The sequence below is a fragment of the Pinus tabuliformis genome, chromosome 7 (genome assembly GCF_031772625.1).
Source record: "Pinus tabuliformis cultivar Carrire ecotype Pingquan chromosome 7, CPIR1, whole genome shotgun sequence".
NCBI classification, from domain to species: Eukaryota; Viridiplantae; Streptophyta; class Pinopsida; order Pinales; family Pinaceae; genus Pinus; species Pinus tabuliformis.
This window is the reverse complement of record NC_142293.1, coordinates 64,369,294-64,441,382: the sequence shown is the minus strand read 5'-3', so window position 1 is coordinate 64,441,382 and position 72,089 is coordinate 64,369,294. Positions and strand designations below refer to the sequence as shown.

Here is a 72,089-nt window from a genome sequence, read left to right as displayed (position 1 = left end):
AGCAAGCAACCTCCTTCCAACTTCATCCATCCATGATCATTCCTTGCTTTCACTAAGACCTTCACCAATTTCATCATTTTACATGGAAACTTCTCCAAGCATGTTGAGCAAATCCAACCATCTCCCAACCTTGGTTTTGAGTTCTAAGTGATCCTAGGCATTTTCTCACTCCATTCCATCCACCAACCACCTTCCCTAAGCCTTCCATCACCTCCAGCACCCATCGTTTTTCTCTCGGTTGTATCCTGTAGAAATACAGGGAATCTTGTAGGTTTTTAGGACATCCTGTAGGTTTTCCTGTAGTGGCCTGTTTTGAGGCCGAATTGAGGGAAAACCTCCAGGAAGCCACACAAGGTCACCTAAGGGTCTCCCAAACCTTCCAACCATCCACCAGCATCCCTAATCCACCTACCACATCACTAAAAGAGATTAGCTTTCACACTTGTTTTTCAATAAAAAGAATAAAAAACAAAACAAAACAAATTTATTTCAGTCATTTACATGCACAATAGTGATCTTCAATGTTTGAAAGTTCATGCTTAGGATAGTAGCATTTCATACATGTTAGCTTGGAATTTTTGTAAAGCATAATTTCGCAGCAGTTAGTTATGAAATGGTATGTTTTTAGCATTGGATTTCAGTCCTTTTCCTTATTGCAGTTGACAAGCTTTCTCCTAGAGTAGATTTCTCTTTCTTTCATCAGTAATCAAGCTTCTTCTGAATCCATAGAAGTTTGGCTTGAAAACCCTAGTGGTCTCTCGCCAGCTGAATAGTGACAAAAGGCAGAACCATCACTTTTACTTGTGTATACAGCACTGTCACCTCCAAGTTTGTACGAACCCCAGGTTGATAAAGTAAAGTTGGTAGCCCCAAGAGTTGCAACATTCTTACTGCAATATTGGTGCTCATGAAGGGCATGCAAGGGCCATCCTATGCATATTACAACCCTAACCACAACACATCCATTCCCTCTTGGGCCCCCCTGCTCATCCCTCCTGGTCTACACCTTCTCCATGGTCTTTTGCACCTCAATACCATTCCCAGCTAACCAACCAGCCATTTCAGCCATACACACCTCCACAACCTGAGTGGAATGCACCTCCCCAGGGGTGGAGGCCCCCATACAACAATGCTCCAGCCTTATTGCCTTCACCTCCTACTCAACCACTGCTTTTACACCCTGCTCCACCAAAACAAACTCATATGCCTGCCCAACCAAACCCGAAACCGAACAATAGACAGGCACAGCAGGTCTACTGTGGAGAGACATCCTACCTTGCTTATGTTGTGGAAATTCAGGAAATCAACCTTAGATCTGGGAGAGTGCTTCCGAATAATCAACCTCCATCTCCACCTTGGGGGAGTGAGGAAGAAAGAGAGGAAAGTATGCCTAGAGTGAATCCACCACCCTTTCCTGAAATATTAACTCATCCAGTCCAGCATACCCCAGAAGAGAATGAAATTTTGGGTGAATTGAAAAATCTATGTGTCAAAATCCCACTTCTCCAAGCTATTAAGGATGTGCTTATTTACAATAAACTGATTAAGAGAAGTGTTTCAAACATCTAGGGAGGCGAAAAAGATACACCCCTACCATTAATGTCATTGGACAGTTGTCCGACTTAATGCTGGGACAGGTAATTTTCCTAAAGTATTTGGACCTTGGAAGCCCTGTAGTAGATGTACACATCAATTGCACCATTGTACCACATACCTTGATTGATCTTGGGGTTGCCATTAATGTAATGACTAAGGACACCATGCTCAAGTTGAATCTCCAGGGTTCATTAAGAAAGACCACGACAGTCTTGCAGCTTGCAGACCGATCCACAGTAGCCCCTGAGGGGATTGTTGAGGATGTGATGGTCTCCATTGACTCCTGGGAGTACCCTACAGACTTCTTAGTTCTCCAACCTAAGACCAAATTTAATGGTTATCCTCTCATACTTGGGAGGCCTTAGTTAGCCACTGTGATGCCTACATCAACTGCAGAGCTAGAAACATGACTATCAAAAATGGGCATCTATCCAAGCAGTTGATCTTGTACCCTCTTGCTCAGCCATATCTAGAACATGACTTACCTTTATGGCTAGAAGAGGAGGAGGAAGATGAAGTCTACTCCACCCAACTCTATACCCTAGAAGTTTCCATGGGAGGAGGACAGCCTGATGAAGATGATTTTATTGAACACAACCTCCAAAATCCAACTCCCAACACCTTGTCTCTAGAGGAAGTAGTGGAGGAAACCAAGAACAACCATCGGATTGATCTATGCTTAGCTTATTCAAACCCTACTCGTGCCAAGAAAATAGAATTCGACCCTGAGAGAACATTGAAAATCAACCCCTCGCTTTTTGTACACCAAGAAGAAGAGTTATGTAATATGCTAAGAGAGTATTTGGATGCCTTTGCTTGGAATTACAAAGAAATGAAGGGAGTTCACCCCTCAGTTTTTACTCACCACATTTATATCAAAGAAGGTTGCAAACTAGTCCGACAAACCTAAAGGAGAATGAATCCAGCTCTCAAGGATATATTCAAAGAAGAGTTGCAAAACCTACTGGATGCAGGATTCATCTACCCTATCTCAGACAGTGAGTGGGTGTCTCCTTTGGTGTTGGTTCCAAAAAAGAATGGAAAGTGGAGGATTTATGTTTATTAAATAGAATTAAACAAAGCAACAAAGAAGGACCATTTCCCTCTGTTGTGGTCACCAACAACCCCCCTCTTTGTTTAGTATTAGCAATAATATCAAGCAAAGGGGGACCCTTAACAAAAAATCCCAAAAATATTTTTATCCAAATTTTTGTATTTAACTCCCTAAAAGCTATATCGCATCGCAAAGAGAGAGTGAAGAGTTTTCCTATGCGCGTAAATAAGCTGCAAAGAAGCGATGCGAAATTCATCGCATCGCATATTCTGAAAGCGCCCTTACAAAGAAAAAACCTAAGGAATCGCCGATGGCCGATATGCGACGTCGCATATCGCAACGTCGCATAAGCAGCACACAATGAGCAAATGTAAATTGCAATATTGCGATTTGCGATCTGCGATCTTATAAACTGCGATTTTGCGATTTGCGATCTGCGACGAATGAGACTATTAATTGTTGCGATACGAATCGCAGAAACCACTCATCGCAAAGTTTCTTCGGCATGATCTGTAAACACAAAATCGAGCGCGCACCTTAAGGGAAATTAATGATTGCACGCCTGAGTATCCAAAGATGATCGTGTTGCGTTTTTCAAAGAGTCAAGTCATTATGAGTGTCATGATTATGCATTCATTAGAGTTTAAAGCTTTCATGTCAATCTTTTCGTCATGTCTCTTTTCCTTTGCGTAAACTGTAAGGCAGTAACTGATATAAATCTATATGCAGGAAACATCCAAGGAAAAGGGGAAAGCGCCAATACTTGAAGAACAGAGAGGAGATGCCTTCGCAAATGAATACCGCATGCAGCAGAGCCGCGGATTCCAGAGTATCACTCCACAGACACTGATGAAAATAGACTATCCAAGACTCAGAGTCAAAGGCGCACAAAAGCAGCATGTTTGCAAAAGATCCTGAAGCTCAGATTGGATAAAGCAAAAAGAAAAACGCTGAAAAGGGATGATGCTTCAGAAAAGCCTGGAACAAAGAATGGAAGCAATTTTCAATACGTAAGATTGTTCAGGCAACAAAATCCCTAACTCATTGAGTCATTCACACGGCCAGAAACCGAAATAGCAACAGCACAATCAGTTTGAAAGAAATCTGGGTTATACTAAGTATACACACAGCAAAAAACACCCAGCCAGAGGAAGATTTTCAAAAATATCTTCTAGTTTGTCAGAAAGAGGTTCCAGCTTTTGTTATTTCTACTTTCATCACCCGAGCAAAAGGAAAAGACAACCAACCGACTCTTTCCAGGCAAACCTCACATTGCTTACAGCACTAAGGAGCAGATACAGAAACGGTTAGAAATTAGATTCAATTTTTAGAAATAAATTTGCTTTAGTAAAAGGGCGGTCATTTGAAGCCGTTCCCTAAATTTGTGTAATTAAGATTAGTTAGTTAGTAGTATTTAACCCTTCTCATGGCATTTGGAGAAGGGTCCGGAAATTTATCAAAAAACGTGTCCTCAGAACATGCACTTTTGCACCCTCGGAGGGGGTTTTTGATGAATGGATGGATCGAGATTTATTTATGTTTACATTTTAATGTCTGCTACTGATGTTGCACTTCTGTACTCTTAGTAGATGTTAGAAGTAAGTAGAGATAAATCGTTATTGCTTGAAGTTTGTGAGCGAAAATCAGTCATAAATGGTACTTTTATCTCTTGATTAATTTCTGCTCATCTTCTTAGAGTGATATACAGCTGAGTTGTTTATACGTTGATGTATGAATGTCTGGATTACCATTTGGCACTTTTGTACGGTGGAATCATTTGTTTGTGCTTGACATATGAATAACTGATTATGCGATATGCTGTTCACAACTGTTTTGCCTAACTTCTTATGCAGAATGGTTGATCTTAATTGATTTATATTCTTATGACAGCTGAATGATCTTTATTACCAGTTGTTGTATGAAATCTTTTTAGATCGCATAACAAAAGAACTTTACCCCGAGTTAGTATAGATTAGATGTGCTGTTTTTGTTAGATTACAGTAGCATAGAGTCAGTTTAGAGTCTAGAATTAAATTAGTTTAAAATTACCTTTAGATTAGTATCTTCAAAATCTACACACACACACACACATCTTTTAGATTGGGAAGCTGGTCCCATCATCCCCAGTCGGACCCGCTACACCAAACGGGCAAGGAGCCGCCAACCAGGTTCCCGACTGGGTGGGTATCCCCCTTGTTGTTGACCCGATTTCGGGGCCCTCAACATATTTGGCGCTAGAAGGAGGGCACGAACTATGAATGGCAACTAAGTCAAAATCTAAATGCCATTCTGAGAGTAAATCACCCTCATCAACTCCCCCGATTTCTCCACTACGGTTAAACCCGGAGTTAGAAGTCGCTCGAGTATCCATCGCTGCTACCTACTCCAATATATCAGACCAACTCATTATTGAACCCCCTGAAATTCAAACTTTGATTCGTAAACTCCAGGGATTCTCTATTTTTTCTCATAGGTCTAATAAATCTAACAGCAGCGTGACTTCGCAGTACAATCCTGCTCATCCTCTGACCAGATTGAAGAGTGAAAATTTTGGTATTCAACCAAGTGAACTCCCTCTCCCTACTAGGAAAAGAGCAAGGAAAGCACCACCAGAGTCTGACCGTGAGACTCTTTCATCCACTTCGTCCATTTCAACACCCTCACCGCGAAGTCAACCACCCACATCCTCATCCCAAATCACTCATCCATCTTCCACAACACTTCCTCTTCAATCATCAAAGATCATAATACCTTCATCTTCTCAGCATCAGGGACCGTTTTCTGCACTCTCATTAACTAGCGGCTCAACGATGGCCCAGTCTCCATGGAACAATCCTGGGGCGGTTTTAATGCCTCCACCCCTGAGCCCAATACCGGCCCATCCTGAGAAGTGGCTACCTAAATTCAATCCAGAAACAGGCATGCTAGCTGAAGAACATATCAATAATTTCATGCTTTCTGTTAATCTCAACGGAGTTACCAACGAAGATGCTGTCGTCCGACTTTTTCCTTACACAATGCAAGGAACAGCCGGGTCATGGTACTTTTCGTTACCTTCCGGGTCCATCACAAGTTGGGACATTTTTCAAAGTCAATTCCTCACCAAGTTTGGCGATGACAGATCAACAGTGACATTGATCAATGACCTATCTAATCTTAAAGCTGAGGCTAGAGAACCCATTAAAGATTTCAATTTATGGTTCAATAAGATCCTCAACAAGATTCTCGCTGCTTCTCAACCCAGCGAGGAAGTAAGATGTGAATGGTACATCATGGCCTTACCATCTAACTTGGCTATCTTCGTAGATAGGGCAAACAAGATGACCTTAGCTGAAAACTTAACTGAGGCGTTAGCAGTAGAAAAACGCGTAGTTGCCCTAGAAAAGAGATCTGCAATAGAAGAACGCAAATCTAAGAAGATCTCTTTCAAAGAAGACACCAAGAAGAAGCAAACGAAAGATCCTTTCGATATGGAAGGATTACAAAAGGTGTTAAAGGCCATGTCCAATAAGATGATTGACATAAGAAAGCAAGTAGCAGAAACTTCTTCAAAAAAGCCCTACAGATCTTTTAAAAGAAACCTTCCCATGGAGGTGAAACCACCCAATGCTGTCTCAAACGTCGAAGAAGAAGAAGATGAGAATACCACTCAAGGGCAGACCGATGATGAAGAAGTTGTGGAACTACAAGGAATGTGGGATTTCATCCTCCCACAAGAAGAGGATCAAGAAGCATTTCCGGTTAGCACACGAAGCAAAAATCAACTTGATCCTCCCCAAACTACCCCTAAACAGAAGGGCGCAAGCCCTGCAACAAAAGATAAGGTCGCAAACAAGAAAACAACCGCTAGAGCGACCCAATTTAGCCCAGTCCAATCAGATCAAATACCTCCATCAAGAACACTGATAGTGTCGGATGAAATGGAGTATAACATTATCGATGACATGAAAAAGACTAGGGCTAATATCACTCTTTACGAATTGAGCAAATTGAAACATCAACAGAAAATAATGATGAAAGAATTACATGCCGTGCCTACTACATCTTTACCTACAGTTGTAGCTTCCCACAACATGGGAAGACCTCCAACCAACATGATCAATAAGATTGATCCGAATGACATTGCCTTGATTGGAGGAAGGTCAAGATCCCATACTCCTCCTTTTCTCCTCACTTATGAAATTTTCAATAAAAACGTGCACAATTGCCTGATTGATTCTGGTGCTTCAACGAATATTCTACCCAGATCAATTTGTGCCAAATTGAATGTTCAACCTCAGAAATCTGCAGTGCGCATAGTTCAACTTGATCAATCTCAAGTCGAAGTGATTGGTGAACTTAACCAGGTGACCATAAGATTGTCGTCTAACCCGAAAGTATGTCAGGTTATCGACATTCTAGTAGCTGATATCCCTGAATTCTATGGTTTAATTCTTAGCAGGGATTGGTCCGAGAAACTCCACGGATATTTCTCAACCGACTGGTCGCACATGTGGTTACCCTACAACGACAAACCCAATCAAATAAAGGTTGAACGAGAATTGCACCAAAAGTACATAGTGACAGAATTGGAAGGAGAGAACGAAGCAATAGCATACAACAGCAGTAGCATAGGCAATTACTCGGTAGATTCTTTCCTCGGCAATTTCAATGATCACACTTCACCTTACTTAGAAAATTCAGTTATGTCCCAAGTTGAAAATTTTTCCCAAACTGATGATTCAAAGTGTTTTAATTTTTTAGATAATTCTATAAATACATCTTTATTTTGGAGATTATATTTTGATGGCTCTAAATCTAACGAGGGAGCAGGAGCAGGATGCGTTCTGATTAACCCAGATGGGAACAAGACCATGCTTACATGCAGACTTGAGTTCGATTGCACAAACAATACAGCGGAATACGAAGCCTTGGTGCAAGGCCTATGCAAAGCAATCGGCTTGAATGTTAAGTATCTTCAAGTCTTTGGAGATTCCGAAATTGTCGTCAAACAGGTACGTAACACCATACATTGCCTGTCAAATCATTTAAAGCACTATCAATCTCTAGTACAAGATCTGACTTCACATTTCATAGCATTCAATATTTCGTCAATCCCAAGACTCCAAAATGCGAGCGCAGACCTGTTAGCTAACGTAGCCTCTAGACTGATTCCCTCCGAAGATTTTAGTCCCGATAGGTTTTCAATAGAATTAATCTTTAAACCACCCATCCCTGACAACATCACCAACTGGAGAGTATTCAATGATGATCCAGACATTGTAAATTTCCTCACTTCTGAAGGATCCTACTCAAATCAAATAATTGACGAAGACCATCATGATCACCAAATTCAGCAAAATAGCACTGATAACGCTATACCTAAATCGGTGGTTAAGTTAGAAGATTTATATGATTTGAAAAGTCGGTTTAAAAGGTCTGCCAATTCTAAACTCTACAGTTCAACTCTGAACTATGAATTAGTGAACCTAGGAACAGATTAGAAGCCGCAAAACGTTAATCTAGGCCACGGCCTAGCCCCTGAAGAAAAATCAACATATATCCGTCTTCTGAGACAATTCAAAAACGTTTTTGCGTGGAATTACGATGAGCTGAAAACATACAACACTTCTATCATTCAACACACTATCCCTATGATTGACAATAAAAAACCTGTCCAGCAGAAGCTCAGAAAAATCCACCCCAACTTAGAAAATCAGATAAAGACTGAGCTAAATAAATTGTTGAGAGCCAAAATAATTTTCCCTGTCAGACACTCCAAATGGGTATCCAATATGGTGCCTGTTAGGAAGAAAAACGGAGATATTAGAATCTGTATTGATTTCCGGAATCTCAACAAAGCCTGTTAGAAGGATAATTTTCCCCTCCCACCTATGGAGCAAATACTACAGGCAGTAGCGGGCTCAGAATTAATGTCTTTCCTGGATGGATTTTCAGGATACAATCAAGTGCTGGTACATCCCGATGATCAGTTGAAAACCACATTCCGAACCAAGTGGGGCACATACGCATATCGGAAGATGCCATTTGGTCTGATCAATGCCGGCGCTACCTTTCAGAGAGCCATGGACATCGCATTTAAAGGTTTAGTCAATAAATCGGTAGTGATTTACCTGGATGATATAACAGTGTACTCCAAGAAGCGAAGCGACCATCTCAAAGATTTGAAACAGATCTTTCAAAGATGCTTAAGGTATGGAATTTCACTTAACCCAAAGAAATCTTTTTTCGCATTAAGTGAAGGGAAATTGCTCGGATTCATAGTGTCGAAATCTGGTATTCACATTGAACCTGACAGAATCAAAGAAAATTCCGAAATATCCATACCCCATAACAAAAAGGCCATGCAATCTTTCCTTGGACAGATCAATTTTGTAAAAAGGTTTGTCCCCGATTTTTCACGTATTATTTCTCCTTTACAAAATATGATAAAAAAGAATTCAAATTTTAAATGGGGCATAGATGAGCACGAAGCATTCAACTTGATCAAACAAGTTATCATCAACGCTCCATCTTTAGCTACCCCAAATTTTTCAGAATCTTTCATCTTATACACTTTTGCCTCAGAGAAATCTTATGCCGCGATTTTGACTCAAGTAAATCAAGAGAAGGCGGAAGCTCCAATCGCATTCTTTAGCTCGAACTTACAAGGTGCTGAACTCAATTACTCAAACGTGGAGAAACAGGCTTATGCTGTTTTCAAAGCGATCAAATATTTCAGACCTTTCTTACTTAAAGCCCATACCAAAGTCGTCGTACCGTTTCCAGCGGTAAGAAACTTGTTGGTACAGAAGGATGTGGGCGAAAAGAGAGCAAATTGGATTACCGCTCTACAAGAATACGATCTTGAGATCAAACCAGCAAACATCGTAAGGGGTCAAGGCTTCTGCAAGATGTTAGCTGGAGCATCGCAAATTCCTGAGAACTCATCTGAAGAGGTACACACGTATGAGGTAAGCCTAAACGACGCAGAATCATTATATGCGGACACCATTTATTATCTTAAGAACGGGTATGCTCCATCACACCTGGACCACACCAAGAAAAGAGCTCTGAGGTTGAAAGCTAAACAATACCAGCTCATAAATGATGTTCTGTTTAAAAGGAATTATGATTCTGTACTTCTTAGGTGTCTTGAGAAAACTGAAGCCGAAAAGGTTTTGCAGGAACTCCATGATGGACCAGCAGGTGGACACTATGCTGGAGAGACTACTGCGCATAAGATCTTACGTGCAGGATATTATTGGCCCACGCTGTTCAAAGACTCATACAATTACGTAAGGAAATGCCAAATCTGCCAGACTGCTGCAGGGAAACAAAGGAAATCATCCATGCCACTACAGCCGGTCAACATCGAGCAACCATTCAACCAATGGGGCTTGGACATAATAGGTGAGATCGTTCCTCACTCTTCTAAGCAGCATAGGTATATCCTCACGGCAACATATTATTTTACTAAATGGGTAGAAGCAGTTCCTCTCAAGACAGTTAATTCTGAAAACATTATTGAATTCATAGATCAATTTATCATCACTAGGTTTGGATTGCCAACGGCCTTAATGTTTGATAATGCATCATACTTTTCTGGAAATGCAATGACTGAGTTTGCATTGAAAAGAGGGTTCAAATTTAAATATTCTGCTAATTACTATCCGCAAGGTAATGGGTTAGCTGAATCAACAAACAAAAACCTAATCAGAATTATCAAAAGAACAGTCGACCAAAACCAAAAGAATTGGCACAAAGCACTGGTAAATGCTTTATGGGCAGATAGAATCACGAAGAAAGCTTCAATCGGCACTTCTCCCTTTAATTTAGTTTATGGGAAAGAAGTGGTTCTTCCAACTCACTTAGTCATTCCCTCTTTGTCTTTAATACAACACATCGATGAAGTATCTACTTCCTCTTTGCAATTAAGACAAATGGAAATAATCAAACTAGAAGAACGCCGAGAACAAGCTAAGAAAACCCATGCTTACCACCAAGCGCTAATAAAACCCTCTTTTGACTCAGCCATCATAACCAGAAAGAACTTTCAGATGGGAGATTTAGTTTTGAAATGGGATAAGGCTCATGAAGAAAAGGGCAAACATACGAAATTTCAAAAGTTGTGGCTTGGTCCTTTTCAGATTGTAGAAGTCATAGGCCCATCGACGTTTATGTTGCAGGATTTGGCAGGTAGAAGAGATTCTTTGCCTGTGAACGGACAGATTCTTAAAATGTATTTTCCATAGAAGATCACTCTTCTATTTTTGTAGGATAGTTTTAGTTTCTTTTATTTTGTTTTTCTCTTTCTTATAAATAAAATTGGTTGTAAATGATCATCGAAAAGGATTCATGAAAGAGCACACTAACTCTCTATCAAATTTTGATTTCACTTGTACAAATAGCAAAGATTTTCGAAAAATCTGATTTTTATTATTGACAAATAGAGTTAACTTTAGCCTGAATAATGATATTAGTTTCAACCTTTCAAAAGACTTTGATGAAAGCAACCTTTGGTTAAAAATTGTTTTATCCCAGCACAATGAAAGGTATCATCAATAATAAAATAAATATTCTCTGCAACGCTGTTATTTTCAAAACTCTATTATTGTCGTCCAGAGCTTTCTTAAGGAAAAACAATGACTTCCTCCCTGCTAAAGGAAACCGCAGCATTCAGAGAAACAATCCGAGAAAACACTATATCTCAAAGAATAAGAGGTCTCATCACGAGCCGGCTTATCATGATCACAGATATTATAACTTGCTGACTTTGCCAATACTGTCTATCAAAATAGGGCAACGACTCAAGATTGTTGCAATCAAAAGACAAGGGGTCTCATCACGAGCCAGCTTGTTCAGCAAAAGTGTAAATCAAGTGAATGACTGTGTCATAATTTGGCCACCAAACCAAGACATTGTTCTTTAGAGAATAAAAAAGGAAAAAGTGTCAAAAAGGATTTTTCTCTGAAGTGTTGTAAATAACCTCAAGCAGGAAAAAGGATCATTGCTGGATAACATGGTAACCCTGTTGAGGCTATGGACGCTTGCGGGCAGCAGAGGCTCTACCTACGACAAATGAGCATAGTTTAAAGCCAGTACGCAGAGAAGACCTTATTTTATCTTTAAAAAAGGACCAAGTAATGTCTGGTATGAATGCAAGAACTAAGCCTAAAGGAAGCAGACAATTGGAATAAAGGAAGGGTTGAAACAAAGTATCATTGACAGGATGAGGGGTAATCTACTCTATCTGTCCATAACAAAATTTAGACATATGAAAATTTTTCTGTTTCGGAAGTGGAAATGTCAATAGAAAAGCAGAGATAACTGGTTCTTCACAGTGAATCGCCATTGTTGTGGTCACCAACAACCCCCCTCTTTGTTTAGTATTAGCAATAATATCAAGCAAAGGGGGACCCTTAACAAAAAATCCCAAAAATATTTTTATCCAAATTTTTGTATTTAACTCCCTAAAAGCTATATCGCATCGCAAAGAGAGAGTGAAGAGTTTTCCTATGCGCGTAAATAAGCTGCAAAGAAGCGATGCAAAATTCATCGCATCGCATATTCTGAAAGCGCCCTTACAAAGAAAAAACCTAAGGAATCGCCGATGGCCGATATGCGACGTCGCATATCGCAACGTCGCATAAGCAGCACACAATGAGCAAATGTAAATTGCAATATTGCGATTTGCGATCTGCGATCTTATAAACTGCGATTTTGCGATTTGCGATCTGCGATCTTATAAACTGCGATTTTGCGATTTGCAACGAATGAGACTATTAATTGCTGCGATACGAATCGCAGAAACTACTCATCGCAAAGTTTCTTCGGCATGATCTGTAAACACAAAATCGAGCGCGCACCTTAAGGGAAATTAATGATTGCACGCCTGAGTATCCAAAGATGATCGTGTTGCGTTTTTCGAAGAGTCAAGTCATTATGAGTGTCATGATTATGCATTCATTAGAGTTTAAAGCTTTCATGTCAATCTTTTCGTCATGTCTCTTTTCCTTTGCGTAAACTGTAAGGCAGTAACTGATATAAATCTATATGCAGGAAACATCCAAGGAAAAGGGGAAAGCGCCAATACTTGAAGAACAGAGAGGAGATGCCTTCACAAATGAATACCGCATGCAGCAGAGCCGCGGATTCCAGAGTATCACTCCACAGACACTGATGAAAATAGACTATCCAAGACTCAGAGTCAAAGGCACACAAAAGCAGCATGTTTGCAAAATATCCTGAAGCTCAGATTGGATAAAGCAAAAAGAAAAACGCTGAAAAGGGATGATGCTTCAGAAAAGCCTGGAACAAAGAATGGAAGCAATTTTCAATACGTAATATTGTTCAGGCAACAAAATCCCTAACTCATTGAGTCATTCACACGGCCGGAAACCGAAATAGCAACAGCACAATCAGTTTGAAAGAAATCTGGGTTATACTAAGTATACACACAGCAAAAAACACCCAGCCAGAGGAAGATTTTCAAAAATATCTTCTAGTTTGTCAGAAATAGGTGCCAGCTTTTGTTATTTCTACTTTCATCGCCCGAGCAAAAGGAAAAGACAACCAGTCGACTCTTTCCAGGCGAACCTCACATTGCTTACAGCACTAAGGAGCAGATACAGAAACGGTTAGAAATTAGATTCAATTTTTAGAAATAAATTTGCTTTAATAAAAGGGCGGTCATTTGAAGCCATTTCCTAAATTTGTGTAATTAAGATTAGTTAGTTAGTAGTATTTAACCCTTCTCATGGCATTTGGAGAAGGGTCCGGAAATTTATCAAAAAACTTGTCCTCAGAACATGCACTTTTGCACCCTCGGAGGGGGTTTTTGATGAATGGATGGATCGAGATTTATTTATGTTTACATTTTAATGTCTGCTACTGATGTTGCACTTCTATACTCTTAGTAGATGTTAGAAGTAAGTAGAGATAAATCGTTATTGCTTGAAGTTTGTGAGCGAAAATCAGTCATAAATGGTACTTTTATCTCTTGATTAATTTCTGCTCATCTTCTTAGAGTGATATACAGTTGAGTTGTTTATACGTTGACGTATGAATCACTGGATTACCATTTGGCACTTTTGTACGGTGGAATCATTTGTTTGTGCTTGACATATGAATAACTGATTATGCGATATGCTGTTCACAACTGTTTTGCCTAACTTCTTATGCAGAATGGTTTATCTTATTTGATTTATATTCTTATGATAGCTGAATGATCTTTATTACCAGTTGTTGTATGAAATCTTTTTAGATCGCATAACAAAAGAACTTTACCCCGGGTTAGTATAGATTAGATGTGCTGTTTTTGTTAGATTACAGTAGCATAGAGTCAGTTTAGAGTCTAGAATTAAATTAGTTTAAAATTACCTTTAGCTTAGTATCTTCAAAATCTACACACACACACACATCTTTTAGATTGGGAAGCTGGTCCCATCATCCCCAGTCGGACCCGCTACACCAAACGGGCAAGGAGTCGCCAACCAGGTTCCCGACCGGGTGGGTATCCCCCTTGTTGTTGACCCGATTTTGGGGCCCTCAACACCCTCTACCTTGCATTGACCAAGTGTTAGATGGATTGGCAGGGAAAAAGTTTTTCTCTTTCTTAGATGGGTTCAGCGGGTATGACCAAATCTAGATTAGCCTGAAGGACCGGGATAAAACCACCTTCACATGTCCTTGGGGTAATTTTGCTTATAAGGTCCTTGATTTTGGAAAATGCAATGCCCCTGCCACTTTCCAAAGGGCAGTGCTGAGTATCTTTGCAGAGCTAGTCCATGATGCAGTAGAAATTTATATGGATGACTTTACACCCTATGGGTGTGATTTCTAGGAGCCTCTCTCTAACCTCGGTAAGGTGTTGAATAAGTTCATTGAAATGAACTTATCCCTTAGTCCCGAAAATTGTGAGTTATTGATGACTGTATGGACTGTTCTAGGTCAATCAATATCCCAAGAAGGACTGCAGGTAGACCCGAATAAGATAGCCATCATCAAAAGGGTCTTGACTCCACAAAAACAGAGGGATGCCAAAGTTTTTTTAGGTTTAGCTGGATACTATAGGAGATTTATAAAATATTTCAGCAAGTTAGCTTCTCCTTTATTTGGGTTATTGGCCAAAGACTTCGAATTTTTATGGTTAGAAATATATCAAGAAGCCTTGGACACCCTAAAGGACAAGTTGACTAATGCACATATTCCACGAGGCCCAAACTGGGCTCTTCCTTTTCATATACATGTTGATGCCTCTCATAAAGCTATAGGAGCAGCTCTAGGCCAAATATATGACAAGCTACCTTATGCCATTTACTTCATCAGTAAGAATATGTCGAAAGCCGAGATAAACTACACAGTGACTCAAAAAGAGCTCCTAGTTGTTGTGCATTCATTGAATAAATTTAGGCATTACATTACTGGTTAAAAAACATTTGAACATACTGACCGTGCTACAATTAAATACTTGATGAATAAACCTCATGTAAATACCTGGATTATTAGATGGTTACTTTTATTGGAACAGTTTGATTTAACTATTATTGATAAGCCTCGCAAGGAGAATGTTGTTGCAGATTTTTTTATCCAAATTGACTTTGCCTGCAGGGGAGGAAGGAATGATTGATGATCAATTACTAGATGAACATTTATTCGCCATTTCAACTCTCTCCATGGTTTCTTGACATATCAAATTACTTGGTTTCTGCACAGTTTCCACCAAACTTGTCCTCCAAGGAAAAGAGAAGGATCATAAGGAAGAGCGCCCCATTCACTTGGATTAGGGGCAATCTCTTCAAGCAGGCCTGGATCAAATTCTAAGAAGATGTGTCAGGGAGGATGAAGTCTTCGACATCCTCCTGGCTTGTCATGATGGGCTTTGTGGAGGTCACTTTGCAGCTAAAAGAATAACATTCAAGGTATTACAAGCTAGTTATTACTAGCCCACTCTTCACCAAGATGTGAGGAGGTATACCAGTCAGTGTGATTGGTGCCAAAGGAGGGGGAAACCTATCCCAAGGGATGAGATGCCTCTGCAACCTCAAGTGACTTTCAAGCCATTTGATAAGTGGGGCATGGATTTCAGCGGGCCCATTGACCCTCCATCCAAACAAAAACAGTACATCATTGTGTGCACTAACTACTTAACCAAGTGGGCTGAAGCTAAAGCCATCAAAGAAGCAACAAAAGAAAAGGTGGTTGAATTCTTAAGGTAAAATGTGTCTTATAAGTTTTGGTACCCTAGAGAGCTGGTCACTAATCAAGGCAGTCAATTTACATCTCACATGATTGAAAATTTGTTAAGGCAACACAAGATCAAGCACCAAGCATCCACTCCTTACCACCCACAGGATAATGGGCGAGTGGAGGTAACCAACAGAGCACTTGAAGGCATTCTGACCAAGGTGATTAGCAACAGCAGAAAGGATTGGGCAAACAGATTAGTTGAGCCCACCTGGGCCTACGATACCACTTAGAATACCACCACTGGATTTACCCCTTATGAGATGGTCTATGGGAAGAAAGCCCTGTTGTCCATTGAATTTGAATACAACGCCCTACGGATGGCAGCACAATTGGATCTGGATATCACCAAGGCACAACAAGAAATATTGCTCTAGCTGAATGTGTTAGATGAATTTAGGGTGCAGGCCATCCTACACATAGAGGTGACTCAAGTTCAAAGGAAAATTTGCCATGACAAGAATATAAAAGATAAACAGTTTCAAGAAGGTGATTGGGCTTTGTTGTATGATTCTCGGTACAAGGATTTTAAAGGCAAGTTAAGAACTAGATGGTTAGGGCCTTATGTAATAGAAAAGTGTCATGATAATGGTGTTGTGCAAATAAGAACCATTGATGCAGAGGCTATCCCTTTGCTTGTCAATGGGTATAGATTAAAGATATACAAGAAGCCCTTGTCAAAGAAAGAATTCATCAATAGCATCAACAAGACAGTGATGGTGGTGGAGCAAGTCTTAGCTTCCACCCCACCAAGTCCCTGATAATAAAAAGAAAAATAAAAAACCCTCCATGAGGCATGTGAGTCCCACTGTTGGGTTGAAAACCTCTTGAGGTGGCCCAAGGGTGTTTTAAAAAAAATAAAAATATATATATATATATATATATATATATATATATATATATATATATATATATATCTGGGTGAAAACCTCCTTGGAGGCAGACTAGTTGCTTTACCAAAAAAAAAAGAGGAAAAGAGAAAAGATACAAAAGATGGAAATTTTGTTTTGCAAGTCAGCAAGAGGAGGATAATCACAACATGAGAAGGATAACAGGACCTACAAGAGCCATGTTTTAATCCACCCATCTCATATCTTCCACTATTCACGTAGTCTTCCACTTATAAACCCCTCCAACTCATCTCGTTCAAACTCTGTGTTTTCTATAGGATTCCCTATAATCCTACAGGAGTTTCCTGTAGGAATGACAGTGACCTTGAAAACCACAAGAAGGACAGTCCGAGAACAAGGTGATGACACAAGCCTGTGTCTGGATGAAAAACCATTTACTCCACCACACCATAGCCATTCCTTTCATCACCATGTCACCCCTGCATCCATCAAAGAAATCAATTCAAAAAAATACAAATTACAAAAAAAGAAAAAAAACAGAAGAGAGAGAGAAGAGGGAAAGAGGAACCATACCCAGAGGCAACATCTCTCACCTACCATTCCCTACCACCCTTATCCACTCATTTCAACATCCCTTATGCTTCAAAGTTGAGAAAAAAAGTATGAAAGTTTAAGGGAGAGGCAACTACAAGACATCATGTAGGTATCTTGTAGGAATTCCTATAGTAGCCTCTCCCACAAAGGAAACCACAAAAATTGTAGCCATATTCAGAACTGGGACTACAAGGATGAAGATGATCCTACAGAGCTCAGCAACAACAAGAAGATCACTAGCAACAAGGTCCAGCACCTACACATCAAAAGGAACAAGCATCAAAAGAGGAAAATACACAAAAAAATATGCAGATTGAAAAGCACAGCAACGAGGCACCACTCTCCAGCATGCATCATCAACGAAGAACCTTACCCACAGGTATGTCATCTTACTCATGCTCTCTCGTTAGTACGATATGATCAAAACTGTAGGATTATGTGAGAGTTGATTTTATAAGTAAAGGTGGCTAGTTAACTTGGCCACCTTCGGCCAGTCGATGAGAAGAAAACAGTTAGACCACTCCACACATGGCAAAAGTCAAATCAAGAGAAAAAGGGAATAAAGCCAAAAATGGTTAAGTTACGGAGGAAAGGAGTGGGAGATGATTACAAGGTAAGGTGGAATGATGGACTGATAGTGGGACCAACGGTCCAAAAGGAGGTGCTCGTACTTAGACAGCTAACACACCACCCCACACAATCATCCATATATGGAAAGAAAACATTGATTCCCATACAAAGAGAACAAAAGCAACTTCGAGAATTCATTGAACAAAGAGGTTGCTCTCGACCTTCCTGGAGCAGCACCTACAGGAAATAGTCAGCATCTATAGTGCAGGAAACCTACAAGAAGCCTATAGGATACAGAGGAATCAACCTACAGGGCTGTCAGTGGGCACTAAGGGAGGTGAAATCAAGGGTTATCCTCACCAAAACGTAGCAAAGTGAGGTAGGAGCTATACCTTCCATATTTTCCATTTGAACAAAAAAAAAGGAAATCCTCAATTTGGGTAGGAAATTTCAGTGCATCTCAGGATAGGAGAATTGTATTGCATGTCACTAAAAGTTAACATTCAAAACTCCCTCACCTACCAAAATTCTTGAATTGTATCCACACAAGCCTCTACAATTACCAGGGAAATATGACAGGAGGTTTCAACAAGAGAGAACCCACAAACATAGCAAGGATCCACCAGCATCCTCTTGTAGTGGAAATTTTCACAAGGCACTAATGGATGGGGTTCTTTGAGAGGATGAGAGGATACGATGATGATGTGACCAAAGAATTTTCCCTCTGACTCATACCCCTCACTAGGACTAGTGCCACTGCTATGGTGAAAGGTTTATCGGTAGAAATTACCCCTGAAGTTATAAGAAAAATCACTGCAGTCCCTTTAGGGTTACCATGGAGAAAAGAAGACAAGGGTAATAGCACCCTTGCAAAGAAAAGCTTCTTTTTGGAAGGAGAAGAGACATTGGAGGACAAAAATGGGGTTAGAAGGGAGAGCATTCCATACCCTTGGAATGAAGTCAGTTATCACCTCATTAAATACATTTCATGTGAAGGGAGATACAGTGTAGCGTATGGATACCACTTCAGACTCCTCCAAGAATTGAGATTTGGAGAGAACACACCCCCTCAAAACAGATTGAGTATACCCTATTTTTTTCTACAATCAATAATAGACATGAGCATCAAAGTGCAGGAAATAAAACATCAACAACTAGCCCATCATGGGTTGATCAAACTCATCCTTGAAGATGCTCTACAAAAATTAAGACTCCCTATTGCATGGACAAGATTTACAGTTATGCAGGCAAAAGGAGAAATTCAAGCTATTGAATATGATAGAAGCCCTACTACTAGTGAGGGAGAAGAAGAAGCAGAAGAGGAAAAGGGAGAAGAAGAAACAAAAGAGGAAAAAGGAGAAGAAACGGAGGAGGATATTGAACAAGAGATGGAGGAGGAAAATGAAGAAGAGACAGAGGAGGAAACAAAAGAAGAAATAGATGAGCAGAGTGAAGAAATAGAGGAAGAAAAAGAAGAGGAAGGAGGAGACAAAGAAGAGGATGAGAAAGAAAATGGAAAAGAGGAAAAAGGACATAAGGATGAACAAAAGTCTGCAGCTCAAGGCAGAGAAGGAGAAGAATCACCAAGGTTATCTCCAGAGCCCACAGAGAAAGAGGCAACAGCTGCTCTTACTACCCTAAGTACACCTGTCAAATCAAAGGGAAAGAGGCAAATACAAACCCCACTGTACTTCAGGACAAGAAAGAGCACTAGTATTAGACAAGGAAGACCTCAAATCCCCACCAAAACTCCAATTGTCATTGAATATTGACCAAAGCAATAAGAGAAGGCAACCCCTCTAAATAAAAATGAAGGAGAAGGATCATCAAAACAAGCTTCTCCCAAATCTCCAGTTACCTATGTTAGAAGGCCTGTCACAAGGTCAGCCTCATCAAAGGGAAAAGGTCTCCTATAGGAGACACAGACAGACCTACAAAATCAGAGGCCATCCTACAGGAAACTCTGTCAAACCTACAGGAAACATAGAAAAGAGACAAGGAAGGTATCACTCAACAAGAAACAAAGGAAGAAGACCAAGAACTGAGAGAAACTAGTCCATAGCCAAACCTCAATTCCTACTATAGGTTCATTGAAGGAGGTAGGGTGATAACACAGAAGTTGTCCATTCCCCTATTCTTTGAACTTGAAAAACAGAGGGCAAGGACACACAGGTGGATGCAAATTGCCAAATCAAAAGGGGTAAAGGATATAGGCCACATGGAGGAGAAATTGCAGGAGATGGGCAGAGAACTAAACAGCATAAGGGACAGAGAAGCAATGATGAAATATCAGTTAGAGACTGAGAACACATGGCTAAGGAGAAAAAATCAAGAAAGGGAAATCCAATTGGAAACTATGGTTAGTTTGTCCATGGAGGCAATCCAATGCAGGATGCCAACAAAGTCTTATGCCCTGTACCTCAAGGAACAATTCCTACAATTCTAGATAAAGACCCTAGCACAACGAGGAACTATTCCCTTCCAAGACTATGGACAATTCATTGATCTCTGTGATCAAAGCACCTTGGTATATAGAGCAAAAATATATGAGTTTTACCTACACAATTTGGCCTTGACAGCTTTAAATGTGTGGGACCCAAATCCCAAGCTAGGAGACTTGCAATTGATGGCCTTAGCATCATGAGGAGGCAAGAGCTGCAGAGATGAAAAAGGTAATGGAAAAAGAAGAGACAGAACCCCTTATGATCAGAGCAGAACAATCTAACCCAATGGTTGTCATAAGCACCCACAACCTCATTGTAGATGATCCCAAGCTTGCACCAAGGTACCTTGTTGTACAAGAACATGCAATCACACACTTTGAAGACATGTTTATTTTTCTAGGAGATGATAGCCAGCAAGCCTGCCAAAAGAGATGGAACACCTTGCCTTACAGCCTAAAAATTAGAGAATATCATTCTCCTGACAGAATGAGAGAGGCACTAAATAGAACCCCAATGTATAAGCAGGCACTACAAAGACTCAAAGTCAATTGGATTGCCTTGAGGCTCAGTCCACCATTGACTTTGGGAACGTTGGAAGGAAGAAAAGAAGAAGAAGAAAGAAATCAGTGGGAAGAGATAGAGGAGAAGGCAAGATTTTATTCATGGGAGGAAGAGACTACAGCAGAAGCATGGGATGTCAGGGAAGCCACCAAAGCAATGAAGTACATGGACATAGATTGAGTTGCTCAAAGGATGAGCAACACTTTCAGTAGGAGGTGATGATCAGGCTCATCATTGGGTAAAATATATGGACCTTAATACACCTCCAAGCTTACTTATTGAAAGGTCAGCATCTTTCAATTTTCAAAGATAGGTTGCAGTTGTCATTTCTGATATCTTCAGCTTTTTATTAGATTTCATGGTGTTTTCACAATAGGCTGCAAACATTTCCATGCATGAACTAGGCAAATAAATGATGAAATTTTGTTTTCCTATGTTGATGTAAACCTTTCTTGTTTTAACATGATTTATGGGTAAATGCCAACAATGATGTGTATATTGCAGGAGTTTCAATAGTGCAGGAAGACCTCATATCAGCAGCCTCAGCCTAACCTTACCCATCTATGATCGCTAAAAGCCACTAAGTCCATAATCCGAGTTATCATTTCACAAGGACAACTTGCCATGCTTGTTGAGCAAATCCAACCATCATACAACTTTGGTTTGAGTTTTGAGGGAGTCCTAACCACTTCCTTGCCTTATTCCTTCCCTCACTCACCTTCCCTAAGCCCCATACCACTATCCAAATCACTCCTTATGCTTTCGGCCTATTCATGTAGGAAAACAGGGGATCTTGTAGGTGAATTAGGACATCCAGTAGACATCCTATAGAATGACCTGTAGTGGCCTGTCTTGAGCCCGATTTGTGAGAAATGCATCACGAAAAATAGGAGAAGACCCATGCTTGCCTCCCAAGCCATCTAACCCATCACAACCATCTCTCTCCACACCTAACCCACCTGTCATACAATCAAGAAGGATTAACATCCATTTTTTCACAAAAAATACAAAAATAAAAAGGTTGTTATGCTTATTCATGTGCACAACAGTTAAATGTTTGATTAGAATGGATTGCATGCTTAGGTTAGTTAGGACTTTACATGTGTTAGCTTAGAATTCTTCTGAAGAAAGGTATCTTAACAAATAGCTAGATGAGTTGTGTGTTTTAGGCATCTATTTTGGTCTTTCTTTACTGCAATAGGTAGCATTTCAATTCTCTAAATTAGGGTAAAATTCTCCTTTCTCAATTGACAATCAAACTTCTTCTAAATAAGGGCCTTGATGTATCCCACATCAACGACACGAAACGAGGTAAATGATGTTGGAGATGAAAAATCGACTGACGATAGAAGGTTTAGGAATGGCGGTCATGAAAATGAAGGTTTACGGTATTGCAAAGGATGAAGTTTGAACTGAATGACTTCTCTTCACTAAGATGAATTGGTAGAATTGAACCAAAACAAAGTAATGGATGGTATGATAGACCAATGGTGTGATAACCATCAAGTTTAATGACCCAACCCACATAGTCACAGTGATGAGGTGAAAGTGTCATGTTCAAGAGCGACTTGATACCATAAAGTGTCTTCCCCTTTTTCCAATTTTCTCTAGTCATTGTTGACCATTACCTCTTTATTTTTAAACAAGCTTGAGGAGGATAACATATGCTTGTTGTATAATTTCACCATTCGGGTGAATCCATCACTATTTGATGCTTTAACGAGTCTAGCGAAGGTGAAACTCGGTCTTGTCTAGATGGACAAGTTTGTCGCTATTTGATGTTTTTTAACGAGTTTAACGACAAAGATAACTTGGTACTTTTCATGTTTAGAGAGTTTGAAAAGGGACAAATAGGAAACTCCAAAAGTTATTTTTTCGTAAATTAATCTCTCAAGCCCGAAAAATCGTAAAATAATACAAGAGAGATATCTTTTCCAATCGATTAATGAGTTGGAAAGGACAAGCACTCGCCGATCTTTTCATGTTTAGAGAGTCTGAAAAGAGCTTAAAGAGGACTCCATTTTGAGGAATGAGTGGTGTCTAAGGTAGCAACTGGTTCCGGTGATGTTGGAACTTCTCAAAACATGTTGATTTATGTGAAGAGGCTGGCTAATAAGACCACTCATTGCAACTGTTCCTCAAAAAGGGTAAAACAACCAAGTGAAAGCGTATGATTGGCCAAAGGGATGGTGGTGATGGGATGAAAACAACCAAGGCTCATCTGATGAAAGAGGCTAATACAATGGAAATCACGAGGGTTAAAATGGAAATGAGTTCATTTTTAGACAAGCTTGAACCATATGGAACTATGCTTGGGTTCAGTTTCATTTTTACACAAGCTTGAAACGAAGAACTATGCTTGAGATTGGTTTACATGCCCCCAGCATGATAAAAGGGAGAGTCTCCTGTAACCAGATTGAAGTCGTTGCGGTGAAGCAGGACGTTTATCCAACACCTTTTTGGCTTCGTCTAGATAGGGAAAAAGGTGAATGGGGTGATTCCCTTCACATAACCTACATTAAAACTTAACTTTACCATTAGGTGCATGCCCCCCAAGCTTCATTATATTCACTTAAGTAGACTATTCTATCAGGTGGATGGAATGAAGGTTCTTTTACGAGATCAAGTGAAAGACTCGACTAGGATTTTACGAGATCTACTCAAAGACTCAACTTGGAACTTTGCTCCAGGGGACCTTGTTTCATTTTTTAACGAGCTTGACACAAGACAAGGAACTCTGCTCATACCCTTTGTTTCATTTTTTAACGAGGTTGACACAAGACAAGAAACTGTCCTCATGGACCTGTTTCATTTTTTACCGAGGTCGAAACAGTAAAAGAACTATCCTCGTACCCCTTGTTTCATTTTTTAACAAGGTTGACACAAGACAAGGAGCTATCCTCATATCCTTGGTTTCATTTTTTAACGAGGTTGACACAAGACAAGGAACTATCCTCATGGGCCTGTTTCATTTTTTAACGAGGTTGACATAGTAAAATAACTATCGTCCTACTCGTTTCATTTTTTAATGAGGTTGGCACAAGACAAAGAACTATCCTCATGGACCTGTTTCATTTTTTACTGAGGTTGACATAGTAAAAGAACTATCCTCATACTCCTTGTTTCATTTTTTAACAAGGTTGACACAAGACAAGGAACTGTCCTCATATCCTTGGTTTCATTTTTTAACGAGGTTGACACAAGACAAGGAACTATCCTCATTGACCTGTTTCATTTTTTAATGAGGTTGACACAGCAAAAGAACTATCCTCATAGACCCTTGTTTCATTTTTTAACGAGGTTGACACAAGACCAGGAACTATCCTCATGACAAGCAAGACATTTTGACATCATGAGAAAGAAGCCATTGAGATCATGAGAAACACAACTGATAAAGAAACTGTGGATCTTTAGCAACTATGCTTGAAATCCTCTTACTTCAGGTTCAAAGGTAAAATTTATGAACAAACTCATGGTGTGGCTATGGGCTCTCCTCTATCCCCCATAATTGCGAACATCTTTATGGAGCACTTTGAACAAAAAGCTCTTAGGTCATTTCCATACACCCCTGAAGAATGGAAAAGGTTTGTTAACGACATATTTGCCAAGTGGAGTCATGGAAAAGAAAAACTTGACCTATTCCTCAATCACTTAAATAGCCTCTCTGACCATATAAAATTCACTATTGAAATTGAAAACAGCAACCAACTTCCCTTTCTCGATATCCTTCTAACTAAAAGAGATGGGTCTCTTGGTTTCCAAGTCTACAGAAAGAAAACCCATACAGAAATATATCTTCATGCAAATTCCCATCACCACCCTAAACAGAAGATTGGCATCATTAGGACCTTAACTACTAAGGCAGCCAAAATATCTGATGCGGACCATCCAAATGACGAGCTTAACCATGTTCACAAGGTGTTTGAACTAAATGGCTACAATAGAAATACCATCAAGAAAGCTATGCACCTATCCCTAAACAAGATTAACAATGATATTAAAAATCAAAATTTATCCACTCCTCAAGTCTCCCTTCCATACATAAAAGGCACCACTAATAAAATCTCTAAAATTCTTAATAAACATAACATTAATGTAGCATTCACCCTTGCTAATACCATCAGACAATTATTCAACTCTGTCAAGGATCCCATAAACCCTAAACTTCAAAAAGGTGTTTATGTGATTCCTTGCTCATGCGGTAAGGAATACATAGGCGAAACGGGTAGGTCTCTTAATATTAGAATTAAAGAACGCACTGCTGACTTAAGAAGAGAAAGGACCTCTAAATCAGCCTTAGCTGAACATGTTCACTCTTCCTCTCATTACATCTGCATAGAAGACGTCAAATTGGTTAGAAAAAAAGACCACTATCTCAAAAGGAAAATCAAGGAAGCCATTGAAATAGAAAAAAGGAAGAATAACCTGAACCGGGACGATGGATTAAAACTAAGCAACACCTGGAAACCGTTACTTGAAACCTTAAAAGCCAATAATTAACTATGTTCCCTTAAAAAACTTAAAAATAAATTAAAATAAATAAAATAAAATAAAATAAACAAATAGTAAAATCATCAATTATGTAATATCCTCCTTAAAACAATAGATTTAATTAACAATCATAAACATAAATTAGTAATAGATTTCTTCACATATAATCATTTGATATCATTAAAAAAATAACTAATAGAATGCATATAGGTGTAATTACTCAAAACTTCAAAAATAATAATAATAATAATAATAAAATAAACTCTAGAAATTATAGATAAATAACTCACTAAAACCAAAAAAATAAAAAATAAAAATTAATTAATTAAGCAAATAAAACAAATTAATCAAATAAATAAATAATTAAACAAAGAAATAAGTACATTAAATTAAATTAATAAACTTATTAAAAAAAATAATAAATAATAAATTTGTTAACTAATCTATTCGTTTAATTAACTATAAAAAATTAGTTAATTAGTAAAACATAGTAAAAAACAAAAAAAAATTAATAATTAATTTTTCATAAAAGTATTAAACCTAATAATTAATTCAAGAAATAGAAAAATAAGTAATTAATTTATCTCTTTAAACTTATTAATTAATGAATTAATTAATCAAATTAATAAATTAATAATGTAAATAAATGAATAAACATATTAATAAAGCACGCGAGTGCATGATATGATGGTTGGGGCTGTCGGTTGCCACGCTCCCCACCAGGTTTCGATCCCCGACGCTGCGCAACAGCATATATTTGCTACAATGTGGTTTGTAATGTGAATGTAAATATGATGTGACAGTTGTCAGCTTGTCTGACATGTATATGTACAAAAAAGAGGGCCCATAATGCTTCTTCTGGGAACTAGCCCCTCCCATTTAAAAAAAAGAAAAGAAAAAAAGAATACATAATTAAATTAATTAATTTTATTAATCAAACAAATTAATTTATTATTTAAACAAATTAATGAATCAATTGAACCAATTATTTAAAATAGAATTAATAAACATAATAATTAATTCTATAAATAATAAAATTAATCGATTAAGTTATCCCCTTAAATTAATTAATTAATTAATAATAATAATAATAATAAATAATTTAATTAATTAATTAAATAAAAAGATAAGAGCCGACCTATTTTCTTATTTCTTTTGTTTAATAACTTATATATATACCCTAATTATAGCTCTTGGATACATCATTAAGATCTTAAGAATATCTATTGACGCATCCTCCCCTGATGATGGACTCACTTGGTAGTCCAAAACGTTGGGTTCATAAAACTCTACAACAGGTCATTCCTCCTCTACCTAAAACTATCCTCACCTGTATGGATTCATTATTTAAAAAAATCATTACAATACTTGAAATCATCTCAAGTCTCATACTAACAGCATCTCCCTATACTTCAATGATTTCCATCCCTTGATCACTTAGATGAGTGGTCTTTTTATAGGTGAATGAAGGAAGTTATGCCATAAATGGTGATAATGAATGCCCTCCCAAACTTAGGATTTAGTTCCATGGAGGAAGGGATAAAGGGATTGATGTTCCTTAACTCCCTTCCTCATCCAAATTCGAGCTCAAAGGAGTAGATAAACTTGGGAAACTTCTAGATGCATCCAATGGATAAGAATATTCCCAAACCCCAATGCAATTTCGCTCAAATTCGCCCAGCGCAGGCCAAAGAGGGCTCAAGTGCATTGCATAGCACCCTATCAGTGTATGGTCTGCATTGCAGCGCACCCTAATGAAGGCTTGCCTGTGCTAATCTTCTTAGAGGCAATTTTTGGATGATTTCAATCATGAAACTTCTTGGGAAGCTAGGAATTCTGATGGTTGACTTCTTTAGGGCATGTAACAACTGAATTAGGGTTTGATGGGCCCTAATAGTACTGATCTGTAGGTTGGGGTTGATGTGCCCAAATGGATCTGTAACAGTTAGGTGCTCAATGTAGACTGGTGGTGTTGCCTCTTTCCTTACTAATGATTTGTATTGATTTCATGATGTGTTATGGTTTTTTTTAGAGTGTTTTGTACAAGTCTAATATATGTCCTTGCTTTGTGTATATGCCTCTCTTAGATTTTGATGCATGTGAACTATGATGTGCAGTGTGATCAAATCACACGTCCCTCTATGTTGAAGGTATATAATTGAGTGAGTTCTTGTGATTGAGATGTTATGTCATTATGATAGTGTATATAATATTACTACATATTTGATTATCCTAACCATTTCGTTCGAGATAGGAATAGTTTAGAGATTGATTTGAGATAAATGATTGTTTAGTGCATAAGATGTCTTATTAATGGTGTGTATGTTTTTGTATTTCCTTATAGAGAGATGCCAATTATTGATATTATATGCATGGTCTGATTTTTGTGATGCATAGTGGTTGATCTTGATAAAGATGTCTTATATAGAGAAAGTTCAATGTATTTCTCTTAGTTGATTGATGTAGGATGTGTTATAGGTGGATATATATCTTAAATGTATGGCTTATCTTTATAGATTTTGAAAGAGAATCAAGAACTTCACATAAAGATTCCTCAAGATATTCTTGAGGAGAGAAGCTCACTTGGTAGGGTTTGGGGCTCGCTCGAGTAGGTGTATGTGGCTTATTGTTGTATTTGTTGCTTTTGGTTGGTTGTTTCAAGAGAAGAATGAATGGATGTCAAACACGAGATACTTCACACAACCTCAAGCTTAAGGAAAGATATTGGATATTTTGATAAATCTTAGTAACTATTCCTTCCTTACCACAATTTATATTACCACCTATTGCTTGAAGGGAAAAGTAATACTACCACTCGAAGTGAGAAGAAATAGTATCCACTGACCTATCCACCCAATCAACAATATAAATGAAGTGAATCGTATTCTCACTTCCGTTAATGACAGGTAATCTCCCACTTTTTAGTGCTTCTTTTAGGTACTTCAATTTCCCCATAACTAGTTTTTCTCAGCTAATAATAAATTCAACAATTATTTTCCTTTACTTTAAGGGACATAGATAGTGCCATTAACTAACTCTTCCTTTAGCCTTGACCTTTAGTCCGATGATAACCACCCCCTATTGGTTAGGACTCTATGGCGATTGCAATACAATGTGAATTTCCTAGTTCAATGTTAGGGATCACATTATAGTTACCTCTATCTATAGGGAGGAGCCTCCTCTAAGAGCATGTATAATACTGACCAAAAAACTTAAGAAATTTGCCTTTGATCAAGCTTGGTTGGTGAGAAAAAATATGCATCTCCTTTGTCGGGTAAATCAAAGCATAATTACATATATAAATATGGGTTTAATGTCTCATTTATAACTTCTAAAATATTGGATTAATGTATCTTTGTTTGTAAGGTTTGTACCCTACATAATGTGCCTAAATGCATGAATGTATATCAATTTAGATTTCTTCTCCTTTCCCCATGCTTAGGCGTGAGAGGTAATGATGGTTCTTTCTTCATGCACTTTGGTAGAACACAAGCGATGAAATCTCTTACCCTCCTAGTTTTATTGACATGATTAGACACTACAGATCTATGTTGCTTAACAAATTTTCCATGAGGGGCGTGCTCCACAGGATAACTCATGTCCTTATGCCCAAGTATGTATTTCCCCCAAGTTTGTTCAAGTCCCGTAAGTATGTTCTATTAAGGGAAAATTCATTAGAGTTTTATGGAAACAGATCGATGAATGAATTTGAGTGGCTAATGAAATAAATAGTCTATCCTTGTCCTTCTAGCTAGTCTCCCTGTCAGTCACACAAGAATAGATATTATGTGCTTCTCCCTTCAGTGGCATAAATAGATGATAAATATCTCTCCCTTTAGTCACTTTCATAGCGAGACGAATATATGCCTATTTTATTTTTTCGGGTAATCTCCATTTTTTGGGGTGGTTTCTTTAATAAATAAGGTATTATTTTTTAGGATTTATATATTGCTCAAGGCTGCTTTACCAATGACTAGCCTTTTTCCTGGCCCATAGAGAATAACTCTTTAGGAAGGCCAAATAATAAGTAGGATGACATCCCATTCCCCTGATAAAGGAGGGTAAGAAAGGTAGGCCACTAATTTATCCATAATTTATATTGTTAACGTCTCACGACCTCAAGGTCTCTAAGTATATCGGTCTCAGGGTGGCCGATAATCAATCTATTTCTTGTTAGTAATTAAGGATATGTATTTCCCCCAAGTCACAAATAATCAAAATATTTCCTATTTCTGCTAGTATTTTATTAGGGACTTACACTTACCCAATGTGAGGGCTTTGAAACTCTTTTAGGGAAACCATCCTGGTGTCATCAAAGTGAATCCTGCTTATGTGATTAGGTTCAGTTCATTGTGCTTAGTTGTGATTAGGTATGATATAGATTATGATAAAATGCAATTGATATTCTTAGGTGATACTCGTCATTTGTGAAAGTCCCATCTGTTACCTGTTTGTGAAAGTCTTACCCCTGTGTCTAATCCATCTATCCTTTCGCCCTTTCAGGAATCACCATCCCATGTGATTAGTTACTGGACCTTTCCATACAACTTGCCAATCTATCCCTATCCTACCTTTCTAAGGGAACAATTTAGTTGAAGCCCACTAAATGGCATATCTCGGAAATTAATGACATTCACACTTGTTCTATGCATCATATCTGTGTGAATCCCAAGCCCCCAAATTGAGAATGGGAAGGTGTGGGGATCAATTGAGATTTAATTAAAATCATCCACAAATAAAGTGAACTGATTGTGAGTATTAAATATTGGTTCGATATGCATGTCATTATAGACATTCAACTGCAAATGCTTTGGTTTTAGTTTTTATGTATTTTCGGAGACAAGATCAACTGATTATTTTCCGGTCATAAGAGATTATTGAATGGGTAACTATAACCCTTTTTTCATGCAAGTCCAAAGAAGCTTATACAGTTCCAAAATTCTTAATGCTTCAAAGTAATACTTCATACATAGACGATCTCCTTCTATCATTTAAGTGGCTCACTCATTTGATTTTAATTCTAATGTTGGCCTTCTTGCATGCCTGCAAAGTTTCCATAAGGCATAAACCCTGCCTAGGTATTTATTATGCTGGTGAATCTACTTCTTCGACACGATTTAAGGTAGTGAGCATTTATGAAGAGGATTATATTCCTCAAATAATTATTGAAGGAGTTCTTTTATCAACTTTAATAGTTGAGCGTTGAACCCCTTTCCGGTATTTATAATATTTCATACATTTCAAAAATGATATTCCCTTCTTACTGTACAAAATATTTCACATATTTTGTTCCTACAAATTTCGATGTTGGGGTAGGAGGATGAAAGAAATTGAGGCTTGTTTTCCCTTCCTTTGTTGATGCAGAGAATATGAAAACCAAGCGAGAAGAATATAACAAACCCTTCATATTATTGAATTATGAAATAATGATCTCAAATAAAGGATTAGATGTGTCTTTAGCTAAATAATAAAAGGGAGGAGTGAAATCGAAGATTTGCGAGTCTATCAGTTAGGAATCTAGGTTATTTAGGAGGAAAGAGACCATCAGGAGAGCGAGGAACAATGGGAGCTACTTGTATCATTTCACTACCTTTATAAGGAGAAGCCTTATTTGTCAAAAGGGCCCCACGATCTTTCCCACTTCAACAATTATGGAGAGTGAACACTTTCTTGAGTCACCTTGTTGCATAAGAAGTGTTATGCTTTATTCCAATACAAAATTTGGTTTACTATTTCCATCCCCTCTATTATATGAAATGAAGGGTCGAGTGACTGAAGGTTTTCACAATATCTCATATGCTCGATAATCCTTTAACTAACCACCACCCTTACCCTTTTCCATATAGGTTCACCCTCTGATAACCTCCACACTTCCCCATACATAGATAAACATAGGCCAAGGTGTTATAATAAATATATGATGTTGGCAAGGCACTTAACCCAAATATATATTTGTAGCAAGGTCGGAGTGGATATTACTACATTATATATGACCAATCCTATATATATTTGTCAACTTGATGTTATCACCCTTTGTTCTTTCCAATGGGAGGAATGTATAATCTATAGAAGAGAAATGATGGAATACCATCCAAAATTTCGTACCACTAGTATGACTCCATAAAACAAAAATTCCCATCTTTTTGTGCACTAGAAGGTCCCTTTATTTCCAACCCACTCATATAAGTTACAAATTGACTGTGACTGCTTAGATACAGCCCAAAGAGTCCCCCTTGGTCTTCTTCAAGGTTGTTCCTTATAGATCTTGTCCATCTATAAATGTACGAATTTCCATACTTATTCTTTAGGAAATATTATTGATCGATAAGTAGACTCATGACCTCTATAATAGGCGTGGGGTAGACTTTGAGAGAGTGGTGTCTTTTGGGGTCTTGGGTTATTGCTTATCCCTCTAGTTACTTTATTATACGTAATTACTTTAAGCCCTATCTATTTCTTGGCATTATAGAACCAGAGAAAATATAAAAATTGACTTGGATAACTACTTTAAAGAGACTTGGGCCAAAACTTTCCTTCTCATAGCTCAGGGTTGTTCAAAATTGCAGAGTTACCTTCAATTTTTTTTATGGTATGGGGTCAATCCTTCCATAATGTTATTAGTCATTAGGTAAAGAACATGCATACATCAAACAAATGGGAGGAGAAATTAAGTGGCAAGGTAGATTGTAGCATAGAAACATCTCCAATATTAGGTTCGTCTAGCCTAATCCTTTTATTAGGTGTCCTTGGCATCAGTACCATACCTAAGAACCATTACCGAGTACAAAGGGAAATACGTAGGAATGGCAAAGCTAACAAACCCTCAATTGGTAGATAAACATATATCATTCAATTTGTAACAAATTTCCTTTAGAGCAGAGTATTATGGATTAAAAGAGAACATTACCAGTATCCAATTTAGAATATAAGGAACTACCTTCATTCATGTCACATGTAATGAAAGTGCAGGAGGGGGAGTCAGGAACTCATTCTTCCATCATACCACCAGGAATCCACTTTTTATCACTCGACTCATCCTTGGGATACAATGTCAATGGTGGAGGAACTAAACTATAACAATCAAAATGGTAAGAATAAGAGGTAGACTCATCGGAAAGTAAACAACATTAGCAACACTTACTCCAATTGATATGAAAAAAAAACCCAAATATGAATTATGTAATAACTCTAGCTACGTGGGAGTATATATCGTAGGTAGGAGGCGAGTTCACTTTCGCTATAAAGGTTAGGATGGTCACACTTTTTTCGCTCCCACCTAAGTAATAACTTATTATTTGGTTGCTAAGCTAGGATACTCACAACAAGTAAAAATTCATGGGCAGTTGGATGGGCTAGTGCAACCAAAGAGTTGGTGTTATGCCTTTTCATCAGGGTTGTGATTTTCTTTACAAAATTAGTTGGGCTTGGGCAGGGGCTAAGTATTAATGAAGTTGGTGTGGGTAGGCTACAATTGTTACTATGGCCACAAAGTTGATGTCATCGGGACACGTGTAGCTTTATGTTGTAGGTTTTCCGTATCACGTGAACTTTAATTGAGGTTGTTGCGATGGGTGGTCAATGACTATGTATGATGTGAATCAGGTGTACTTTAGGAAGGGAATTCAATACACTTCTTTGAGAACTCGAAGCAATAGTTTGCACAAACATGTGAAACACGATGGTAGGAAAGCTAAAAAAGGTCAAAGGTTCACTGGTCAGATTCTCTTATCTAAAAACTATTATAAAGCAATTATTTATTCCTCGAAGGAATGTTTCAACCAATCATTCATCTCTTTCGAAGTAAGTGTTATGGAGACTTATAGCTGGAAGAAAATTGATTTACAAAGGTAGCCTTGAAAACTTTCAGGTACGAAATTCACCAGCTCGCCTCCGCCTTCCCCATTTAGTCTTGTTGTGAGAGAAGAAGATGGAGAGATTCACCTTACCTTTTGAAAAGCGGGGCATCTAGCTAGGTTCTTCCTGCTACATAAATTCTTTAGTTGGCTCCTGCCCACTAATTGACCATTGCATGCTAATTGACTATTGGTTCCTCTTCCGCTTAAAAGGAAAAAAAATCTCTATAGTTGGTTTACTTCTAAATAGAATTAAGCATGGAAAGTTGATTCACCCTTTCCATCTAGATTGCAATCAAAGCTTATGAGCCCTCACCCCCCTTACTATGAGCTCTTCGGGGACAAGAGAGCTAGGGTCTATATCCGAGGTGCTTAACTCACCCCATTGGGATGCAGGGACAAGAGAGATAGCTTTGTAAACCTCATTCATGGGCTCGATCATTCCCCCTACTTTTCATGACCATTGAAAAAACAACCAGAGAAGAAGTGTCTTTCCTCGACCTATCAATTAGGAGTACTCGACCAACAAAAGTGGGATCCGAATTGGGTATGGAAAAGAAACTTGATCGATACTGCTTCATCACATCATAGGTGTCTATCCCCCATCCCAGGTGATAAATGACCACCGTTATATAGAAAGGTTGAATGCATAAATGGTTGTCCTCAACCTAAATATTAAGTTTAATAACAATCAATAATTTTGTTCCAATAACAATCAATGATTTTTCTCTCCCTTGACTAGGTATGGACAACGCCTGCTTTCCCACTAAAGACATATTAACAATGCTCCATGCTGGGCCTTATCAATTAGCTTAGTTGGTCATGCATGGCCTTACCATTTAGCTTAGTTGGTCATGCATGGCCTTACCATTTAGCTTAGTTAGTGAGGCTGGTGGACCAGTCCAACTAATCAAGGAAGGAGAGGGGTACTCCTACAAACTTTAGGGATAAAGCACTTGGGGGGATTCTCCTACCTATAGGCTCTACGGAGAAGGTGGATCTCCCATCAGAAAGGGGCTTACTCTCGGCTAAGCATAATCATCTAAATCTGAGGGCCCTACGGTTTATGCGGATTTGAAGCCAACTCCTTATGCTCGTTCCTTCCCCTCCACGTGCCTGTCCTTATCCATTCCCGCGAGTGGGAAACCCTATCATTATGAAGGGCACAAACACCAACGTTAGTAGGACTAGGTTGGCACTAAGAACTTCTTTCGATGGGCCATAGAAGGGACTACTAGGTATGAATAAGTAGGTATGAAGGGCTGAGTTTTGCATAACCCTACAAATCTATTGGTTGGCCTTAGAGGTAAGGAGTGGCCACTATCCATTTAGAATGGGAATAGGTAGTGATCTAATGAGAGGGATGAGTCTATCAATTAAGGAACAAAAGGTCAACGCGATGGGCTTCATTCTGACATTCACTTGGAAAAGAGTCGATGCATAAATCTAGGCACCTTTGTTCGAGGGAGAAGGATCAAGAGGTCTAGCCCCCATAACCCTTGTCTGTAGGGGCACATCTCTCTCGCATCCATATATTCCTTCCAGGTCTAGAACATGAATGAGCTATCCCTCACCACCGATTAAGTCTATTGGATACACTAAAACAACAATCCATTTAGGATCCTTTTACTTACTTTTAGAACTCCCTCATTGGATTATATAGATTCCCCTACATATTTAATCGAGTCCATTAACACTTATCATATAGAAAAGGGAAAGGTCAGTTAGCCATAAACATATTCATAAATCGGTTTCACAAGTGCATAGAGGTAGATGGGTAGAACTAGACACAAACAAATGTATTTATTTGATAAAGCATAAAACTTTTGGGTGGAGTGAGCGACCCATGTACCATTTGGTATAGAAGGTATCCCCCCATTATGTGCTTCCCTTTTCTATATAAGAATTTTGGGTGAAGTGGGGATGGAAGCGGAAGTGAGAATGGATGGAGTGGGAGAAGCAGAAGAGAGAGTAGTGGGATGTATAGAAGATGCTACTGGAATGTGGGGAGGGGTTCACTTGGAAGTATTAGGTTTGGAATAAGAGCTTGTAAATCATTAATCTCCACGATTTAGGGAAATCTTGATGCTTCTCATTTCGACCCTTCGTGACCACCTGCCATCATTCCAACAAGAGAGGGGAAGTCCTCGAAACAAACGAGGTTGAAATTTTCATGGGCCCTATTTCTTTTACATTTAAAAATAATAAAGTTGGGTCATCAAAATCAACAATTGCATCTACCGCATTCTTAAGTAGCTTCCAAAGACCTGTGTGGCCCTCGTAACCGTGAAGCAACACTAGAAGTTTGTTTCCCTTTATTAATTTATTAATGTAAAACAAATTTATGAATAAGGCCATCTGATTATATCATTGCATATTCTTAAAATAAGGCTACGTGTGTCACTCCTACTTTCTCTTAATAATTGGGAGGCAGAAACCAATCTCATATTCATAGTAGCTATCTATCTATCTATTCCATTTGTCTATTTTTTTAGTGGCTATTTATTTCCCTTGAATTCTACTATAACATGCCAACATTTTCTTCTTCCAACTAATCTTACATGAATAGGAGTAAAGTCACCTAATTCAAGTTTAAGTTTGAATTAGACGACCTTAAAATCTGAAAAAAGTTAGACAATTAAAATTTTGGTAATAAAATTTAATATTGTTGTTGAGAACTTCTAGAATCCTGTGTGCATTGTTTGAAGAGCCAAACGTTTTGGGTGAACACTTCACCCATCTTTCTCAACAACAATATGTTACTGACTATGAAAACATATCTACTATGATAAAATTTAATATTAAATTAAACATACAATATAATTAAAAAATACAATATTATATATAATAAAATGAAAATTTATTTCTCGCGTTAAAAAATAAACCATTTGGCAACTAAAGACAACTTAAAATTTGCATTATTACATTAGAAACAAGGGCATATACAAAACCATGAGCATGGAGGGTGCAAGACACCTTTGTTTGAAGGATACTGGAAGATGGCAGTGTGGAACAAGGCAGCAGGCAATGGCAAAGGACACGGGGGTATCATGGTTTTAGTAAGGTAGAAAGAAGGTTGTCTTATTCAGTTAGAAAAAGAAGACTCAAATAAGCAATTCATCTGGTTTAAAATATCAGAAAATGGAAACCACATCAGAATTGCAACATGCTATTTTGCGCCACAGGTTTCAAAAATCTACAAAGTTAGAGGGCTTGACCACAAAGATCCATTTGCAGCTTTAAAAGCGGATATTGCAACATATTCGCAGCTAGGTGAAGTCGTTATAGTGGGTGATTTCAATGCTAGGACTGCAAGTGAGCAAGCTAGCATTCTTTGTTGTAAAGATGATTGTGATCTTATTTGGCTTACAGAAGAAAGTAATCATCAGTGGGAAAGAATTTCAGAGGACAAGGGCTACAATTTCTTTGGTGAACAATTGCTTACTCTATTTGGGGCCTTTGATTTAGTCATTTGTAATGGCCCGACTAGATGGGCAAAGTCCGGTACTTTCACTTGCAATACTTATAATGGAGCAAGTGTGGTAGATTATGTAATTTGCTTGCATGGTTTGTGTGAGAAAATGGAAGAAGTTTTGGTCAGATATCCACTATGGGATTTGAAATCAGATCACAAGCCAATTTATTTATGTTTCTCTTGGATTGGAAAAAAACAATTAGAGTAAAAAATTCAGCATGTCCAACAAAATCTCCCACAGGGAAAAATTATTTTGATGCCAAAAAATTGTAATACCTTCAAAATGGCACTAGAGAGGCTCTTTGAGAAGGAGAAAATTACAATTCACAGCCTTCATAGTCATGAATGAACACATTTAATTCAATGCGCACTTGCAAAGTGCAAAAGAACAAAAATTAAGAAGTCTAAAACAAATTGCTTTCCGATTAATGCTTGGTTTGACGAGGAATGCAAAAAGGCAAGGAGAATGTGGAAAGAGTCAAACAAGGATAACATAAAGCTCAAATCGTACAAGTAGATATTAAGCAAGAAAAAGGCTGATTTCATGGTTTCAAGGAGGAAGAACTAATCTCCCTTGGGAAAAATAATCCCAAAGTATTTTGGAAGGAGCTCCAACCGAAAAAGATACAAATTGGAAATAATATTACAACTTCTAAATGGTTTGATTATGCAAGACAACTCTATGAGCAGGTTTCCAAGGTTGACCCTCCCCCCTTGGTCAACACTGATACTAAACTCTTCACGGTACAAGAGGTAGAGATGGGTATCAAGAAGTTGGGTGTTGGAAAAGCAAAAGACTTAGCTGAATTCCAAGCAAAATATCTAAAGTGGGGCTCAAAGATTCTTGCACCTCACATTACAAAAATCTTCAACAACATCATACAACAAGGGCTCCCCACAGATTGGTCAACTAGTCTGGCAATACCTCTTTTCAAGAGCGATGACGCCAATAATCCCTCCAATTATAGGACCATCATGATAAACCCTTTGTTTGCAAAGTTATTCGAAAGCATGCTAGAAAACAAAATTAGCAAGTGGGCAGAAGAAAGAGATAAGCGTGCTAAAGGGCAAGCAGGTTTTAGACCTAAACATTCCACAGTTGATCATTGCATAACTTTAAGGCACATCATTGAAAAAGTTTGGGAGAAAAAGGAAGAAGTCTTTTGTTGTTCTGTTGATTTCAGAAAAGCGTTTGACTCGATTCCTAGGGATAAACTTTGGCAGAGAATGGAGGAACTTGGGGTTCCTAAACATTTGAGAGCAGTTGTGCATAGGCTGTATGAAGATGTGAAAGTCAAAATTAGAACTTCAACAGGCATTTCTGAAAGTTTTAGAAGCGATATCGGGGTCAAGCAAGGTTGTCCACTGTCTCCTACCCTTTTTGGTTTATATATCGATAAGCTTGAGGAGTGGTTAAATTCACAAGGGGGTGATGGTATCTATTTGTGCAAGTTTGTTATAAGGCTTCTTTTGTATGCAGATGACCTTATTCTGATTGCTAAATCGGCTCTTGGTTTGCAAGAGCACTTACTATCCCTTGAGCATTTTTGTAGAAGTGTGGGGATGCAAGTCAATATCAGCAAAACGAAAGTAGTGGTCTTCTCTAAGAAAAGAAAGCATAACCAGTGTAAGTTCTACTTTGAAGGCAACATTCTGGAAGAAGTTGCGGATTACAAATACCTCGGGAATGACTTCAACAAAAATCTAAGCTGGAATGGTTGTAGAAAGAAAAGAACTTTGGGGGGTTGAAAAGCATTTTATGCTTTTCAAAATAGGTGTAGAGAGGCAGAGTTATGGGACTAGAAGACCACTCAAACTCTTTTTGGGCTTCTAGTGATTCTGGTGATTCTTTATGGTTTTGAACTGTGGGCTAGTTGTACCTCTCACATGCAGTGGAGACAAATTGAGAAAATTCAGAAGCGTTTGATTACAAACAAACTTAAGATTAAAAGTGTAGTTCCTTATGATATCTTGTTAAGTGAAACACGGACTACTCCTATTGAAGCAATTGCTATGGTGCGAGTCATAAGGTATTTAAAAAAAATTGAGCAAATGGAAGAGGGTAGATGGCCTAAGGTTGTCTTTAATGATAGATTGTGCAAGAGCAAAAAAACTTGGATGCAACAAAATAACAAATGGTTTAGTAAATGGGGTATTTGCTTAAACGCGTGTCCCATAAACAACAAAGAGATAAAAGCTTTTGTTATGGAAAAGCTCCACAAACGTACTTGGGATAAGGAGGTAGGAAGAAAGAAAAATTACTATATTGAAGTGTTTAATCCCACTCATAATCATCAAACAAAAGCATACATAGAGGCCAATATTTCTTGGAGAGCTAAAATTCTTATTGCTCAATTAAGGACTAATTCTCATCAACTCTGTTGTGAAACAGGGCACTGGATAAGGCCAAAGGAAGTGTGGGAGGAAAGGGTATGCATTTTTTGTTCTTCCAGAAAAGTGGAAATAGAAAAACATTTCATTTTAGAATGTGAGGCCTTCAAAGATAACAGGGAAAGTTATGCATATATGCTGGCAGCTAGCTCTTGGGATAATCTATTTAGCGGGGGGTTTGTCGAGAAGTTGGGAGCATTCATGCATTTTTTGTTCTTCCAGAAAGTGGAAATAGAAAAACATTTAATTTTAGAATGTGAGGCCTTCAAAGATAACAGGGAAAGTTATGCAGATATGCTGGCAGGGAGCTCTTGGGATAATCTATTTAGTGGGCGGTTTGTCGAGAAGTTGGGAGCATTCATTGTGAAGTTTCACAAAAAAACGCTGAATACATCAAGCAGAGGAAGAAGCAATCTGTCCCATAAACTATTTTTAACCTTGTAGACGTTAAAATAATTTCTAAATTGTGCCCATAATTAGTACGTTTTAATTCAAATTGAAACTCTATAATAACTTACATTAAATTGTGCATAATTAATACGTTTTAAGTCAAATTGAAACTCTATAATAAAAAATGGATTCACATTGGCAACATTGATTAAATAAAATTAACTGAGGTAGAGTTTTGCCATTGATGTGGGTCTATGACAGGTAGATAATTTTGGAAAGAAGCGGAGGCTGCGGAATAATGCATTAACCCACTATTATTGTGTACCCCCACCCCAAACAGTTCTTGGAGGAGACTCAATATTGATGAGCAGGACGGAGGCCAGGGCGTTGCCATTGTGTTAGGAGGAAGAAAATCGACATCGGCAAAGGAAGAAAACCACGTCGGGGCTCTGGAGTTTGCGCGCATCGCGGAGGAACAAATCTAGTATAGGGTGGCAACGGGCTTAAGCCTTGGCAAACGAAAGCACAAGGAGTGGGTGGGCAGGTTTTTATTTTTATACTCTGCTGAATTACATTTGCAAAGTCGAACTTCAACGAACCTGCGCAGATAGACAAATTATTCACCTTGTTGTTCGAGTTTGAGATTAAGCTAGGGTTTGATTTGAAATTCATCGAATTGGGGCCGAATTGTTTCAAAAAAACCTTGAGATTCCCAATTCGAAAAACCTTGAGATTCGACTAATTTCGATTAGCAAGCAAAAAATGCATTGAATGCGGTGACACAGGATGGGAGGCAAATAAGAAGAATAAGACGAGTCGGTTTTGGTGGCATTGAAAGGAAATAACAGAAAAATCTGAGTAGGCAAGCGCGAAGAAAAATTTATATTACAGACTCTGTCGTCACGGCCTCCTTTCGCGCCATGAGCCTCTTCGGCTTGGGCAGGTACACCTTTGTGCTTGTTGGGTTCTTTTAATTTCAATGATTCTTTGGATCTTTAATGAAAATTTGTTTGAGATGAGCATCTTTTTTAAAAATGATCAGTTTCCCGATCCATGTATTATCGAAGGCTTTTGAAAGGAATTCAAACATATTTAAGATGAATTGCACGGAAATATGTGATCTAGCGTGTTTTACACTGCCCGTTAGAGTAAACATCAGTCACTCTGAATTTTTGATTAATTTGTCCATTTGAGGGTATGCACTCCATTAGAGCAATATTTTTTTCCACTGGGTTATTCTTTTGATTGTTTCAAGGCCCGTATTTGCTAGATCTGTTACTTCACCTCACCACCGACTTTTTACCAACAGTTCACAGTGAACATTCCTTTTGCCTAAATGTTGGGAAGTCATAAGTAAAGGAGGAGGGAGGTGGAAAAATTCAGGATTTTGAATAAGTCTGAAAATATGGAATTATCCAAATTTATGCCTAAAATTATACACGTTTTCTAGAAATTCATAGAATAACAGGAAACATATACAGAAATCATAATTCAGAAAAAAATGCACATAGGTGCAAGGGGAGGGGGAGGTTTGGAAAAGTTCAGGATTTTGAAAAAGGTTCGGAAACATCTAAGCATCACCAACTTCAAGGCCTGCTTCAAATTCATAAATGTTGGTTGCATTTTCGTCTGATGCTTTACCAATATCAGCAACATCACTAAAATGGTCTAAATCTATATTTTAGATTGTTTTCAAAGGTGAGAATTGCCATTTTTTTTGCAATAGAGTGTGTAAGCAATCATAGTTTTTTACAGACACACACAAGGTTTGAGAATTTTGAAGCTCCAGGCAGGTTTTTAGCTTATAGAGTGAAGGGGGAAGGGCTATGACTTGGGAGCCTTGCAGGGCTCTAAAGTAATTTTTCTGGGTAAATCAATTTTTGGAGTTGTTGTTGGTGTTGTTTTTTTTTGTAAATTTAAACTGCGGTGGAAAGGAAGGTTGGAGGCTCCATCTGGACTGGTTCTGCTGGTTTGAAAGTTTCAGGGTTCAGCCAAACATTGTAACTATGGTATATATCTGTGGGCGGATCCCCACTCCAGACAGGGGGATGCCATTGTTGGAATAAAGGGTTGTCAATAAGCAATTGATAGTAGATTTGCATTTCGGTGTTGCATTGTTTACTTGTCTTTTGCACATAGTTATTGAACTTATGGGTGCTAGCTATGTTTTGTTATAAATGAATGCTAGATTGCTAACTATTTCAAGATGTTTGATAATCTAGCATATATATGGGAATTGGTCTTCAATAATGGGGATTCAATACTTAGGAGTTTAGATCTCTGGAATTATTCAATAGTTTGCTGTATAGTTCTTTGATATTTATAGTTAACTTTCCCAATTCTCAGTCAGTATGCTCCAAAAACCATATCAACTCCTTCCATAGGCACAATAGACAGATTAGCTTTATTAAATGATCTGACATTTATTTAAATGTTCTTACAATATCAAATGACCACGATTTGTGAGGAGTTAACAATAGCAACTACGGAATTTGAAATTTCATTTGTATAGAGTTAGACCAAATAGAGTAACAAGAGTACCATTAAAAAAATTGGAAGTACTAGCAGCCACAGTGACTACCAAGAGTTGTTTTTTCACTAAAGTATGAAGCATTTTTGGTTGAGGTTATACTAATCTTACAATAGTCAAAAGAGACATGACAGGTTTGGTGGTTCATCAATCTGACTACCTCCAATGGCTTATTCTCAAGGTTCCACCAAGTTTCTGGAATGAGGGCGTGTGGGAGTGGGAGACATAGATGGGCGACATGTGGAAGCACCCCCAAATTTTGGGGAAATTCATGGGGGATGTGCGGACGTTGGTTACCTAGCATATGGGCTCATAAAAATAAAATTATAATTTATAAAATCCCGACAATAACAATTCATTGCATGTAAATTCTTCATTGTGCAATGTAAATACTAAACAATAAATGGTAAAGCAGTACTAAATTCAAATTTATAAAGAATATAAACATGATTCAGTAATGAAATACATTGATTCATAGACCATAAATGAATCACAAATAGTAAAATATTGATACATTGATTGAAATTCATCATTCTAGAATTTAGTACTAGGAAAAATCAATGTTTTAAAAACTGGAACTGGTGAACGCGTGTCCCATAAACAGCAAAGAGATAAAAGCTTTTGTTATGGAAAAGTTCCACAAACGTACTTGGGATAAGGAGGTAGGAAGAAAGAAAAATTACTATATTGAAGTGTTTAATCCCACTCATAATCATCAACCAAAAGCATACATAGAGGCCAATATTTCTTGGAGAGCCAAAATTCTTATTGCTCAGTTAAGGACTAATTCTCATCAACTTCGTTGTGAAACAGGGCATTGGAAAAGGCCAAAGGAAGTGTGGGAGGAAAGGGTATGCATTTTTTGTTCTTCTAGAAAAGTGGAAACAGAAAAACATTTCATTTTAGAATGTGAGGCCTTCAAAGATAACCGGAAAAGTTATGCCAATATGTTGGCAGCTAGCTCTTGGGATAATCTATTTAGCAGGGGGTTTGTCGAGAAGTTGGGAGCATTCATGCATTTTTTGTTCTTCCAGAAAAGTGGAAATAGAAAAACATTTCATTTTAGAATGTGAGGCCTTCAAAGATAACAGGGAAAGTTATGCAGATATGCTGGCAGCTAGCTCTTGGGATAATCTATTTAGTGGGTGGTTTGTCGAGAAGTTGGGAGCATTCATTGTGAAGCTTCACAGAAAAAGGGCCGAATACATCAAGCAGAGGAAGAAGCAGTCTGTCCCATAAACTATTTTTAGCCTTGTAGACGTTAAAATAATTTCTTTCTTCTTTCTTTCTTACATTAAATTGTGTGCATAATTAATACGTTTTAAGTCAAATTGAAACTCTATAATAACTTACATTAAATTGTGCATAATTAATACTTTTTAAGTCAAATTGAAACTCTATAATAAAAAATGGATTCACATTGGCAACATTGATTAAATAAAGTTAACTTAGGTAGAGTTTTGCCATTGATGTGGGTCTATGACAGGTAGATAATTTTGGAAAGAAGCGGAGGCTGCGGAATAATGCATTAACCCACTATTATTGTGTACCCCCAAACAGTTCTTGGAGGAGACTCAATATTGATGAGCAGGATGGAGGCCAGGGCATTGCCATTGTGTTAGGAGGAAGAAAATCGACATCGGCAAAGGAAGAAAACCACGTCGGGGCTCTGGAGTTTGCGCGCATCGCAGAGGAACAAATCTAGTATAGGGTGGCAACGGGCTCAAGCCTTGGCAAACGAAAGCACAAGGAGTGGGTGGGCAGGTTTTTATTTTTATACTCTGCTGAATTACATTTGCAAAGTCGAACTTCAACGAACCTGCGCAGATAGACAAATTATTCACCTTGTTGTTCGAGTTTGAGATTAAGCTAGGGTTTGATTTGAAATTCATTGAATTGGGGCCGAATTGTTTCAAAAAAACCTTGAGATTCCCAATTCGAAAAACCTTGAGATTCGACTAATTTCGATTAGCAAGCAAAAAATGCATTGAATACGGTGACGCAGGATGGGAGGCAAATAAGAAGAATAAGACGAGTCGGTTTTGGTGGCATTGAAAGGAAATAACAGAGAAATCTGAGTAGGCAAGCGCGAAGAAAAATTTATATTACAGACTCTGTTGTCACGGCCTCCTTTCGCGCCATGAGCCTCTTCGGCTTGGGCAGGTACAGCTTTGTGCTTGTTGGGTTCTTTTAATTTCAATGATTCTTTGGATCTTTAATGAAAATTTGTTTGAGATGAGCATCTTTTTTAAAAATGATCAGTTTCCCGATCCATGTATTATCGAAGGCTTTTGAAAGGAATTCAAACATATTTAAGATGAATTGCACGGAAATATGTGATCTAGCGTGTTTTACACTGCCCGTTAGAGTAAACATCAGTCACTCTGAATTTTTGATTAATTTGTCCATTTGAGGGTATGCACTCCATTAGAGCAATATTTTTTTCCACTGGGTTATTCTTTTGATTGTTTCAAGGCCCGTATTTGCTAGATCTGTTACTTCACCTCACCACCGACTTTTTACCAACAGTTCACAGTGAACATTCCTTTTGCCTAAATGTTGGGAAGTCATAAGTAAAGGAGGAGGGAGGTGGAAAAATTCAGGATTTTGGACAAGTCTGAAAATATGGAATTATCCAAATTTATGCTTAAAATTGTACACGCTTTCTAGAAATTCATAGAATAACAGAAAATTACAAAAACATATACAGAAATCATAATTCAGAAAAAAATGCACATAGGTGCAAGGGGAGGGGGAGGTTTGGAAAAGTTCAGGATTTTGAAAAAGGTTCGGAAACATCTAAGCATCGCCAACTTCAAGGCCTACTTCAAATTCATAAATGTTGGTTGCATTTTTGTCTGATGCTTTACCAATATCAGCAACATCACTAAAATGGTCTAAATCTATATTTTAGATTATTTTCAAAGGTGAGAATTGCCATTTTTTTTGCAATAGAGTGTGTAAGCAATCATAGTTTTACAGATACACACAAGGTTTGAGAATTTTGAAGCTCCAGGCAGGTTTTTAGCTTATAGAGTGAAGGGGGAAGGGCTATGACTTGGGAGCCTTGCAGGGCTCTAAAGTAATTTTTCTGGGTAAATCAATTTTTGGAGTTGTTGTTGGTGTTGTTTTTTTTTTGTAAATTTAAACTACGGTGGAAAGGAAGGTTGGAGGCTCCATTTGGACTGGTTCTGCTGGTTTGCAAGTTTCAGGGTCCAGCCAAACCTTGTAACTATGGTAAATATTTGTGGGCGGATCCCCACTCCAGACAGGGTGATGCCATTGTTGGAATAAAGGGTTGTCAATAAGCAATTGACAGTAGATTTGCATTTCGGTGTTGCATTGTTTACTTGTCTTTTGCACATAGTTATTGAACTTATGGGTGCTAGCTATGTTTTGTTATAAATGAATGCTAGATTGCTAACTCTTTCACGATGTTTGATAATCTAGCATATATATGGGAATTGGTCTTCAATGATGGGGATTCAATACTTCGGAGTTTAGATCTCTGGAATTATCCAATAGTTTGCTGTATAGTTCTTTGATATTTATAGTTAACTTTCCCAATTCTCAGTCAGTATGCTCCAAAAACCATATCAACTCCTTCCATAGGCACAATAGACAGATTAGCTTTATTAAATGATCTGACATTTATTTAAATGTTCTTACAGTATCAAATGACCACGATTTGTGAGGAGTTAACAATAGCAACTACGGAATTTGAAATTTCATTTGTATAGAGTTAGACCAAATAGAGTAACTAGAGTACCATTAAAAAAATTGGAAGTACTAGCAGCCACAATGACTACCAAGAGTTTTTTTTTCACTAAAGTATGAAGCTTTTTTGGTTGAGGTTATACTAATCTTGCAATAGTTAAAAGAGACATGACAGGTTTGGTGGTTCATCAATCTGACTACCTCCAATGGCTTATTCTCAAGGTTCCACCAAGTTTCTGGAATGAGGGCGTGCGGGAGTGGGAGACATAGATGGGCGACATGTGGAAGCACCCCCAAATTTTGGGGAAATTCATGGGGGATGTGGGGACGTTGGTTACCTAGCATATGGTCTCATAAAAATAAAATTATAATTTATAAAATCCCAACAATAACAATTCATTGCATGTAAATTCTTCATTGTGCAATGTAAATACTAAACAATAAATGGTAAAATAGTACTAAATTAAAATTTATAAAGAATATAAACATGATTCAATAATGAAATACATTGATTCATAGACCATAAATGAATCACAAATAGTAAAATATTGATACATTGATTGAAATTCATCATTCTAGAATTTAGTACGAGGAAAAATCAATGTTTTTAAACTTGGAACCGGTGACCGGACCAGTGCACCTAATCAACCGGTTTACTGACTGGAACTGGTCTAACCGGGACTGGTTTGGTCTAAACGAACCGGTTTTATAAAAATACATTAAATAATTAGTTTTTAATGAAACAAAACTATTTTAAGATTTAAAACCATGATTCCAAGGCAATAGAGACAAAATATGCAAAGTTTGCTCATTTATATACCATGTAAAGGTGAATATATCAAAATGGCACCGAGTGCAATACATATCATTGACAAAATAACAAAATACATAAGAAATGAGGCTCTAAATGGCCTATAAAGTCCAAAAACACTGCTGCAATCTATGAGGCCTTTGGCCTACTACAAGTCTACAGTGTACACATGATCAATCATCAAGTTCATCACCACTACTAGCTACAGGATCATCATCAGGAGCCACATAGACATCATTTGGTTCAGAGTTTGAGGATGCCTCAGCCTGATCTGCGACCTCAGTAGCAATGCCACCAATAACAATAGAAGTGGACCTAATGGAAGCACGAGTTTGTCGACCTGCATGACTAGTGCCTTCCATTGGTTCTTTGCCTTTCCTTGACGCTGCTACTGATCCTGGTTCTGATGCCGCCACAAAATCTGCTTCGTCCCCCGCTAAAGCCATGTCGATATCAAAATCAGCCTCAAACACGGGATCTTCAGTCTCCTCCACCCTTAATTTCCCTTCAAAACCCCTAAACTACCTTGGAAAAGCCACACTGCGGGTCCTCGGTGGGCATGGCAGGTAACTGGCCGGTTTAGGACTGAACCGACTGGTTTGCTACAAACCGGCCGGTTCCGTCCTAAACTGGCTGGTTAGGGCCAAATTCTCGCCACAACGCCTCCTTAACTGGGTTTTTCAGCCGGTTCCAACCGGTGGCCCTGCTGACCGGCCGGTTAGACCGGTAACCAGTTAGCTAGGCCGGTTTTAAAAACTATGGGAAAAATAGTAGATATTGAAGTCTAAAATAATAAATTGAATTACTCAAAACTCAAAGATAGTATTGACAAGTCAAAGACTTGGTCTGATGTTATCAATATCTAGAGTTAAGACTCAAAAGTTAAAACTAAATTGGAAAAAAATAAGCATGAAGGAGTGAAAGTGAATAAAAGTGACAATGAGGCAGTGTTTATCTATCTATCTATCTGTGTGTGTGGATAGATAGATAGATATTCTTTTTTTTCTGAAATTTTAATTTTTGCTTTTTTAAGTTTTAGGAATTTTTTTTGGGGGGCTGCCGAGAAGTACCCCTTTTGCAGGGGGGCACCCACAAACACCCCTTATCCAGAGGGATGCTAGAAGTCCCTATTTTGAGGAAACACGTCCCCACATTGAGCAAATTTTCCCCTTGCATTTCTCCATGTTTCCCCAAAATGAAGATATGGGAAAACATTTACCCAGGCACCCCTCATTCTGAGAGTGTGAGAAATGTGGGCGGTGTGTCCCTGTGGAACACTGCTTATTCTCTAATTCCTTTCAATTATTTCATAAAAATAATTAACCAACTCAACTATGTTTATTTTCTTCTTGATAGCACATTTATCCGCTGACTGTTAGTTCTCGTTGCAATTGAAATTCGATGTCTTATGCTGGTATTCCTTCATTTCAACAGGCTTGAGTTTGTTTAGATATGAAATACTGGCTGTTTTTACACTGGAAGTAAGAACAATAGCTCCAAAAATGGGTCTAAAAGGTTCTCTTTGTAATTGTACCTCCAACTGAATTAAATTCATTTGCCTTGCCTTCCCTCAAGGCTTTCATATTCACTTCATAGGACAAATGAAATCTTTGGGTGATTAAAGGCTTTGATATTGCATAACATACATCAACCCTAATCTTCCCTTGGAACGCATCTGCAAATCAAGGTAGTTGCCTTGAAGCCAACAAATATTACTCCAAGAAAGAGGTGCTATGCTTAACAGCTCAGTGCTTCTTTTTGCTTCAAGTGTTTTTATACTACAGAAATCAGCTTTGATGGTCTTATTATGAAACAAGTTACAACACAGAGACATATTAAAGTAAACTTGTACATAGATGCAAAATTAAGTTTTTACCTTTTTGGATGTTGAAATCTTTGTGCTGTTGCCATTCATATATGATGCCTCCCAAAAGTAGGAAAGTATGTATGTCTTCTTTTTATCTTCCTTGAGACTTTCTCTAATGAGTCGGCTGTACTTGTGACTCCAAATCTAAGCTCTCATTCTTGGATCATCTTCGTGGAATAACTTTCAAATTGTTTATAAAATTAATGTTTCGAATTCAGGCCCCAGATTTTGTTTGGGTGATGTTGAAAGGGACATCTATTAACTTTGGAAATCGGTATTAGAAACCCAGTTGTCAAGACTTGTGTGGTTTCTGAATGGATTTTGTAATGTTTTCTTATTTTTCAATCCTAAATTTTATCTTCATGATATAATTTCGAGTCTCATCTTGCAAGAATTTATGTGTTGGACAGGAATCAACGGACATTCCGCCCTAAGAAAAGTGCTCCTTCAGGAAGTAAGGTGTGTTTTCTTGTGTTCCTCATTATAGCTTTACATGGACGTCCCTTGCTTACATAGAGAAGTGAGCTTTTGGATTTCAACTATGTTGCAATTACCCATGAATGTGTTGTACTGTAGACAATTGAAATCTATCACCCAAACACGTCAAACATAACCCTTTTTCCTCCACGTTTACTCTTGCTTTTTCCATGGATGCACTCAGTTTGATAATCTGCATTCACTTCAGGTGTAAGAGCTCTCACAACCAACACTTGGTATCTCGGTCCTGCACAAGAAACATTAGATTATTTGACCCTGTTTCCATCCACAGATCAGAGATAAGGGTGGTCTATTGCTTGGCCCTGAAAGACTTTTCTTCACTACACAACAGAGATTACAAATTTGGCTTCTACTCCAACTGCAAGGCTCTCAAACTTGGTTGCTTCTCCTTCAATGTACCTGTGCCAGAACATAAACAAAAAACAGACTTCTCTTGCTCCCTTTCAAGCTCGGTCTCCTGCGGTATGCGAGGCCTTTCCTTGAGAAAAAATTGCACTTGTTGGATGGATCATATTACGACCTCCTTAGCAGTCCATCTCTTCAAGCTTAACCCACAGATCACTGTCATAGTATTGCTCAGAGAAAGCAATTCGGCTCTTCAGTTTGAATTTTCATCATAGTTAGAGTAGCATCATATCATAGTCATGCATTGCCTTTGGGAGAGACAACACATATTACAATAGAGATAGGGTTACCTATTTGCCATATGAGATCATGCGACTGTTATTTAATGAGTTCAATGCCACTTTATCATCCATATTGTTGTCATGTTAAGGAAATACCTTCTTTATTTTTGCCATTGGTATTGTTGTTCATGGACCACTGTTATGTTATCAAACATACTGTCTCAGGGCTATATACTTCTTATCAAGTTGCTGTCATATTGTCATAGATCAATTTAGTAGTTCTGATTAAATACTTCCTGAAGCTTACTTGTATCATATAAACATATTGTGACCAAACATGCTTATAGTTTTGGCAACAGTAGCATACTTCGGATCATACCTTATATCTTAGTTCTTGCATTACTCGGATTACTTGTATTAGCAGAACTCAGAATTTTGTCAAGAGGAAGAACTTGGATATGTGTCCAACATCATTGGTATTACTCCACAGTGAAACTCGCCTTCACAGAATTTCAATACTTCGCATTTGTCTTGGACTTTTTAAGAGAGCTGCTTTCAAGATGTTAAGGTCTTCTTCTAGCCTTTGATGGTGGAACTGCTGTAGAGATATCTTCAATTATGCCAGCGAGAGTGATCTTCAAGCCTCCTTTTATCAACCTTAGCTCTAATACCATGTTGGAAAATCAAGGTTTTTGTAGATTAATGTTGATTCTTCTTACTTGATAGTTACTTGTGATATTTGTTGGATTTTTATTATTTAGATTTACTTCTTCATCAATTAATTACCAAAACATGAAGATCACAAAGTCTCAAAAAAACACATGATATAGGCTCCAAGCCCAAGGCAAAACCCCACAATTGGTGAAAACCCGAACAATCCTCTTCTTATAGAATCAAATCAAAACGGGACCTCCAAGACCCAAAGACCAAGACCTCCTCCAAGTACCAAGTCAGCCCTCAACAAGATTTCTTCCAAAGAAGTCAAAGTCCACCAAAGTCAACAAAGGTCAAACTCTCCAAAATCTACTTCAGTCAAAGTTTCGGTCCTGCAACTCGACCTGCAATTCTCGGCCCCCCCCAACTAGCATAGAAACCCTAATCTTTTTGCACATGTGAGCATAAATAGTCAAAATTTTGGTCTCCTTCCTTCACTTAGTCTTTCTTCTTGTCTTCTTGCCTTTCGCTCTTGTTTTCCTTCTTATCTTGGTGCAGATCAAACTTGTTGTCATGTCCCCAAATGAGTTGAAGTCTTATGCTATATATATTCACTCCTCAAGAGGTCGAATAGGCCTCTCCTAGGTTGACTTTTCACTGGCAGGGCCGACTTGGTTTTGGAGGTCATTTTGTCTTTCTAGACTCAAAAGTAATTTTTCTTTCTTGTACAAATTTCCCAAATGGGTCTTATACATATGACGAAGACTCTTTTTGACTCATTGAACCCAAAGAGCATGAACATGCTTGGCCTAACCTTGAGCATGAAACCCATGCTTAAATAAAATTATTTTCCTTCATTTACATGAAATACAAATTGATACAAGTACAAAGATGATAATGAAGATCGAACTTGGCTACTTTTCCAGCACTTTGGGGGGTCAATCAACTGTTAGGATCATCAAAGTGCCCAACGCTCTACCGTGGAAGGGCAACACTACATCTGCAAGGTCATAACTACTCTTCAAAAGTGTAGTATGACTTGGGCATCAATGTTGAGTAGGCATGGAATGAGTGTGCCCTCAAGGCCTTCGTAGCTCTGCATAGAATCAATTGTCTCAAACTCAAGTGAAAGCAACCACTCATGAGAGACAATGATCATATGTGCATCATAGTGGATCATACTTAATTGTTATGGGCATGGTAAGACTTCAAACTGTGATCACCTTCAAATATCTATCTAGACTAAGTCCAGTAAAAGTGTTCCCTACCTTGTCAGAGGTGGCTAGGTAATCAACCCTATTAGGTGCTTCCAACCTCGAAGGGAAGGTGACATTTCCAAGGTCAACCCATTAGTTCATGGGTGTTAGTGACAACGAATGGCAATGGAGGGGAAAGACTTCATGGCTATGGGACTAGTTGGTGTGAGGTCCACATCTTGAGTGTATACATGCAATGGAAGGAGCAATCATGGAGGCATGTGTTACCCTTTTCTCGGCCTACTTTTTCCAACCCTTGGCACGCCTTTTACTTCTTTTTGATAATGCTTTTATATGGAGCGTAGCTTAGGTGTCCAATCTTACATTTTATGATATAACATTTATTTACCCCTTAAGGATGAGTCCATCTTTTGTTTGTCAAGGTTGGGACATGCAAGGGTTCTTTATGATGAGATGGAGCATCTAGTTCTCAAGAATTGGGTGATCACAATTAACCCAAAGGATGGATGTGATATCAAGGGAACGGTGAAAAATGGTAAGGATGGAATAATTATGGACATGTTACTTCAATCCATGTTTCCTAAGTAGTGCTCCTCCTATAACCCTAACGACTTAGAGGAGGTCCCACTGGACTAGGGCTAAAGTCTAACCCCCTTGTAAGGCGAGAGAAAAAGTTTATAGTCAACATCGATCAATTATCTAGATCACCCCTTTATCCATGTTAGAATGCCCAAAACATTAAGTAAAGCACTTGATAGCAAAATGGTTAAATTATGTGCCAAGTGGTATCCCACCGTCATTCAAGAGGAATGTCTGATGGTGAGAGATGTATGACCCATGTAAATGGCAGAGAAATGTGGCATATCATCAATAACCAATGTTATCAGGACTGAACCGGATAACCTTTTGAACTAGGAACCGGTTGGAATTAGGCTGAAACTGGTAAAAAAATTGGACCAAAAAACTGTTCAATGAAAAATGCAAATATTCAAATTTTAAAGAAAAACATATATATTCATGTGCATCCATATGAATCCAAACCATTTATGCACAAATAAGCAAAATTCTCATTTAGATAGTATGTTGGGGTGCACAGAACCAAAATAAATCGAGTGCAATCCATCTCTGAACCAAGAAAAACCATGCTACAACAAATACCTACCTATCATCAAAATCACTGCCTATCTTGGGATCTTCGTTATTAATATCACTCTCTATGCATTAAAATAAGATAGAAAAGACGTAGCATGTCAAGAAAGATTTTGTTTGAGTGATGGGTACGTTTTTTGTAGGATCATGATAGAGGAGTTGGACAACCGATGCCGCTAACATCAAGGTAATACTCTTGGTGCTCTTGATTAAATACTACTTCCATAACCTCGTACATGACAAAATCCATTGGAAATGTTGCAATCCCTCGAATCCTGAAATCCTAAAAAACTGTGAAGTCTACTGGTGTAGCATACCTGGGGGGATATTATGGGATATACCTAGGGGGGATAAGCCCATGGTATTAGATATATGGTATTGAGAGAACCATGGTAATGACCCATGGTATTGTATGTATGAATCATATATAGAGGCTAGAATTTCCCATAATATCCCCCCTAGGTATACTACAACTGGATTTTGAGAGAGATCTAAAATTCTACTTTCTCCATATGAAATCCAATGAGGTTAGAACCACTCTTAAACATTCCGAGTCATTTCATGTTAATGTTAAAAGTTTAAGTAAAAGGATGAAAATGAACAATAAAGAAGAATGAATTTAAGAATTTAACATTACCATGAATTGCGTAGCAATACTAGGGCCATAGGTTTGAATGTTAGGCTAAAAATTCTTGGGATTTTTTTTTTGTTAATTAATTAATTAATTTATTTTCAGTATTTCTTTGTTTTGTTAAATTACGTTTGGAACATCTTTGGTCAAATTGTATGGAACTGGCGAGCAAGGTCTTTTGGCTTGTGCCTTAGTCAGTGAAGACCTCGAATTATCCTCATGAGTTTCTTCAGTCTTGATTGAAGGATGAGCGAGTTAGATCTCTAATGTTGATTGGAGAGAGCACGAGTTAACAATTCCAGTGATGATTGGAAGGAGAGCGAGTAAAATTCTCAGTTAACTTGCTATCACAACTCGAGTTCTAAACTTGAACTATCCTAATTTAGCATGGATCAAATCTATAAAAGAGAGGACAAAGGCTCAAGTTAATGATAGTTTTGTGCACGAAGGATTGTGACAAGACAAAGCTCATGAGTTAGTATGAGAGAGCCTTGATTGTGGAGTGCAAGAATTGTTTGCTAAAGAATAGGATGACAAGTGCACTAGGATTTAGGAGCTGATTGGTTGTGCGCAGAAAGGCGTTAGGGCCCTAAAAAATAAGAGCTCAAGTGCGCCAAGAAATATGGCCCACAAGTGCACCTATGAAATAGGAGATCAGCACAAGGGATAACGAGGCCAAGGAGGAGCAGAATTGAGGCAAGACGGCATGGTTTGCAGAGCAAGTCAAAGAGGCAGCAGAAGGATCAATTGTGTGCAGGAACCAAGATCAAGTTGTGATCAAGGAAAACCAAGATCAATTGTATTAGCTGAGTTTTGTGTGAGAAGCATAACGGTTTCTCAAGAGAGACAGAGTGTTTTGTAATAGATTCAATTGCTTCAAGGACAATCAATAAAATAGCCAATCATGAAAACAAGTTTTCCTTGTTGGGTTTCCTAAGAAAACGTGTGTCAATTTGTGCTTGTGTTTTTATTCCGCTGCATATGAATTGTTAAGAGACTCTGTATCTTGGTGAAAGTTAACTAGTTTCAATTTTCAGTTATTCATCTAAGTAGTTGTAGAGTTTCATGGAAATTTAACAGTTTTGGTACAAAACCGGTCGGTCCGGTACCGAACCGGTTGGTTCCAAACTGGTCGGTTTGATATTGAACCGGTCAGTTCCATTACAGAGTCCAGACTGAACTGGCCATTTGATACCGAACCGGTCGATTTGGTACCGAAATGAACCAGACGGTTCCATTAGAGACTGAACCGGCCATTTCTGGTTCCAGACCTCAAACTAGACCGGTTTGACCCCAAACCGGTCGGACCGGCTAGTTCCACCGGTTCCGATAACACTGATCATAACCAATGTTTTAAAAACCGTTTTTAAAAACCGGTTACCGGTCTAACCGGCCAAAAAACCCGGTTTGAATGCCCATTTCTCCATTTTTTTGCCCTAACCGGTGAAAACCGGCCGGTTTTAGGCACGCCCACCGTAAAGTTAAAAAAGCATATTTCTGACTGTGTTTTAGGGTTTTTGGGGGGAAACTAAGGGTGTTTCAACCCTAACAATGTTGGCAATAAATGGTAATGTTAAATTCTTAAAGTAAAAGTGACATTTCCTTTAATTTTCATTTTCATCCTTTTACTTAAATTTTTAACATTACCATGAAATGACTCAGGATGTTTGAGAGTGGTTTCGACCTCATTGGATTTCATATGGAGAAACTAGAATTTTAGATTTCACTCAAAATTCAGCAGACTTAATGGTTTTCAGGATTTCATGGTTTGGGGGTAAACAATAAATGCAATCGGAGCTCCAAATGATGAGCAAAACTCCCGATCTAGATCCCATTGTGTTGGACGATATTGATCCAACATCAGAATGGGTGGAGGAGACTGAAGAACCTGTGTTTGACGCTGATTTTGATATCGACATGGCTTTAGCGAGGGATGAAGCAGATTATGTGGTGGCATCAGAACCAGGATCAGTAGCGGCATCAAGGAAAGGCAAAGAACCAATGGAAGGCACTAGTCATGCAGGTCGACAAACTCGTGCTTCCATTAGGTCCACTTCTATTGTCATTGGTGGCATTGATACTGAGGTTGTAGATCAGGCTGAGGCATCCTCAGACTCTGAACCAGATGATGTCTATGTAGCTCCTGATGATGATCCTGTGTCTAGTAGTGGTGATGAACTTGATGATTGATCATGTGTACACTGTAGACTTGTAGTATGCCAATGGCCTCATAGCTTGCAACATTGTTTTTGGACTTTATAGGCCATTTAGAGCCTCATTTATTATGTATTTTGCTATTTTGTCGATGATATGTATTGCACTCGGTGCCATTTTGATATATTCACCTTTACATGGTATATAAATGAGCAAACTTTGCATATTTTGTCTCTATTGGCTTGGAATCATGGTTTTACATCTTAAAAATAGTTTTGTTTCATTAAAAATTAATTATTTAATATATTTTTTAAAACCGGTTCGTTTAGACCAAACCAGTCCCGGTTAGACCGGTTCCGGTCGGTAAACCGGTTCATTAGGTGGACCGGTCCGGTCACCGGTTCCGGTTTTAAAAACATTGATCATAACTGAGCAATATGTGGAGCTGCTGGTTGGCTTGCTGTCCAAGATAGGACAAAAGTTTTCTTCTATGGGGTTACCCACTTTTGGTGGGTAACAGGGCTGAAAGTTTGAACGGTTTTAACGTACATCCTGAAGACAATAAAGCAGATTTACTGTTGTAAATCTTCTGTAATTAAAACGATTTCAGATCTGGTTAATGCTTTGAAAAGTGTGTCGTCAGGGATGAAAATTGTTGGCATATGTTTGGTCTCTTTTGTCTTGGGCTTCCTAGTGTGTTGGGTTGAAGTGGTGAAATATTGCCCACTGTTTGCTGCTGTGAATAAATATTTCAAATCAGCCATAAGGATGGAGTTTATGGGAATCCTCCTTTTGAGGTGAAATTTAATATTTTGCATTAAAAGTCAAATAACACAGACATTTCTACAATGGATACATGTAGAACGCTTTCTTGTGCCCTCTTACTGTAAAATAATCATTTATTAGAGGAGTGCTTGGCCTAGGAAGAGTATATGTGCCAGGTTTGAAACATTTACAGCTTGTGAACCAATCAAATGGAACCCTAGAAGTGGAACATTATTCGCAGGGATTTATATAGTTTTCTTTTATTATTTGATTCAAATATTAGTTGCAAGGGAAGGCTGTAAAACGATGGCTTCGCCTTATTTGCAACTTGTGATTTCATTTTGGCAAAATTACCTTAAAGTAGTGTGCTGGTCGTTGGGGATCTTTTGACAAGTTTGGAGCTTTGATCAATTATTTTCATGGGCTGTCATATGCATGTGAGTCTGCTATTTTTGTACTTGTCCTTGTTCTTTGGTGGGATATAATTTTACTCTATATAGTGGGTTTGACTAGCAAAAGAAAGGGGCTGAAAGAGGGATCAGTTTGTTCTCTTGAAGCTATTTTAATATCAGAACTGAGGCATGTAATTTTCATGATTGCTATTCAATAGTAGACTGCCCTATTGCTTCATATGTTCGGTTTTGATGACATTTATTGATGCAAGCACTTAATAGTTGTATCCTGTAAGTGTAATAACAGATCTGATATAATTTGTAAACTGTGCTCTTTTAGTATGTTTGTTGAGTTGCTTTATTTCATAGTCGAGTTCCAAACCTTTTAACATTGTTCTTGATGCTATAACACTAGGATAAGGCATTTGTCTATTTGAAATCACCATAAAATATTATTTGAAAGCCTTAAATCCTCTGTTTTTCCAATTTGAAAACACATGCTGCATATTAGCAACAACTAAATAGAAGGGAAGATTCATAAAGGGAAGCTCAAAGAATCTTATCTAGTTGATGAGTTCAAGTATAAATTGGAAATTGATCTTATAAGAACATTAATAGGAGTCCAAATTTATTAATCCATAAACCAGACTGTGAACACAATAGGCTGTCGTGGACAATGTTACATTTATTGTTATTGGCAATTTATAGTTGGGGCCAAAATTTAAATTATCGGCATTATTGGGGAAAATGTCGGAAATTATCAGGAAACTTGAAAAATACAAAATCATTTTTTTTTTCAATTTTTTATTCTTTTAAAGCAACATCAACATCAAACAAATACATTGTCACACAAGTATGAAAATAAAACTACAATGTAAAATCTATAAGATGTCAAGTGGCACATCAATCATTGATATTAGATAGTAAAATATGATGTCTGTATTCAATCATAAGTTCTGACAAGATAATACAAAATCACGTTAAAGCAAAAATTATCGTATCTCATGAGATGATCACCATGAGGCATCTATACACTATAACGATAATCTGATAATAATAACGCACTAAGAAGGTATGGCCAAGGATCAGGTTTCCCTCAATCTTGAGAAGCTTGTGGTTCCCGTGCAATTTTTTAGTTCCTCCCTCTAATCTCTCTTTCTAGCAGTATCAAGAATTGAGTTCTTTGCGATATGGACTATGTATGGGGCTATAGGGAAAATATCCACTTCAGGGCTTGGGATTTTGGCAAGGTGATATTTCAAGCGGGTGATTCCGCCAAACATTTCCATTCCACATAGCTTGCAACTCAGCTTTGTTCTATTATTGCCCTCACATGGTTCACCATACTCCCACATTTGGTCCAATGGCTTTGCCATTTTTTAGAGCTCTGATTAAATTTTTAAATTTGGACCTACAACATAGAACAAATGTGGAAATTTAAAAAGTGTAAGAAGAGGCAGACTCTAAAATTATACTAGTCTTGGAAAACAAAGAAAAGGAACGCAACATTTTTTACATACCTGGAATATGGATATGGTATACTGGAGTAAATCTCCACTCCAAAAATGCTCGGTTGATGGCAAAGAAAACTATTGATTTTTCCTTGTTTGCTTGATGAAAAGTAGTCACAAGACTCACACAACCCTCAAAGCTCAATCTCAGCACAAGAAAAAACGAAAATGACCCTAAAAAAACCCAAACTGGAACTTTATATCGGCTTTTCCAGCAGCAGGGCAATAATTTCCGTTCGACTTGGGATACTTTTGAAATTATCGCGATAATATTGGTGAGTTTTATTTTGGCAATAATATCATGTTAATTCTGTATTATCGCGATGTGTAACTATTGTCATGGATTGAGTAGTGATGAAACATTGTTATATATACTTGGTATATATGGCATATTTGTTTCTGAAGTTATAATCATTGTTAGAAAGTACATGTATGCATACCAAGATAATGCAAAAAATATAGCATTTGTGAGAGGTATGGAAAATATGCAAAGAACTGCATCAACTTACATTTGAGAAAAAATATCTCAAAGTCTCATATAATCCATTTAACAAGAATCAGCAAGGATGGAAAAATTTGTGTTATAGATTAATATCATTAACAGAATCTTGACAAAGTTCAGCATTTAATGCAAGAAGTTCCAACTCAACTCCTTGCCTACAATGCTTTAACATGGGAGAATAATATGCTGTATTGTGCCTATTCCAATGACAAGTTCGAAAAAGGAATTGTTTTTCTTGGAAAATTTGAGAGTATTTTTGTGACTATGATTATAGTACTGTGATAGTACGCATTCATAATTGAGTCTACCAACTTTAGATTAGTGCTTTTATGTTATTAAATTTTGAAATTTGTATTCTGTAAGGGAGAGGAAAATAACGAAACACATACACTCTGCATGGGTAGCTGCAGATAAATACCTTAAGTGGATAGTCAGTGTTGTAATCAGTAGATAATTGGCATAATACTTATTATACAAGTAATTTCTTATGGAGATTTGTATAGAATCTAGATTGCATTTTTAATAAAGGCTATTTTTGATTGTGATGGGCATTATAGCAATTTTTATGGTCATAGTTTAATGCCTTTAATGCATTGTTGAATGATAATTTTTGATATGCAAGTTCAGTCCACACTCCACAGAGATTCTGTTATCCCCCGCAGCATGGGATATTCAAGTCCAGAATTTACTGTGGATTAAAGAGAATAAGTATTCTAATTTCTTATTTAGTCTGACTGGTTGCTTTTATAGATCAATTGTGATGAATTCCGTGTCTTGAATGCTATTGAATTTGATGAGTGTGGTATCCTTTAAGGTAGAAGTACTGAATGGATGTGATTTCATTTGTTACAGGGTGCACAACTTCGAAAACATATTGATGCCACATTGGGTAGTGGAAATTTGAGAGAAGCAGTTCGACTTCCCCCAGGGGAGGATTTCAATGAGTGGTTGGCTGTCAATAGTATTTCTCTTTCCTTTCCCGTTTCTTCCCTATTAACTGAATAATACACAATAATTGAAAAACTAAAGATAACAAAGCCATGGCCACCTAAGTGACTTTCACTGCTATCTTTCTAGTTCTCATAAGTTGCATGTGTATTAATTTCACATATGTAGGATGCAAGGAATATGTTTGTTAGTATTTCATGTAAGCAATATTTTTGTCTGTACTGCATTCTCTTTTCTTTAAAATTGCTAAATATTCTGGTCTTTTTTTTTTAATTGTTACAATGAATATTTCTGATTTTAATATTGATTCTAGTCATGGTCATGGGTTTCTTCATATCCATTTTTAGTTTATTTTGCTATTGTGAAAGCATAGATAATGTTAAAATCTTCTCTAAACACATCTGCCTGGCTAACCTGATGTCTGAAACATAAAGTCATGGAGTTTCTTCTAAACAAAAAGTGTTTTAATGGGGAAACGGAAATTCATGCACAGGAAGTCTCAAATGGAAATACATTATCTTCTCTTTTAATTCTACTGAATCAAGTCCATGTCTGATTTTACTTGCTGTGGAACTGTGGTTGAAAGTTCTGTCACGTGAGGATGACATCTGTGTTTCTGACTGTGCATAGTTGGAAGCTTTATAGCAAGTGCTTATATAATGGTTAAAACTGTTTGTATTGCATATGCTTGTTTAATCTGAGGCTGTTGAATAATATTGTTCCTGTAAACTGACACTGTACTGTAAAGTGGAATGGAAGTGGGTCTGAGGGAATGCTAAGATGGAATGTTTTTTCTTTTTAATTATAAATATATTCCTCTCAATTCTACGAGCAAAAGAAGTAGCTATAATTATGTAGTGAAAAATTGTTGAGTCAATTTTATCATTTCACTAACAGTTTATTTATGTTTTTCACTTGCAGCGGTTGACTTCTTCAATCAGGTGAATCTGCTTTATGGCACCCTTACTGAGTTTTGCACGCCAGAAAACTGTCCAACAATGTCTGCAGGGCCAAAGTATTTCTCATTTATTCTTGTTGCTTTGCTTCTTTCTGTGCTTATATTAAAAAGGCATGGACCCGTTCATTTTTTTCTTTCTTTCTTTGTAACCCAGAGGAACTTGGCAGCTCGCATGACACGGGGCTACCAATAAACCTCTGGGGGTCTATGGCCTCTCCACCTTTCCGTAAACCGGGTTACAACCGGGGGGGATTTGAAACTTGGATCTCTTAGTTACCAGGGACTCACATTTACTTAGATCACCAATTGAGCTGCCCCCTGGTACAAAGGCATGGATAGTTCTAGAATTAAATGAAGATGTTATTAAAAGCAGTGGAACATAAGTGAGTAATAATAGGGAAGTACATCAATATGGCTAAGTGTGCTTGTGCTGTATAACTAAACTGAACAGAGAATGAAAGATGTTTTGAATAAGGGTCCTCTCCAGTATCAAAAGCTAAAAGTTACAGACCAGTGTCATCGAAATGGCGAAGAATATATAATGATTTGTTTGATAAAATGGAGGGCAGCAGCTTAGACCCATGGTTCTGTCAGAAGGTGACAGACGTTTTAGGTGTTTGTCTAGCTTACAGTAACATCCTTCCCATGGCCAGTAAGATACAGGGTGACTTCTGATGGTGTTAAGCAAGTTTTTTGTAATGCAGATGTATATTGTTTAATGATTGAATTGTCAGCATAGGTTTATTCTAAAGGTCCATCTTAAAATGTTTACATCAGCTAACCTAAGGGCTCAAGCCTCAGTCGGAGATTCTGTCTTTCCTTGCTTGGGTTGGGAGGGATGCAAAGCTCCTTCAAACACCTATCTTGACTCATTTTTTACATTAAAATAGCGCATTGACAGCATGATTGAAGCACTATAGAAGACATAATGAGGCAAAGAGAGAGTGAACATATTGATATAAAGAAGTCTAAGATTTACTCAAAGTACGAGAATGATTTGAATTTACACATTTTGAATATGACTTCATATTTTAACCCTTACATGTCTAACTTATCAAATTGCCACCTAAAGCTAATGTAACTTTTGCCTATTTGGTGTATCTGTAACTTATATCTACATAATAAACCTAGAATACTATATCTCTATTATTACAACATGAATGCTAGAACTATTCCCTTCACCTAATGGTCACATTGATCATCATGTAGGAATTTATAGGGTAAGTTCCTTAGATAGAACACCAAAGGACACCGCTCACAAACATATCACAAATCAATACACCTGTATTCTTGACTTGGTTAAAACCCTTAAAGAGGGAAACAGTCCACGGCTTGAGCCAACGTGGCCACTTCAGGCAATTTATTAAAAAAAATGAAAATTGACATAAGCTTCTTTCATGAACGATCACCTTACAAATGACCCTCCATGCTCTTTAAATAGAGATCATGGGCCAATCGAGTGTTAAGCCATGGATCAAGTGTCGGTAATACAGAGGAGAGAATGAACCGACGGATCACTTCATGTCTAAAACATATCGTGGCTGTCGGATTGTAAGTTACAAAAGTACATAGTAAAGAAACACACTTTACCTAACTCTACACTAGACCAAGTTATACTTAACTACTCCTATGTGTCGGAATATCCTAACACATCACACCAAGCATATCCCTGTAATTTTTAAAATTCCCTTTATCAAGAGGTTTGGTGAAGATGTCTGCAACTTGGTCTTGTGTAGCATATATCTCAGTCTGATTCCTCTGTTTTGCACCTTTGATAAACAAATGCTGCTGTATCTCATTGTGTTTGTTTTGAACATAAAAAACTGGATTTTTTGCCAACTTTATTCATTTATTTATTTTTTGACTGAATGGTTCTGGTCAACACGAGCAAGCGGTAACTACTCTATTCTTGATCTCCAGTGGACAGAAATGTCTGACCACACTATGAAATTCACCGTTTGGCTATGACTCCATAAGTTGGGGGTATCTATTCTGCCAAAGTTGCCCAGGGCTTGCACCTGTCCTCTTCACCTGTTTTTCACAACGATCGGCACACATGAGCATGGGCATGTCACTCGAGAGACTTGAATCCTGGAAGGACAATAACAACACCCTGGTTTCGCCGACCTCGCAAGACACTGTTGACTTTTGCTAACTTTATTTCAGTCGATGGTGATGGAATAACTGTGTTGTCTTGTCTGTTCTACCTGCAAATCAGCTAGAATTGCCCTTAATCAGATGGCCACACAAGTTTCAGTTACCACTGCCCTGTATTCTGTCTTTGTTCATCAAAGAACCATAGTTAGTTTCTTTTTACAGAGCCATTGTAGTACACTGGAAGCTAGATTGATGTAGATTTTCTGTCCTCTGCTGAACATCCCAGTCATTTCCTATGTCTCCTGATTCCTGACATCCTGCGATAATCTGCTTTGTGGAGCTTCATTCTCATAAGCCATGATTCCTCTGACATTGATGTGGATTACTTTTGTAGTATTCCAATGTTCATCCCTTGATTCATTCATAAATCTTGAAACCATGTCTACAATGTAACTTGAGTCTGGCTTGGTGTTTGTCAAAGAAAAAGTTAACCCTCCAACAAGCTCAGTTCAAAGTTGAATCCACCTTCTCAGACTTATCCCATGTGGATAACTTATTATCCATTTCCATTGGTTATGATGAAGCTTTACACTCTACCGTAAATAATTTCTTGCCTATTTACTTTGAGAGATCAGTTTTTTTTTTTTTTGGTTTTTTGTTTGTTTAACTAACAGAATTCAATTCCCAAACAATGGTGAAACAATCCTAACTATCATGTCTCAAATGCCTTACAGAGTGCCTTCTTCAACACCTCATGTAGTTATGACTCATGAGTCCATCGGCATACACAATCACATTACTATGCCCTTTCCTTTGTTTTGATATGCAGATTTAGTCTGATGTGCTTCTTTCAAATCCATTGTTTACTTGAAGACAGTATGTTCATTACCTTTAATATCAAAATCCTGCAGCCGTTGCATGTACACATCCTGTTCCATTTTACCATTCAGGAAAGTACTTTTGAATTTTGATATCCATCTGGGTGCACCTTAAATGGCCCCAAAAATATAAAGAAGTGATGATATATGTGTTGCTTATATTGATAGAAGAAAAGCTCATGATACAGCAGTAATGTACAAATGGTCTCTGTTACCCCTCATTGTATGAGGCTCACACATGACTTCCATCATAAATAACAGAAGTTTGTAGGAGTCAATGATGAAGACGTAGGCATTGTTATTTGTGCACATCTTTCCTTAGCACTTTCCTTATGACATTGTCGACCATTGCCAATGGTGGGTGTGCAGCATCTTGAGGAGAGATGTCATTGCTTAAGTTGAGCAGTAAACTTTCTTTGGACCTTGGATGGTAAACGTAAGCGTGATACTCCTGAACAGTATATTCTATTTGTTAAATAATGCCAACAGAATCAACAGATCAAAGACACTTGAAAACCAACGATGGTATTAATAATAATTATATATGATTAGATTTGTTTCTGGTTTAACAGTATTATATAAATTGTTCTTAAGCTGGGGGTTTATTTGCATAGCATCTAGGGAATTTCTCCACAAACGTCAAAGGAAGACATATGTATGCATCTATTTGATTACTGTTCTGCAGGAATATGCTGCTTTATATTAGCTGATCTTCCTTAATACTGTGGTTTATAGGTATGAGTATAGATGGGCAGATGGTGTTCAAATCAAGAAACCCATAGAGGTATCAGCACCAAAGTATGTCGAATATCTGATGGACTGGATTGAAGTTCAGCTTGATGATGAATCTATTTTCCCTCAAAGGCTTGGTAACTGCTTTCTTCTTTATGGATTCCTTGTGAATCCTGTACGTCTTGTTCATTCATATATATGGTTCTTCTGGTTTTACAGTTCTCATCTTATGCTATTTTTTTAATGTAGGTACACCGTTTCCCCCAAACTTCAGGGATGTTGTTAAAACAATATTTAAACGACTATTCCGAGTCTACGCCCATATCTATCACTCACATTTTCAGAAGATTGTGAGTCTGAAGGAAGAAGCTCATCTTAATACTTGCTTCAAGCATTTTATTCTCTTCACATGTGTAAGTTTTATTGCTTTTCTTCTTTTCATTTTTTTTTTCCAATACAGTTCAAGCTTTGATATAAGTCGTGATGCATTCCTGGCTTCTGTTCTATCATCAATTTGAATAATGTAGAGAGCTATTTTTGTCTTCCAAAGATCTACTTTCAGTGTATTTTATGGTGTGTTCATAATTCAAATGAATTGTGTAGTTTGAATAATTTTGAAGGCATGCTCTCTTTGTCAAGGAAGATACTAGTGCGCTATGTTTGGATTCTTCTCTCCTAGGCTCATGTCTTATCAATCTATTTCGTTTTTTAAGTTTAGGCATGAAATTTCCCCCCCTTTTTTTTCCATACGTAGAGAGGATTGTATTAAAGCCATTCTCTTGTGCCTATTCTGATCCGCAGGTTCAATTGAAATATGTACATCATGATCTTATTAGATAATTCGGTCTTTTGAAATTTTAATAGCAAATGATATTGATGGTGAAGCTTTTTTCAAAAGCGTTAGGAGCTAACTAACAGAAATTTCAGTGCTAGTTATACTGAGATCCATGGAAGTGTTTGATCTTCTTTTTCTTTTGTTTTTCTTGCTAATTATTTTTAGTTTTATGAATAAATCTTGTTATTCTTCTAGGGATTTCAGGGACTGTTGTACCTACTTTCACGTCTGAGTTTGTGTGTGTGCTTGGGCACATTTATAACTTCTCAATGCATAGATATTTCATAGTAGCCTTAATGAGACAACGTTATATGGATTATAGCTTTTGTTTCACTTGCCACTAGTACTAAGAATATAAAAAGAGCAAATATATAACCAACTTACATTTTTGTACTCGATATCTATCAATTCATTTTTCAGCTGAAGCCAGTAGCACATTTGGAAACCAGTTTGAAAGACAGCTAATCCTTATTGGCAATTTCGAAGCTATAGATCATGCTTTAGAGTAATTATCCTGTATTTTCATAAAGAACTTGCAAGATTAAATTGACTGGATGAATGCAAGTTAGAAAATCATATTCATTGCCCTTTAATGTTCCACCTCCTGTTGTTTTCCCAACTACAGGTTTATTGGTCCATGCTTTTTTCTGATCTATATAAAGAGAGACTTAATTTGTTTGATTTTAACAGTTCTCTGTTTTTGCTATGCCCTTTTTTTTCCCTTGCTTATAAGTGTATATTACTTTCATCACTTTCTAACTTTCTTAAACTCTCCTATTTTTTATTTCACAGGAATTTAATTTGATTGACAAAAAGGAGCTTGCACCCCTTCAGGAGCTGATAGATTCTATTCTTATTCCATATTAAATGAATAGAGGGACATTATAATAATAATTGCTGATAAATGCTCGGAAGTACCAAGGTTGGTATTCGCAAGTTAGTTTATTCTCTCATTGCTAGACATGAGTGAATTTATTCTCTCATTGTTAGACATGGGGGAACTTTGTGACAAGTTGCAGATATCTTTGTGAGGTTTTTTAAGTTTGATCTATGTGATTCCAGCTTCCGTAAGAAACCCTTTAAATTCTTTAATGTATGTGTGCCCATATGTCAAATTTGGATGAATAAAGCTGTTTTTTTCCGTTTTTGTATATAATCAGAATGAATGATTTCAAAAAAGTGTTCTGATCGAGAGGTATCAATTTTGAGCACCTGTGAGAACTAAAAATATTTCTTGTATTTTACCAGGACTAGCGATTTTGAAAAAAGATACCTGCGTTCTTTATTCTGAGCTTATTCTTTAATTTAAGAGAGTCTAGACTCGAAATCTAATCCAAATGTAACAGAATAGACATTGGAGTCTCTTGAGTATGCAGTCCATTTTCTAGTAAAACATGAATCTCAGGGCCTTGAATTTCCAAGGGTCGATGCATCTGTGTGCTTATAAATCGCATTGCTTCCTTGCAATGATTATTCTAGCAAAGGTCGTTTTTTAACATATTCTATGTTGCATGAATTGAAAATACTATTTTCAGATCATATATTTTCTAAAGCATAACCGAAACATCGAAAGAGTCGAACCTACAGTATGAATTGGTGAAAGAATGAATTACTTTGTTTGCATTCTGTACACTGCTTGTGTGTTAAATTAAATGTTCTAATTGTAGTAGAAGGGAAATAATTGACTGTTGAATGTTTGTGGTTTCAACAATGCCATACTTTTCATGCAATATCTATTTGCAGTACACATCTGCTTGCTGCATCGAAGTACCACTTTTGCTAAAGGTGTTTCTCATTTATTACATCCAAACTTCAAAGTTCGTTACTATGCCAGCAATCACTTTATTATGCTTATTGATCGTTGTACATTCATCTTATAACACGCCATGCACATGTGAGGTCAAAGTTTCTGCACGGGCTTGTTTTGTTTATGCGAGGCCTAGTTTATTTCATCTCATTCTTACTCTTCTTTAGAAAATGTGTTCTCATTTCATAATTAAAACTACATTCTTTACAGTGGGATTCAAGCAACTACCTGCACAAAAATTGAGCATATGTCACTCATTCTAAGCAGTCCACAATAATGCTTAAATAATGTTGCCCTTTAAAACAATTTCAGTGACACTTCAAACAAAATAGAGTGCACAGTGTGCAACCCTATCATAACCAAAATGGATATTTGGGAAAATAGAGCGCACAGCGTGCAATCCTATCATAATATGCACGCTAAATAAAAAAATTAGTAAGTTCACGTGCCAAAGCATGTAACGGAACATCAAACATTATAATTTCTTTCTTAGATATAAGAAAAAGCTGTGTGATGATCCTCAAGGTTCTAGGTTTTGAAGAACACTCGTTTCAACTCTAATTTTAAGAGGTTTATTTTGACAATCAGACCTTTATTAAGAAACAACTGCATACGTGGAAGAGCCTTTCATGCCTTGGGACTTTTTCTTCTTGAAATCTTGTCCTATCTTAGCGGGTTGAAGGAGGTGATCAGCTGCAATTATTTCATTTAGTGTAGCAGAAATTCTAATTGAGGCTCTCTTTTGCTTTTAAACATGATGTGTGTTACCTCACAAGATGACACCCTCAAATGAAAGGTTAAAAGATTGGTACCAGCCTATGAACAATTAAGGAGGCGGCCAATGTCATCTCACTGACCCTCTCCACGCTTTATGTTGGTTCATCTCCAATTTAAGAGGGTCTTCTTTAAGGTAAGATTGCTAAAAATTAGACAATAATGGCTCAAAATTACATGAAGAGTAGCTTTAACAAAATAAGCATTGGAGTAGAGGGTTAAAGAATTAGTGACAGGAGGATCAAGACTAGTGCCAAGTCCATTGGGTATTGAAGTCAACAATCAATTACCATGGACAATAACTATGGAATTGAAATTGGCATAGCCCAAACAAATGATCTACGAAACAATTATCTTGCTGCCCACCAATGTAAAAGGTACTTGCAGGAATACTTGATGAGGAAAAACCAACAAAGCATGTATGAAAGTTTGTCTACATATAGAGAACATAAATTATAGCAAATACTAATAAAGATAAAAAGATGCTACATTATATCGCCAACGATAGACATAAAGATGAATAGGAAGGATGAAAACAATAATTATTTTTTTCTTAACATGTTAACCATCTCCCTAATTAGGAATATATATTACCCATATATTTTTGGCCCTTTAAACACACTTGATGTAAGTAATTTCCAAAATTAGTATTCAACAATATCAATCCCAAGAATAAATATCACGAGAGTAAAATGCTGTTGGCCTTCCATTTCATTCCACCAAGGCTCGAAGGGGAAAATTCCCCATCACCAACCATACAAATGAGGGAGAGATGAAACCCTTATATAGGTTTGAGTGGATTTTCTCTTACAATTAAAAATAGTTTTTTTTCCTAGATCTGTTACATCAATGAAAATATTACATTTCTTCCGTCCTCGACAAATTTCTTATTGAAATTAGAAGCAAGTTGTTGGGATCCACTCTCCTCTCCTAGAAGAAATCTAAGATAATCATCTCTCAAAAGGAAAACAATATAATAATGTTTTCTTTTAATTGATGATTTAATAATTGAGGGGCAACGGGGAGGATGCATGTGACCAATGAAACTAGAGAATCTCATCCATAGCCTCCAACTTGGTAGGGATGAGGCATACATGTTGAATTGTTTGATTTCCTTTTTTTGAATATCTGTGGCATGATTAATTAGGATTTGTCACTATCCGTTAAGCAATGGATTGTCAAAAGTTTAAATAGTGCGTATGACTTGGGAAGAGTAGATTGGGTCCATGGTTGATATGGCATGTTGGGGGGAACATGGTGGCAAAAGAGCAAGTAGATTACGAACAAGAGGGAAGCGGGGATGGATTAATCTAGGTAACCACCCCAAATTCTTGTCAAAGACAATTGGGGTCAGCTACGTCGACATCGTGGGCTTAGATTCACTTTCATAAGACTTTTCTAAGGCATCGACTATCGCAGAGGCTCGAGGTTTGGTTGGAGGGTGGGATGCAAATGCACCTTTTTTAGATGATCAAACATGGGGTTTCCTCAGGCCTCGAAATTAGGAGCTGAGGTTTGGGACCAAACCTCTTCAGGGTTTTCATGGGGTTGCACATGAGCTCTACCTCCATCACTTTCAGATGTTTTGTAGCTCTCTCCTAACTCTCATTTAGTGGGACAGTTCAAATAGTTTCTCCCAGGGGTTTTAGGGATTCTACAACCTCATAAAATTCATTTTCTTCAAAGGGGTTCCTAGATCAGAGTTTTCCTTACATTACAAAGCCCTTTTTGACCTTTGAAAGAGCGAATTCTCCTATAGGGGTTCCTCAGCGGACCTTAGACAATTTTCTCAACGAGGTGTTGGTAGTGGGAGGTGATGGAAAAAACTCTGTTGGAAGTGGAGATAAGGTCTTTGGGATGGACCTAAAGACGTACTGGGTGTGAAACAAACTCCTTGGGAGCAAAGTTCGCTGGTTCGAAACGAAGGAAAAGCCATTTTTTGAAGAAAAAGATATCTCCCAAAGTTGAAATTGGTTTTGGGGGAAGATGTCCTGATGAGGAATGTTATTTAGATGGCAAAAAAGCCCCTTATGGGTAGAGCTAGAGGTTGGAAGTTTAATTTCACCATAATTCGAGAATGGGAATAAAAGGATTTAAACCCTCACATCAAAAACCCCCTTGGGATTGCTATGAGAGCAAAAATATGGATTGAATTAAATTTTTTAGGATCAGTCCAAAGTGGTTTGGATTTCTCAGAATGGTTGGTAAGTCTATTTTACACCAGTTCTTTTTAATTTTTGGATTCCATTTTTTTATGCAAGTAGGGAAAGGATGGACATTGTCCCAATTTGGGTTCGCTTGCGTGGTTTACCTTCAAATTATTGGGACAAGCTGGTTTTTAAAGATTTGGGGAATTCTCTAGGAGGGACTTAATTGGACCATGACTCTTCTTATGAACAATCTGGGGAGAAATCTCTGGCTAGAATTCTTGTGAACATAGATCTTCGTTAAGGGATGGTAGAGATGATCGACATTTGGAAAGGAGAGGAAAAATGGTCGTTTCTTGAATACAAAGGTGTTCCTTTTAGGTTTAGAAGATTTCACAAATATGGACAACTTGTCAAAGATTGTGAGCTTCCATTGCACGGGAAGTCCCATGGTATTAGGACTAAAAAACAAGAATATTGTCTTGATTATTCCAGTCGCTAGGGAGTCAGTGCAACAGGTTGAGGTTCTTGAACAGGTTCTACAAGAAGGAAATGTCGGGACAACATTCGTGCAGTTGATGGCTACAACCTCATAGGGGAAGGTTATTCCAGGGTCGGTGGAAGTGGGTTTCAAACTTGCATTGAAGGAAGGCGTTAATGTGATTGTTTTCTACCACTTCTTTCATTCATGTTACTCTTTTGGTTAACTCTTTTTTAGATAGGGGCAAAGTTGGGAGTTTGCCTTCTTCATTTCTTTCTTCAGATACATCTTGTTCTTTAGTTTCATTCCCTTCCCCTACATTGGCCACCTGTCCATGTCCTAGTGTTGATTTTAGTTTTTCTTCTCCTGTGGTCTCTGTTTCTAAGAATTTCTCTGGCAAGGTAGTGGAGTAGGACATTCTATATAATCTCTGCTCCCGAATGTTCTTTCCCTGCACGGAAGGTATTGTGGGGGATTTGGGGAACTTCCATTTTATTCTCAAGGGGGAAAAGGGAGGGGCATGAAGTCACATCTGTCAAAGGCTAAAGAAAGGGTTGAGAGGAACTTGCAGTAGGAAAACAACAATCTATCCATGGGAAATTTAGAACATTGATAGCCCTTGGCAGAGATACCCAATAAAAGTCCCCTCTTTCAATTGCAAGGATTTAACATGCCCCTCAACAAAACGTGCTTTCAAAATTCTAGTAGATTTATATAAACTAGACATCATCTTTCTCCAAGAAATGTTGGGTGATGGGATCTTTGCTTCAAATTTGTTGGAATTTCTGTTCAATCGCTGGAAATTTATTGGTTTTAAGGGGGGGGGGGGGTCGTTTAGGGGGTCTAGTTCCAGGGTAGAATTCTAGGAACATCAAAGTCTCAAATTTCTAGTGTCAATTTTGAACAAGGTATTGAAATTTTCTCTGAAGAGCTTGGTTCTACATTGACCCTCATCAATTTGTATTGTCCCTATACGAATAAGATAGAATTCTGGGACTATCTTTTTGCAAGATCTCTTGTGGATTTAAACTTTTTCATAATTGGTGGGGATCTTAATATCTCTCTGGGGGCTACAGAGTCTTAGGGTCCGAGGGCAAGGATTGATCCACTAGCTAAATATTTTACCCACAACTTAGTAAACTCTAAACTAGTGGATGTTGAGCCTATAAATCTCAAAGCGACTTGGAGGAACTGTCAAGTAGGAGAAGACTGCATTACAAAAATACTAGACCATTTCTTGATTTCTAAAGCTATAATAGATTAGTTCAATCCATTTCTTGATTTCTAAAGCTATAATAGATTAGTTCAATCTAATTAGGCAATCGGTTGGAAATGGTAGGGAGTCTTATCATTCTCCGATCGTCATGGAAGTTAAAGGGAAAAAAAATCCCGCTACCCTTTCAAAATGAATTCATCATGGTTAAAAGAAGATTTTTCATCCCTTGTAAAGTAAAATTGGAGAACATTTGATCCTAAGGTGGGTGGTTCTGCAGCAAGCCAGTTTGAGTCTAATCTAAAACTTATCAAAGAAATTACTAAGGAATGGGCTTTCAAGAAGAGAAGCAGATGATTAGGAACTTAAAGAGGTTGAGAGGCAATTTCAAACTTTCTCAAATGTAATAGGGGAAGGATTTGTCAATTCTGAATCAAGGGAGGCTCTCCTTCGTCTAGAAGCTAAAAGAAAGTCCGTTATGGAGTGAAAGGAAGCAACCCGAAGACTAAAACATACAGAAATATAAATGTGGGGATGAAAATACAATTTTTTTCCAGGCATATGCCAGAGGTCGTAAGATGTGGAATACTATGTGGAATCTTGTGGATTTTGATAACGGAGAACTTTCAAGTTTCAAAGGTTTTGCATCTTTAGGGAAGAACCACTTTCAAGGCCTTTTTAAAGAGGCAAAAAGGGTT

General features: G+C 37.7%; 1 protein-coding gene across 3 annotated transcripts; it reads left to right on the top strand.

The window, feature by feature from the left end:
* Positions 1–39,767: 39,767 nt before the first annotated feature.
* LOC149245221 (MOB kinase activator-like 1A) lies at positions 39,768–66,125 on the top strand. 3 transcript variants are annotated; one of them, XM_089457704.1, is made up of 8 exons: positions 43,614–43,791; positions 44,033–44,190; positions 48,833–48,881; positions 59,374–59,482; positions 60,391–60,484; positions 64,138–64,271; positions 64,384–64,547; positions 65,762–66,125. In XM_089457704.1, exons 2-8 carry the CDS (start codon positions 44,168–44,170, stop codon positions 65,834–65,836), a joined length of 648 nt encoding a protein of 215 aa, XP_089313830.1. In that variant the 5' UTR covers positions 43,614–43,791; positions 44,033–44,167; the 3' UTR covers positions 65,837–66,125. The 3 variants fall into 3 exon arrangements, with proteins under 3 accessions (XP_089313831.1, XP_089313830.1, XP_089313829.1); XM_089457705.1 differs by lacking the exons at positions 43,614–43,791; positions 44,033–44,190 and adding an exon at positions 39,768–40,440; XM_089457703.1 differs by lacking the exon at positions 43,614–43,791 and having other exon boundaries at positions 43,831–44,190.
* Positions 66,126–72,089: the final 5,964 nt, after the last annotated feature.

Coding starts and splice junctions, on each gene's coding strand:
- LOC149245221 (XM_089457705.1), top strand. CDS start 40,418: ATGAGCCTCTTCGGCTTGGGCAG. Junction 48,882..59,373: donor GTGCTCCTTCAGGAAGTAAG/GTGTGTTTTCTT, acceptor CATTTGTTACAG/GGTGCACAACTTCGAAAACA. Junction 59,483..60,390: donor TGAGTGGTTGGCTGTCAATA/GTATTTCTCTTT, acceptor TTTCACTTGCAG/CGGTTGACTTCTTCAATCAG.